Source organism: Oryctolagus cuniculus, chromosome 15, assembly GCF_051225735.1.
Source record: "Oryctolagus cuniculus isolate XC-2025 breed Fujian yellow rabbit chromosome 15, ASM5122573v1, whole genome shotgun sequence".
Taxonomy (NCBI): domain Eukaryota; kingdom Metazoa; phylum Chordata; class Mammalia; order Lagomorpha; family Leporidae; genus Oryctolagus; species Oryctolagus cuniculus.
Window position 1 is genome coordinate 96,024,902 of NC_142881.1, and position 72,089 is coordinate 96,096,990.

General features: G+C 39.0%; 3 pseudogenes; 2 read left to right on the forward strand and 1 right to left on the reverse strand.

Moving 5' to 3' along the window:
• Positions 1 to 398: 398 nt before the first annotated feature.
• LOC149122204 (inducible T-cell costimulator-like) lies at positions 399 to 40,504 on the forward strand (annotated as a pseudogene).
• Positions 23,282 to 23,405, forward strand: LOC149122205 (U4 spliceosomal RNA; annotated as a pseudogene).
• Positions 40,505 to 64,273: 23,769 nt separating the features above from the next.
• Positions 64,274 to 72,089, reverse strand: part of LOC149122206 (uncharacterized) — a 20,366-nt pseudogene continuing 12,550 nt past the window's right edge.

The following is a 72,089-nucleotide window of genomic DNA, read 5'->3' on the forward strand; positions in this document are numbered from 1 at the left end:
GTGCTTGGGCCCTGCACCCACATGGGAGACCAGGGGGAAGTACCTGGCTCCTGGCTTTGGATCGGTGCAGCACACTGGCCATAGCGGCCATTTGGGGGGGGGGTGAACCAATGGAAGGAAGACCTTTCTCTCTGTCTCTCTCTCTCACTAACTCTGCCTGTCAAAAATAAATAAATAAATAAATAAATAAATAAATAAATAATTTTTTAAATGACCTTACTATGCTAAAAAAGGCTTCTCAAGAGTCAGGCCCTGACACTCCCTACTTTGAACAGGTGCTCACACAATGGGCAGTGAATCTTCAAACTCATTTTGAGTGGATTACACTGCTCAAAGCATATCTGTCAAGACCACAGTTCTTACAGTCGAAAGCCTCCTATGAGGAAGAGGATGAAACCATGGTGAGGAATAATGCTGCCTATGGAATTGCAGTAACCTTTGATATGCTTAGAGGCCGCGGCACCTACATATATTCTCATGAACAGGCCCTCATTGAAGTAGTTGCCTATTTTGACCAGGTCAGAGATTTGGCACTTAGAGCCTTAAAAAATATAAATCCTCCTAAATATAGTCAGCTCTTTAGAAACCTAGTTCAAGGCCCAGGTGAATGGTTCCCCGATTTCCTTTCCAGAGTATTGGAAGCAGTAGAGAAAAGATTACTGCTTGGACCCAATCAAGAAAATCTGGTCAAACAATTAGCTTGGGAAGGCGCTACTAGAGGCAAAAGCTGCAATTGCCCCAATCTGTAAAGAAGACCTTTCTAAATGGATAGTAGCTACAAAGGAGGTAAACCCTGCTGATACACCATACAAGCCATACAACCCCTAACTGCAGCCATTAACAAACTGAACACAAGGAAGTCTAATGACCCTCCAGTTTATTGGGGATGTCAGGAAACAGGACACCTACAGCAAAACTGCCCAAACACTGACAGATGGGGCAAGCCCAAAATGCTGTGTCCCAGATGTAAAAAAGGCTTTCATTGGGCAAAAGGTTGCAAGACCAAGCCTTTAAACACTCCCAGCAGGGCGGCCCTCAAACCAGCAAGTAAGATATTGACCAGTTAATGGTCAATATCTTCAATATGAGGCCAAAATGGACCCTATACTTAGATGACATTGCCTTTGTGGGTTTAATTGATATGGAGGCAGATGCCACTATCTTAAAAGCTAGGGATGCAAGAAAAATGCAACATTGGAAGACAGCACCTGGGCCCGACCTCCAAGGTGTTGGAGGATTAAAATTGGCTGATCATGTCATCATGCCTATAATGTGGTGAAATGACAGCAGAGATACAGGAACCCATCCAGGGGCCATTCCTAATGGATAGCACATAGTTACCATTGATATCAAAGATTTCTTCTTTTCCATTCCCATCATGGAGGAGGATAAGGCCTACTTTGCCTTTACAGTATGGGAGCCCAGTTTCAAGCTCCCTGCAAAAAGATTTCTCCCACAAGGCATGAAAAATTGCCCTGCCATTTACCAAAGATACATTTCTCATGCGACCAGCACACTTAAAGGTCAGTGCTTGGCCATACATTATGTGGATAATATCTTACTTGCTTACAAGAATGCAGCAACTCTGAAGGCCTGTCTAATAGAGACAGTAAGAAATTTACAATTCCGGGGCCAGTGCAGTGGTGCACTAGGTTAATCCTCCACCTGTGGCACCAGCATCCCATATGGGCACTGAGTTCTAGTCCCAGTTGCTCCTCTTCCTGTCCAGCTCTCTGCTGTGGCCCAAGAAGGCAGTGGAGGATGGCCCAAGTGCTTGGGCCCCTGCACCCACATGGGAGACTGGGAAGAAGCTCTTGGCTCCTGGTTTTGGATCAGCATAGCTCCAGCCGTTGCAGCCATCTGGGGGGTGAACCAAGGGAAGGTAGACCTTTCTCTGTCTCTCTTTCTCCCTATCTGTAACTCTACCTGTCAAATAAATAAATAATCTTAAAAAAAGAAATTTACAATTCCTGGGTTTGTCTATTGCCACAGAAAAGGTACAACATTTTCCTCCCTTTCAATTCTTGGATTATCAAATGTCCTCCCATATATCTCCAATGGGCCCAAACCTAAAAATCAAGCATAAATACTCACTTAATGAACTTCAGCAACTATGCAGCCAAATCAATTCGCTGAAGCCCTTCCTTCCCCTAACACCTGCAGAGCTTAGACTGCTATTCGATTTACTAAGGGGAACAGCCCTTCTTCAAAAATTATATTGACACCAGCAGCCAAATCCACTATAGGAAAGATCAACACCCAGTTGTCAAATTTTAAAACATTTAGATATGACTCTCAGGTGCCTCTGTTTGCCATAACCATATGTACCCTCAAGACCCCCTTAAGGAGTTATTTGGCAACAACACCGACCACTTTTTTGGGTGCACATAACCTGGAGCAAGTGTCATAAAATAGTTAACAAAGAAGATGCCATCTTTATGATGGGACTTAAATTAAGATAGTATGCCAATAAGATATTTAACACAGAACCAGACATAGTGGTCCTATCCCTATCACAATTAGAACTGTCCACATTGATGCAGAATAGCATGCTCTTTCATACTTTAATGACAAATTTCCCAGGACAGGTTGACAATCACCTGCCAGTGGACAGGCTACTCCAGATGTTACAAACCTTAGAAATAGACTATCCAAAACATGCTTTCCCTGCTAATCAACCTATACCCATGGCACCGTGTGTGTTTATGGATGCCAACACATCACTGTTTGGAATAGTGATCAAATCCTCAACAGAAAAAGATAAGATCCATGTAGAACCCCACAGGGGATCAGTACTGTTGGGAAAAATAAGAGCAATAGTCAAGGTTCTACTCCTTAGCCAGGATGGGCCAGTAAATATATTTTTGGACAGCAAATACTCAGTACAGGTAGCAAAGGTGATCCATTTTGCAGTCTTTAACCTGACCAATAAGCCAATTGACAGATGTTCACAACACTTAAAGAGCTGAGAACAGAAAACACCCATGGTATATCTCACACATAAAATCACATACTGGGTTACATGGCTTTATTTTCCAAGGCAACAAAAAGGTTGATCATCTTATCTCCTGCAACACGGCTTATATTGGACACCTAGAACAAGCCCATATTCTACACCAAAAATTTCATATGTCAGCAAGCAACATAAAATTGCTTTTCCCAGAGCTAACAATGATCCAATGCAAACACCTAGTGTGCTCTTGCAAGAATTGTGCACCCCTCATCCTGTTAGGCCCACTGCAACAAGCAGGAGTGAACTTGTGAGGCCTTGCTCCTAATAAGCTCTGGCAAGTGGACACCACTCACATTAACTTCTTTGGTAAACTTAAGTTTGCCCATGTGGTGGTAGATACTTATTCAAAGGCTGTATTTGCAACAGCCCAATCTGGAGAAAAGGCTAGTAATGTGATAAAGGCGGTCAAGTCAGCCATGCTGGTCCTTGGTGTCCCCTGGATCATAAAGACTGATAACAGGCCAGCATATACATCACAGGAATTTAATTCCTTCCTGAAATCCTGGAACATACAGTCTGCCACAGGTATCCCATTCAACCCACAGGGATAGGCAATCATAGAAACAACTCATAGGACAATTAAAGATCTCTTTCAAAAACAGAAAAACAATCATATGCCTCCAGACCCACAGCTTGCTTTGACTGAGGTCCCTTTCACTATCAATTTTCTTACTTTTGATTCCCAAGGGATAAGCCCAGCTTATAAACACTGGGGATCCTTTCCATCCCAGACCCCAGCCCCTATGGTTAGGTGGAAAGACCCCCCTGATAGGAGAATGGAAGAGACCACACCCTCTGCTAACCAAGGGTGGAGGATATGCTTGTGTCTTTCCAGAGAATGCAGGATAGCCCATTTGGGTAGCAGCCAGAAACATCAAGCCTGCAACTGACAGTCAACCAGAACCAGTTGAACAAGACTGAGAGTCCACCTTGTTAGCAGATGCACCTGCCCTATCATCCTAGCCTGAGAAACTGCCCATGGCCACATCCACTACTGCTTTATACCCCACTTAGCTCTGGTCAGCCACTCAAATAGCCCACAGCCTGTGTGTGGTCATGCCATTCCTGATTACCACTGTCCCTCATTCCTACGTCTATCTGAGCAAGCACTCCTGTGGTCTCCCATTTTGAGCACTGGTTAGTCAATAAGGGCAAGATCCCCTGGGGGACTACCTAAGACAGGCACAGCCACATATGGAGTCCACATGGAAATGGGGTCAACAATTGTATGGCCAAGAATCATGCCTCCTATTGCTCAAAAATAAGCAAAAAGGGGGAAATGTGGTGGAATGAGAAGGCCATGCCCAGATGGCTGCTGGCAACGAAAACTGCCTGGCAACAGGCTGTGATTGGTTCGGGCATAGACAGCCCCTTGACCAGATTGGCTGCCTTGGCTATTTAAGCTGCTGTACCAACTGAAATAAATGAGTGTGTGGGTTGCTCGCTTTAGGCCTGCTTTTACCCAACTCCTGGGGTCCGTGTGGTGACTCGTGCCTCTTGCCCCACCACACTCCTCCTCTCAGAATGAATCCACCTCAACAGATTTTGATCTCTTTTAAAAATTATACTCCTAATTCAGAAACTCCTCAATATTTTTAAATACTTATTTATTTATTTGAAGGCAGAGTTACAGAGGCAGAGGCAGAGAGAGAGGGAGAGGGAGAGGGAGAGAGAGAGAGAGAGAGGTCTTCCATCTGCTGGTTCACTCCCAAGATGGCCACAACAGCCAGAGCTATGCCAATTGAAATCCAGGAGCCAGGGGCTTCTTTTGGGTATCCACACAGTTGCAGGGGCCCTAGGACTCGGGCCATCTTCTATTGCTTTCCCAGGCCATAGCAGGGAGCTAGTTTGGAAGTGGAGTAGCTGGGACTTGAACCAGCACCCATATGGGATGCTAATACTGCAGGTGGTGGCTTCATGCACTACGTCACAGCGCTGGCCCCTTTAATGTGTGTGTGTGTGTTTAATGTGAGTTAGGGAAAGAGAGATATCTTTTTTCCACTGGTTCACCCCACCAAATGGCTACAATGGTCAGGGTGGGACCAGACTGAAGACAGGGGCCTGGAATTCCATCCAGGTCTCCCACATCAGTGACAGGGGCCCAAATATTTTTTCCATCTTCTGCTGCTTTCACAGGTGCTGGGACTTGAGCAGTGCCCATGTAGGATGCAGGCATCACAGGTGGAGGATTAACCTGCTTTTCCACAAAGCCAACCTCTCCTCTTAATATCTTGTTAAGATCTGTGACATCTGTAAGGCTAATTCTATTTGATTTGTGGAATTTGTTATTTGTGTTGCTTTCCTGTTTTTCTCTTAAACACTTTTATCAGATACGAATTTTGTCAATATTGTCACATCTTGGTTGGGGAGCTGCTTCCCATGGTCTATGGACTTGTTATTCAGCATAGAAATAAAGAGAAGAGGGCAGCATTGTGACATATCGGGTTAAGCTACCACCTCCGATGCCAGCACCCTATATGGGTGCCAGTTCATGTCCTGGAAGCTCCACTTCTGATTCAGCTTTCTTCTTGCTAGTGTGCCTGGGAAAGCAGGATAAGACAGCTCAAGTACTTGGCACCCTGCACACACATGGGAGATCAAGAAGCTTCTGGCTCCTGGCTTGTGCTTCACCCAGCCCTTGCTGTTGTGGCCATTTGGGGAGTGAACCAGCACATGGAAGAACTCTCTGTCTCCCTCACTCTCTCCCCATACCCAACACTAACTTTCAAATAAATAAATATCTCTTTAAAAAAAGGAATAAGGAGAAAAGTCCAAGAGAGAGTACAAGAGTGAGAGCAAGCTTATTTGCAATAAATGATAGAAGCTCGCACATGTTGGGGAAGGGACTTGGAGCTGGCAATCCATTGCCTCCAGGAGGTTGGTCTGTTTTATGCTATTTCTTTTTTCCCTCTCTTATGTGTTATGTACTAGTCCCTCACCTAGTGCATGTAGTAGAGGTCATGTTTGGGTTGGCTTCCCCGTCTCTGTCCAGGAGTACAGAAGGGATAAGTAATTGGATCCCCTTCCTCTGTGCAGGAAGTGTTGGTAATTGACTAATATTTTCCATATCCTTGTCTTAGGTGCCATATCACCCCACTTCCTCTCTTCGGTCTATTCTAAATTGTGCTTTGTTACATTTTGTTTTTCCCTGGAGAGGTAGAATTTTTCTGGAATTTTCCCAAAGCCTACTCTTTTCTCTAACCCTGCTTCAGGGTCCCTCTTGCCTTACAATATGATTTAAAACTTTTTTCTTGCTTATTAGTTTCTGTTGTACATTTTTACTACAGGTATTTCATGGATGTTTACTATTCTTTTTTTCTTTGCATTTATTCTATACTATTTTAGGATGCTCATTTTAGTTCTTAAGAAGAAAACCAAAATGAAGAGCTTTCAGTCTTCTGTTCTAACGTATTCACTTGAGGCTAAAAATTTCCTCTAAGCACTGCCTTAAATAACACCTGATATATTCCTTCTTATGTTCCAGGTCCTGTACCTGCAGACCCTGTCTGCCTCCCAGTTTCTCTATCCCCTTGTGCCTGTAGCTATGCCAACAGATTTATACATCCAACATTGTGCCTGAAATCACAATATTTGCTATCCAGTATGACCATCTCCTATAACTCTGACCCATGCTCATCCTTGCATTTTTCTTACTTTAAAATCTTGTCTGTCTATAGCCCAGGCCAGTTTTCAAAAGTTTATCAAAAGGACTCAAACCAGCACCCATATGAGATGTCAACACTGCAGGCAGTGATGTTACCTCCATGCCACCGTGCTGGCCCTGACCAAAAACTTTTAAAAGCATGATAGTCATGAGAGCCAGGAAATTCCCTTAGTTTTTTTTTTTTTTTATTGAATGTTTTGGAAGTAATAGCTCCCTTCGAGCATTTTAGCAAACTGAGAGAACTTGCTGAGATGAAGCTGTTTTCAGGCTTTCCTGTAAAATTAGCTACACCTGGGCCTGGTGCTGTGGTGTAGCAGGTAAAGCTGCCATCTGTGGTGCCGACATCTCATATGGATGCTAGTTCAAGTCCCAGCTGCTCCACTTCCAATCAGCTCTGTGCTATGGCCTGGGAAAGCAGTGGAAGATGGCCCAAGACTTTGGGCCCCACATGGGAGACCCAGAAGAAGCTCCTGGCTTCTGGCTTTAGATCAGCCCAGTTCTGACCATTGCAGCCATTTGAGGAGTGAACCAACAGATGGAAGACCTTTTTCTCTTTCTCTGACTTTCTATAACTCTACCTTCCAAATAAACAAATAAATCTTTATAAAAAAAAAGTCCTTGGGGCCAACACTGTGGCACAGCCAGTAAAGCTGCCACCTGTAGTGCTGGCATACCATATGGGTAACTGTTTTAGTCCTGGCTGCTCCACTTCTGATCCAGCTCTCTGCTATAGCCTGGGAAGCAGTAGGAAATGGGCCAAGTCTTTGGGCCCTGCACCTGAGTGGGAGACCCAGAAGAATCTCCTGAATCCTGGATTTGGATCAGCCCAACTTCAGCCACTGTAGCCATCTGGGGAGTGAACCAGCAGATGAAAGACCTCTCTTTCTGTCTCTTTGCCTCTGCCTCTCTGTAACTCTGCCTTTCAAATAAATAAATAAATATTTGTTTAAAAAGTCCTTGCTATGTTCATGGTAAGATATTGTTAGCATGCTTAGAGAGTCCTCTTCCAAATCTCAGCAATTTAAACAAAATCCAAATGTTTAAAATTGCTTCCTAGTAAGTTCATACCAGTTTGATTATTGTATTTGTTTTTAGTGGAATAAGGATGTACTGATGTCAGTTTTAAAAAACAACCTACATATTTTGGAAAATCCTACATAATGTATTTACTATTTTCAAAATAAAGAATTATTTTATATGCTAACAGACTATATTTGCTGCAAGTTAAAGTCTAGAAGCATGTATTGGTGCTGTGTTGTACTAGGTTATGCCTTCACCTGGGGCATTATCATCCCATATGGGTGCTGGTTCATGTACCAGCTGCTCTTTTTCCAATCCAGTTCTCTGCTAATGGCCTGGGAAAGCTGTGGAAAATGGTGCAAGTGCTTGGGTCCTGCACCTTCATGGGAGACCCAGAAGAAGATCCTGGATCCTGGCTTTGAAATGGCCCAGCTCCAGCTATTGAAGTTATTTGGAGAAGTGAATATACAAATTTAAAACCTTTGTCTCTCCCTCTCTCTGCCTGCAACTCTACATATGTTATAATACATAACAGCCATAAAGTGTCATGTTGTATTAAAGAGCTTAGTTAAATGTTTTTTTCTTTTTAAATCTTAGAATGAATTTTACCTATTTCACATCCAATAAGTCCTTTATTCAGGAAGAAGGGTGGAGGGCAGGAAAAATTGTGGGAATAACTTGATCCCATTCCCTGATAAGCTCCTGTATGAATATAGACTATGTACTCAGCTCTTTCCTGAGATGTCCACATGATCTATCAGGAGTATTTCAGCCCCCCTAGTTCTTTGCTGAGATGCACATCTGAGCGGTCAAGTGTGTTCTCTCCATTAAACTGTAACTTTGCTTATACCTGTCTGAATGGCTGAGTACTCTCTCAGATTCTGTCTAGAGGGGTCCATCCATTCTTACAAATTCTCTACCCATTAATTCTTGCTACCTTCCTTATCACTACTCTCTTACATCTGTTCAAAGTCCACATTATGTTTATGGGTAATGCTTTCAGTATTGTATGTAAAACTAATTTTTGTACAGAAATATTATACATTTTATTCTTACATATCTGTGCTTTCTACTTTTTTAAAATACAAGTTTATTCAGCACGTTTGTGCTTGTTTTCTAAAAATTTATTTGCTTGAAAGGCAGAGTTATACACAAAGAAAGGGGAAGAGAGAGAGAGAGAGAGAGAGACCTCTCATCTGATGATCCACTATCCAAATGGCTGCAACAGCTGGTGCTGGGCCGATCCAAAGCCAGGAGCCAAGAACCTCTTCTAGATCTCCCATGTGAGTGGCAGAGGCTCAGGGACTTGGGCCAATTTCTGCTGCTTCCCCACGTGTATTAGCAGGAAGCTGGATTGGAAATGGAGTAGCCAGGACTCAAATCAGTGTTCGTATGGGATGCCAGCACTGCAGGCACCTACTTTGACCCGCTAAACCACAGATCTGACCCCTTATTCACTAGAGTGACTTCATGTGTTATTTTCACAGTATGCATCTTTTGATTTTTCCCTTATTATCATCCATTTGCATTTTCACTATTTTTGTAGACTACATTACCTGTACCAGGCTGCCTCTGTCCCTTTGACAAAGATTAGTAAAATAATAAGTATTTGAGACCATTTATACCTTGCCACTTACCTACATGAATATTCTTTGTCCAACATTATGAGCTTTCTTTAGATTTATTTATTTGAAAAGTAGAGTTTCAGAGAGAGAAAGAGAGAGATCTTCATCCACTGGTTCACTCCCCAAATGGTTGCAATGGCCATAGCTGGGCTTATCCAAAGCCAGGATCCAGGAGCTTCTTCTGTCTCCCACCTGGGTGCAGGGACACAAGGAGTTGGGCCATCTTCCACTGGTTTCCTAGGCACATCAGCAGGGTGCTGAGCAGGTGGCCATATGGGATGCCAGCACTACAGATGGAGGCTTTACTCACTAAGCCACAGTGCTGGCCCCATCTTCTTGATGATTGTATGTTTAGATTAAAGCATAAAATTAGGAATTGTAGATTCCTCAAATTTGCTTTTATTTTTTTATTTTCCAGACTTCTCAAGGATGAAAAATAGCTTTTAATTGTCTACAGAATAGCTTACTGAGATTATTGTTGAGATTGTACTGAATCTATTGCTGAAACTTGGAAGAATTTATGTCTTAATAATATATCATTTGATCAATAAAAAGACATATATACACAAATTGATTTAAATTTTCTGTCTTTCAATAAATTTTCAAAAAATTTCCACACACATCTATATAAATTTGATGAATTGATGCTTCAATAATTCTATTATTTTTATTCTCAATTATTCTATTTTATTCTCACTTCTTTTATTATGTCTTGTTATTTTTGGTTTATTGTAAATTTTTGTATTATTTGAAATTCAAATTGTCCATGTCTGGTATATATAGTATTATTTTACTTTCTATATTGCCAGTTAAGTTGGTTTCCTGTAATTTCCATCAAGTCTCATCATATATGAAATAATGGGATGTATTTCTGTCTGAATTTCTAAAATAATGTCAGTGGATTGTCAGAAAAATGAATTTTAATGATTTAGTGAAAGAACATGAAGTGCCCATGACTGCCACTTCACCAAATCCTCTTGCTTTCCTATTCTATGTGTCACAGCTGCTAGAGGGGATGCTAACCTGCCTTTTCTGCCTGCTGTGGATGGCATGCATGCACTTGGTATGAGACAGTCATGGTATCCCTTCTTTTTGTTGAATTCTCCCTGAAGTGGATTAAGGGTTTCATCTCATTGGACACAATTCAGACATATCTAGAATGGTTGGTCTGAAATTTTGTTGGTGTATACTGATTTGTGAAAGCCACATGGGAGTTCAGGTTAAATGCAGGTGCGGTCTCCTTTCAGATATTCAAAAACAAAAATATAATATTGTGTTCAAATATCACAACTATAGAGAAAACATGTCCAGAAATAAAGAATTTAAACCTCTTATTGAGTAGCATGATCATGCAGAACAGGCAGTTTTTCCTTTTAAAAGATTTATTAATTTATTTGAAAGTCAGCATTACACAGAAAGAGAAGGAGAGGCAGAGAGAAAGAGAGGTCATTTGTTCATTTGGTTCACTCCCCCAATTGGTTGCAATGGCCAGAGCTGTGTGATCTAAAGCCAGGAGCCAGGAGCTTCCTCCAGGTCTTCCCATGTGAGTGCAGTAGCCCAAGGGCTTGGGCCATCTTCTATGCTTTCCCAAGCCATAACAAAGTGCTGGATCAAAAGCGGAGTAGCTGGGACTCAAACCAGTGCCCATATGGAATGCTGGCACTGCAGACAGTGGCTTTACCTACTACACTACTGTGCCAGCCCCAGAACAAGCATGTATAACACAGCAAGTTAGAATATTGGATTTTGAATATGAATTCACATTAGGATATGCTTTATATTGTAGGAGTTTATGGATAGAGGTTATGGGCAAACACAAGACTTGTGTAAGTAAGTTTTACATAGATACTTAGGCATGAAGACAAATTTTTCATTACCTACACAATCATATTATTGAAAAATAAAAATAGAGATAAAGGATGGAAAAAGAAAGCAGAGGAGTCATATGTGATTTTTTTTCAGGGCCCATATAAATAGTGACACTTTGGTAAGGGATTTTTCATGAGATTGTTTTAAGGAAAGAAATTTTTCTGAAAAGGAAACTCAAATGTAGCACACACTTATTTTCTATGATATTTATGTTTAAGCAAAGTGCTTATGCATGTATTACTTTCTTGTAAATTAAAAATTATCGGACAGTTCATCTGGAAAAACAACAGGAGAAAGTAAAAAAATTGATTTAGAGTTCATTTTTCTTTTACAATGTAGACTGATTGACAAAATATTTTTAAAATAAATGTAACCCTTGATATTGTAGAAATATTGCCATATTGCAAATGTGTGAAATATGGGAAATACCTATAAATAGTAAAAACACAAAAAGACACACACACACACATATAAACTGTACACATACTAGGGTCCATTCTTATCTTTAGGGGGAAAGGACTCAAAGACAAATGTCTCCCCAGTTCTTTAACTCAGAACTACTCTCAATGGTTCACACATTTTACTGATGAGTAAACTTGCTTCAAGTTTTCCATGAATAGAAATTGAGAAATTTGTCAATTGTACTCTATGGAGCATGTAAGTGACCATACCATAAACTCTCAAATGCAATGGTGTGTTGGAGTTGTTTCCTGGATATTGTTCCTGACCATGTGGGCAGTGAGAGCCATGGGAGAATTAAAGATACTTCAGCTGACAGATCTGTTACTTGGAGGCTCCACAAAGGAATCAATGACATCTTTGTGCAACTTGAGGGCTTGGCTGCTCCTCTCCTGATCCAGCTCTCTGCTATGGCCTGGGAGAGCAGTAAAAGATGGCCCAAGTCCTTGGGCCCCTGCACCCATGTGGGAGACCAGGAAGAAGCTCCTGGCTCCTGGTTCCTGGCTTCGGATTGGTGCATTTACAGCTGTTGTGGCCAATTGGGGAGTGAACCATCGGATGGAAGATCTGTCTGTCTCTCTCTCTCTCTCTGTGCCTCTCCTCTCTCTGTAATTGAGACTTTCAAATAAATAAATAAATCTTCAAAAAAAAAAAAAAACAATTGAATAACCCAGCATACAGGTCTTAAGAGTACCTGAAGATGTAGAAAGAGAGAATGGAATAGAAGGCCTATTTTGTGAAATAATCACAGAAAACTCCCCCAACTTGGAGAAAGAAAGGGATGCCAAGTACAGGAAGCACATAGAACACATATGAAACATTACCTGAAAAGATCTTCACCATGACACATTGTAGTCAAACTTTCCACAGTAAGGCATAAAGAAAACATTCTAAAATGTGCATGAGAGAAATGCCAGATTGTTTTCAGAGGATCTGCAACTACACTCACAGCTGATTTCTCATCAGAAACCCTACAGGCTAGGAGAGAATGGCAAGATATATTTCAAGTCTTAAGAGAAATAAACTGTCAAGCCAGAATATCATGCCCTGCAATGCTCTTATCTAATAATGAAGGTGAAATCAAGACCTTTAATAACAAACAGAAATTGACATAATTTGTCATTTCTCAGAGCCTTACAAAATATGCTAAAGGATTTGCTACACACAGAAATACAAGAAGAAAGCCATCATCATGAATAAATGTGATGGCAGAAAATTCCCCAATAAAAGTATGAAAGAAATCCAAAGCAAATGATAGGAATATTCATGGAAAATGGCAGGGACAACAAGTTACTTATAAATAGTTACTTTGGATGTAAAGGACTCCACTCTCCAGTTAAACGATACAGGCTGGCTAAATGGATTTTTTTTTTTAAAAAAAAAGACCAATCTATTTTCTGCCTACAAGAAAGACATCTCACTAACAAAGATACATGAAGACCAAAAGGATGGAAAAAGATATCCCATGCTAATGAAAAGCAAAATAGGCAGATGTAACCATCTAATATCAGAGAAAATAACCTTTAACAGAAAAACAGTTAAAAGAGACAAAGAAGGGCACTATGTAATGATTAAGAGGGAAGTTCATAGCAATTGGTGCCTACATCAAGAAACTGGGAAGTCGCCAAATAAATGAGCTGTGGATGCATCTCAAGGACCTAGAAAAACAACAAATTAAAGTCCAATTTAGTAGGAAGAAATAAATAGCTAAAGAAGAAATAAACAAAATTAAAACCAAAAAAAAACACAAAAGATTAAGGAAATTAAGAACTGTTTTTTTGAACAAATAAATAAAATTGACCTACCATTGGCCCATATAACCAAAGAAAAGAGGGAGAGGACTCAGATAAATAAAATCAGCCATGAAAAAGAAAATGTAGATATGGTCACCCTATAAATAAAAAGAGTGATCAGGAGTTATTACAATGAGTTATATACAAACAAATGAGGAAACCAAAAAGAATAGGCCCAAGTCTAGGAGAAGACAGTTTAAAAATGAAGTGGAAAGAGTGCAGTCTCAGGGAAGAGTTAGGGAGAGAACAGCAGAGGAAACTACACAAATTGGAGGAACATAATGAAACTACTTAGAGGGCAAGGACATGCACAACTTAGGAGTCCAGCAGCAGAAAGCCTCTGCACCAGTGTTGGAGAGTGAAGTAAGACCAGACTTCAGCAGCACAAACCACTGGCAAAAAAGCTGTAGGAAAAGCCTAGAAGGAATTCAGCTTGGAGCCTTGTGGGGGATAGTGTACCTGTCATACCAGAGAAAAAAAGACAAGGGGGGGGCATGTTTTCTCTCTCCCTGATCATGCTGCAAAGGCGTATAAAAAGCTGACACCAAGAAAGTGCCATTTTGGACATATGTAACACCTGTGCCAGCTTGTGTCCACTCCCAGGAACCAGCCAAGCAGACTCCTGAGTGTGGTGGGGAGAACAGACAGGGAGCTGGGTGCTCATGACCATGGGAGGCTTGTGCATGTGGACTGTGAAAACACTGAGGCTTCATGGGAGGACTCAGGGTGTGGCTGAGGCAAGAGCAGTCACTTGTGGGAGGCTCCACATGATCAGGGCTCCCTGGTTACCTGGCAAAGAACATTGCTGGGGAATCTGAGCTTACACTGAAGACTGTCCAGATCCTTTGGGTGGTTCTTGTGGCAGAATGGACAAATAATATACTCATTGGGGCTAGCACCCAGGCACTGGCCTCTTTCTAGGTGAGGAGCTCGGCTAAGTCTATGCAAACAGACAAGAAGAAACCTCCCCTCTGATTAAAAATGAAAAGGAGATTTACCACACCAAACCTGGATGTGTCACCTCAGACACACCCTTCACCCTGGAGTACATACCCACCAGACACCTCTAGATATTCCCTGAAAGCAGACACTAGTCACTCAGACACAGCTCAAAGACAAAAGCCACCACACCAAAAAAAAGAAAAAAAAAAAAGAAAGAAAGAAAAGAAAAGAAAACAACAAGTATCTCCACAAATGCCAAAAATAAATGCACCAATTCAAGAAACAAGAATAAGGAAGGCAATATGACACCCCCCAAAGAATACAACACCTCAAACCTAGATTGTAAAGATGATGAGATTGAAGAAATGCCAGAAATGCAATTCAAACAATTAATCATAGGATTACTTAGGAGTAATCAAAAGCAAATTCATGAACTAATGAAATCCATACATGATATGAAATAACATTTCTGTCACAAAATTGGGATTCTAAAGAGAAATCAAAATGAAATTTTAAAAGTGAAGATTTCAATAGAACAGATAATACTTACAGTGGAAATCATTAACAGAATTGGGGAAACAGAAGAAAGAATATCCAACTTAGAAAACAAAGAACAGGAAATTATATAATCAGACCAAACACAAGAAGAAGAAATTAGAAAACTAAAAAATACAATTGGAAATCTACAGGATACAATCAAATGACCCAACATATGGATTCTAAGAGTTCCTGAAGGTGTGGAAAAAGAGAAAGTATTAGAAGGCCTTTTTGGGGCCAGTGCTGTGGCACTGTGGGTTAAATCCCCAGCCTGCTGTGCCAGCATCCCATATGGGCACTGGCTTGAGTCCCAGCTGGTCCTCTTCTGATCCAGCTCTCTTCAATGGCCTGGGAAATCAATAGAAGATGGCCCAAGTGCTTGGGCCCCTGCATCCATGTGGGAGACCCAGAAGAAGCTCCTGGCTCCTGTTTCCTGGCTCCTGGCTTTGGATCAGCTCAGCTCTGCCCATTGCAGTCATCTGGTGAGTGAACCAGTGGAATGGAAGACTTCTTTTTCTCTGGCTCTACCTCTCTCTCTGTAACTCTGTCTTTCAAACAAATAAAGTAAATCTTTAAAAAAAAAAAAAACCCAAGTCCCAAAGGGACAAATGCCATATGTTCTCTCTGATTTGTGAGAACTAATAGAGCACCTAACAGGAAATCTGTAGAAGTGAAATTGACACTTTGAGAAGTGATGACTTGAACAGTTCTTGTCTTCACTGTTGAGGAACGAGTTTTTTTCCTTAATAGAGAATGGGACTGGGAAGGAAAAGGGAGGAGAAGGTGGGGTGGGAGTGTGAGTGGTAGGGGCTATGGTGGGAAGAATCACTATATTCCTAAAGTTGTACTTATGAAATTTGTATTCATGAAATAAAAGGTTCCTTTGGGAAAAAAAAAAGATTCAAGATTCCTGGACACAATCTACCAAAATTGAGTCATGAAGACATAGAACACATAAACACACCAATAACCAGGATGGAGATTGAATCAGTAGTAAAGACCCTTCCAACAAAGAAAAGCCAGACATTTAAAGAAGAACTAATTCCAACTCTTCTCAATCTATTCAAAACAATTGAAAGGGAGAGTATTCTTCCAAACACTTTCCATGAAGCTGGCATTACCTTAATTCCTAATTCAGAAAAAAAGAATAATAGACCAATTTCCCTGATGAGCATAGATACTAAAATCCTTAGCAAAATACCAGCCAATTGAATACATCAGAAAGATCATTGACCCAGACCAAGTGGGATTTATCCCCGGTATGCAGGGATGGTTCAACATCTGAAAATCAATAAATATGATACATCATATTAACAAACTGAAGAACAAAACCATATAATTATTTCAATAGATGTAGATAAAGCATTTGATAAAATTCAACATCCTTTTATAATGAAAATGTTAAGCAATTTGGGTACAGAAGGAATATTCCTCAACATAAGGCAAAATTATGACAAACACACAGCCAGCAACCTATTGAATGGGGAAAAATGGAGGTATTTCAGTTAAGATCCAGAACCAGACAAGCATGCCTACTCTCACTGTTGCTATTTAATATTGTCCTGGAAGTTCTAACCAGTGCCATTAAGCAAGAAAAAGAAAGAAAAATGATAAAAATTGGGAAGGAAGAAGTCAAACTATCACCATTTGATGATGGCATGATTCTATATATAGGGAACCCAAAAGACTCCATGAATAGACTATTGGAACTCATAAAAAGGGTTTAGTAAAATAATAGGATCTAAAATCAATAGCCTTTATATACACAAACAATGCCATAGCTGAGAAAGAACTTCTAAGATTAATTCCATTCACAAAGTTACAAAAAAATTTAAATAATTTGGAATAAATTTAACCAAGGATGTCAAAATCTCTACAAAGAAAATCAAAAAAATTAAAAAACAAAATAGAAGAAGACATAAAATGTGGAAAAATCTTCCATGTTCATGGATTGGGAAAATCAGCATCATCAAAATGTCTAAACTACCAAAAGCAATTATAGATTCAATGCCATCCTAATAAATATAACATTCTTCTCAGATCTAAAAAGCATGATGCTAAAATTTATATGGAAACACAGAGATCCTGAATAGCTAAAGCAATCTTAAACAACAAAAATAAAGTTGGAGGCTTCACAATACCAGATCTGAAAGCATACTACCAGGCAGTTATACTCAAAACAGCCTGGTAGTGGCAAAAAAAAAAAAAAAAAAAAAAAAAAAAAAAAAAAAAAAAAAAAAAAAAAAAAAAAGACATGTAGACCACTGGAACAGAAAAGAAACTCCAGAAATCAATCTATGTATCTACAACCAATTGAAATTTTACAAAGGAGCAAAAATCAATCCCTGGAGCCATGACAGTCTCCTCAACAGTTTGATGCTGGGAAAACTGGACCTCTGCAGAAGTATGCAATAAAATCCCTACTTTACACCTTACAAAAAACTCCACTCAAAGGCCAGCGCCATGGCTCAATAGGCTAATCCTCCACCTTGCGGCACTGGGACACCAGGTTCTAGTCCCAGGCAGGGTGCCGGATTCTGTCCCGGTTGCTCCTCTTCCAGGCCCGCTCTCTGCTATGGCCCGGGAGTGCAGTGGAGGATGGCCCACGTGCTTGGGCCCTGCAACTGCATGGGAGACCAGGAGAAGCACCTGGCTCCTGCCTTCGGATCAGCATGGTGCGCTGGCTGCTGCGGCCATTGGAGGCTGAACCAATGGCAACGGAAGACCTTTCTCTCTGTCTCTCTCACTGTCCACTCTGCCTGTAAAAAAAAATAGCCAAAGGAGCTGAACAAACATTTTTTAGAAGATTTATTATTTATTTATTTGAAAGAAGAGTTACAGAGAAGCGGAGGCAGAGAAAGAGAGAGAGAGAGAGAGAGAGAAGCCTTCCAGCCACTGGTTCATTCCCCCAAATGACCACAATGGCCAGAGCTGAGCTGATCAGAAGCCAGGAGCCAGGAGCTTCTTCTGGGTCTCCCACATGGGTGCAGGGGCCCAAGGACTTGGGCCACCTTCTACTGCTTTCCCAGGCCATAGCAGAGAGCTGGATTGGAAGTGGAGCAGCCAAGACTTAAACCAGCATCCATATGGGATGCTGGCACTGCAGACAACAGCTTTACTCATTACACCACAATACCAGCCTCTGAACACTCATTTATTTATTTGAAAGTCAGAGTTAACACACACAGAGAAGGAAAGGCAGAGAAAGAGAGGGATCTTCCATCCTCTGGTTTAGTCCCCAATTGGCTGCAACAGCTGGAGCTGTGCCAATCCAAAGTGAGAAGCCAGGAGCTTCTTTCCAGGTCTTCTATGCTTTCCCAGGCATGGCAGGAGCTAGATATGAAGTGGAGCAGCTGGGACTCAAATCAGCATCTATATAGGAAGCTGGCACTGCAGGCAGTGGCTTTATCTGGTATGCCACAGCACCGACCCAAACACATTTTTCAAGAGAGGAAATTGAAATGGCCAACAGACATATGAAGAAAAGATTTCTATATTAAAATTGAATTTAAGGATCATTTAGAATAACTCCATTTATTTATATTTGATTTTGTTTTTTTTCTGTCCAATTTCATAACTATCTATATGCATTTTGGTAGATTAATGCTTTTTTTTGAATGGTTAATATTGAATTAATTGATTTATTCATCATATTTAGAGCTTAAAATGCAGAAGGTGAGGATTATTTTCCCTCCCATTTTCTTTTTTTTTTTTTTTTTGCTTTCAAACTTTTATTTAATGAATATAAATTTCCAAAATACTACTTATGGATTACAATGGCTTCCCCCCCATAACGTCCCTCCCACCCGCAACCCTCCCCTTTCCCACTCCCTCTCCCCTTCCATTCACATCAAGATTCATTTTCAATTCTCTTTATATACACAAGATGAGTTTAGCATACATTAAGTAAAGATTTCAACAGTTTGCTCCCACACAGAAACATAAAGTGAAAAATACTGTTTGAGTACTAGTTATAGCAGATTAATGCTTTTTTTAAAAGATTCATTTATTTATTTCAAATTCAGAGCCTCATAGAGAGAGAAGGAGAGGCAGAGACAAGTCTTCCATCTGCTGATTCACTCCTCAGTTGGCTGCATTGGATGGAGCTGTGCTGATCTGAAGCCAGGAGCCAGGAGCTTCTTCCAGGTCTTCCCATGCAGGTGCAGTGGCCCAAGGACTTGGGCCATCTTCCGCTGCTTTCCCAGGCCATACTAGAGAGCTATATCAGAAGTAGAGCAGCCGGCCGGTGCTGTGGCTCAATAGGCTAATCCTCTGCCTTGCAGCGCCAGCACACCGGGTTCTAGTCCCAGTTGGGGCACTGGATTCTGTCCCGGTTGCCCCTCTTCCAGGCCAGCTCTCTGCTGTGGCCCAGGAGTGCAGAGGAGGATGGCCCAAGTCCTTGGGCCCTGCACCCCATGGGTGACCAGGAGAAGCACCTGGCTCCTGCCTTTGGATCAGCGCGGTGCACCAGCTGCAGCGCGCTGGCCGTGGCAGCCATTGGAGGCTGAACCAATGGCAAAAGGAAGACCTTTCTCTCTCTCTCTCTCTCTTTCACTGTGCACTCTGTCTGTCAAAAAACAAAGTAGAGCAACCAGGACTCAAACTGGACCTGTATGAGATGCCAGCACCACAGGTGACAGCTTTACCAGCTACACCACAATTCTGGCCCCAGATTAATACTTATTTTTAGGGGTATTGCAAATGGCATATTTTTAACATTTGAATCCCAACTGTTCATTTTGATATAAAGAAATTTCTTACAATAGTTCATATACTAATTTTGTATGTTTCTCCCTGTATCCATCTACAATCACCAACAGTTAAGATATTGCACTTTTTAATATTTATTTATGTATTTATTTGAAAGGCAGAGTTAGAGAGAATGAGAGACAGAGGGAGAAATCTTCCATCTGCTGGTTCAGTTCCCAAATGGCTGCAATAACTGGGGGCTGAGTAAAGCTGAAACAAAGAGCCAGGAGCTTCTTCTGGGTCCCCATCGGTGCAGTGGCCAAAACATTTGGGCCATCCTCCATTGCCTTTCTCGGTGCATTAGCAGGGTGCTGTATTGGAAGTGGGGCAGCCAGGACTTGAACTATCACCCATATGAGATGCCAATACTGCAGGCCATGGCTTTAACCCACTGTGCCACAGTGCTGGACCCAATACTGCACTTTCAAATGCTAACATTAAAATTTTGAACACATTTGAGTGATTCAGTCTGAGATCCAATAGAAGCAGTGGGGAACCACCAAATTGCTCTGAGCATTTTGTGCTCAAATGCCTGTTCCTGTAATTGATATTATACAACTCTCCTTATAGAGAGCTAGTCTGAAGTTCATGGCCTTAGAGCACATTGGTAACTTAAACTTATTTAAAGATAATGATCGATGCTCTTGCAGAAAATTCTCTGAAATGCTGACCAGAAGAGGCCCACAACCACACAGTGGGGGAGTCTGTGCACAGTCATGGTGGTTTTTGATAGAAGTTTAGAACTTTGACAGGACAGGAGCTGGCATGTAGTATAGTGGGATAAGCCACAACCTGTGATGCTGAGATAAGCTACAACCTGTGATGCTGGTTCAAGTCCTGGCTGCTCCACTTCCAATCCAGCTCCCTAGAAATGTACCTGGGAAAGCAGTGGCAGATAACAAAGTACCTGGGACCTTGTGATCCATGGGGAAGACCTGGATAAATCTCTTGGTTCCTGGATTGAGTATAACCTAGCCCTGGCCATTGCAGACATTTGGGGAGTGACCTGGAAAATGAAAGTGCTCTCTTTTTCTCCCTGTCTCCCCCATCTCTTTTTTAAAAAGATGTATGTATGTATGTATGTATGTATGTAATTATTTGAAAGGCAGAGTTAGAGAGAGAGATGGACAGAGAGAAGTCCTCCATCAGCTGGTTCACTGCCTGAATGAACACAGCAGTCAGAGATGAGCCTGTCCAAAGCCAGGAGCCAGGAACTCCCTCTAGGTGCAGGGGTCCAAGCACCTGGGCCATCCTCTGCTGCCTTCTCAGACACACATTCAGGGAGCTGGATCAGAAGTGGAGCAGTTGGGATTCAAACCATTGCCCATATGGGATGCTGGCACTGTAGTCAGAAGCTTAACATGCTATGCCACAATAAGTTTTATTGTAGTTGAGTCCCTTCAGGTCTTTATAGATATTGGATATTAACCCTTTATCAATTATATAGAGTACAACTATATTCTTCAGTTCTGTACGTTCACTTTGCTGCTGAGTGTTTTCTTTGCAACACAGAAGCTTCTTTGCTTTTGGCTCTTTCTTCTTTCATTGCCTGTGCTTCTGGGGTCTTTTCCAAGACATCTTTGCCTATGCCAATGTCTTGCAGAGTTTCCCCAATGGTTTCCTCTAGTAATTTGATAATATCAGGTCATAGATGTAGATCCTTGATCAATTGTGAGTTGATTTTGTATAGGGTGCTAATACGGGTCTTATTTCATACTTCTGAATATAGAGGTCCAATTTCTCCAGCACCATTTGTTAAAGAGATAATCCTTTCTTCAGAGATTGATTTTCAGTTCATTGGTTGATTGTGGGTGCATGGATTAACTTCTGTGGTTTATATTTTGTTTCTTTGGTGTACATGTCTATTTTTGTGCCACTTCTAGGCTGTTTTGTTTATAACTGCCCTGGCCCTGTAGTAATTCTTGAAATCTAGTATTGTGATGATTCTGACTTTATTTTCCTTGTTTAAAGTTGCTTCAGCTAGTTGGGGTCTCTAGTGTTTCCATACAAATCTGAGAACAATGTCCTTGGTATTTTTACTGGGATTTCATTGAATCTATAAATTGCTTTGGATAGTTTGAACATTTTTATGATATTAATTCTTCCAATCCACAAACATGGAAGATTTTTCCATTTTCTTGTGTGTTCTTCTGTTTTTTTTTTCTTTAATGTTTTATAATTTCCATTGTGGAGATCTTTCACATCTTTAGTTAAATTTTTTCCAAGATATTTAATTTTTGGGTAAACATGTTTATAGCATCAACTTCCCAAGTGTTTTGAGGATTATTTTTTGATACAATATTAAAATTATAAAAGGCATTGTTAAATACCCATCCCAGATAATAATTCCTGTCAAATCATGTGGAAGTAGATATAATTATAGATGTGAATTTTAATTACAAATATAGATATTGATGAATCCCTCAAAATTCACTATGGTGTTTTTGTTTAAATTTTAAGTCATTCCTGAATATAAACTCATGAGTATCATAAAATTTGTGGCAGTGAAGAGTGTTCATAACTTACATTCCTACTTTCTCTGAATTCTGAATGATTTAAAGCTAGACATGGAAGGAAATGTGAGCTTTATAGCCCACAGAGTTGTTAGTCTTGGTGCTTAGCAAAAAAGACTCCCTTCTGTTGCCCCAGTACCTTGTATCCTTACCTAGTCACTTGCAGTGCACAGATTATGTTCTAAATTTACAGTATAAATGAGGGCAGACAAGAACTCATGTTCATTTGTAGGCATCCTAAAACATCCTAAGTACAACACAAGGAAGTATGGTAGCTCATTTACTGCTTCCCATATCTCCAATCATGTAAGTCATTAAGAAATCCCATATAGAAGAACAACTGAGGAGGGGTCAGGAGCAATGTTCTAATATTTAGGCATTTTTCTTTGTGCAGTGGGCTGAATCCTTGTCAGTCTAAATTCAAACACTCTGCCCCCCCCCAATAAAAAAGAAGGCTAGAAAAGTGATCATACCCAAATTTCTTCTTTTAATTGTAGAGAATCACTTGTGTGGGGCCAGCATTGTGGCACAGCAGGTAAAGCTGTTGCCTGCAGTACTGGCATCCCACATGGGTGGTGGTTTGAGACCTGGCTGCTCCCCTTCCAATCCATGTCTCTGCTATGGCCTGGGAAAGCAGTAGAAGATGGTCCAAGTCCTTGGGCCTGTGCACCCACATGGGAGACCTGGAAGAAGCTCCTGGATCTTGGCTTCAGATCAGTGCAGCTCCCACTGTTGCAGCCATTTGGGGAGTGAACCAGCATATAGAAGACCTCTCTCTGACCACTTCTGCCTCTGCCTCTCTGTAACTCTGACTTTCAAATAAATAAATATTAAAAAAGAGAATTTCTTGTGCCAACTACAGTCACCATATTAAATACTGATAAGAATGTAAAATTTTGAATTTGAGCAAGGAATTCCTCTCATGTGACATGGGTATGAATCTATTGTAAGAACAATATGTATGGGTACATGTTTATAGAATATTCCTGCAGTTGTTTTAGAGTTCTGTGGACTTCAATTTTGTAAAACGATACCAAATTATTTTTACTTGTTTTCTCAAGAGATATATCAATTATTTTTCTTTGAAGTGAAGAGAGAGGTTTGCACAGTGGCAGTATCATAGCCAATGAGGTTTATCCAAGGTGCGATTATTGTTAATTGAAGTCAAGAAACAAATTGTAAATGGTTGGAAGCAATTAATTCTGGTAGGTGGTAGTTTGCAATAACCAGTAAGGATGAATGAAAATACTTATATATAGATAATGTTACAACTTTAAAATGCAAATGAAGTAAAAATGCATTTCAAAATGAACATTTTATAAATAGTTCAAAAATGAACATTATAAATTCTCTCCTTAAAATGTATTTCACTTTATAAACTCTCACTTCTTATTCTCAAGACATTAAACTGTGACATGCTTTTATTGGGAAGCAAAGAAAAATGTTCCATTTCACAATATTGAAAACATACAATTTTAAGTTTTGTTAAATAGTTTGTAATAGTTGTACTTAAATTTTTAGGCATAAATATATTTTCTTCATGATGCACTATGATAGATATATTATTTTAAAGGTAGTGGAATATCTGGGGTAAGTGATCTAACAGATTTGTTTTCATTAGAGCAAGCAACTTGCCCCTGTGTATCTAAACTTAGACTGAGTTTCATATCACAACATAATTTACCTTCTGTGCAGGAAAAGTAAAAGATGTTAGATTTCAAATCACAAAATAAGACAGTCCAATTTACTTCTGGTTCTCAGTGATATATTTAGTGTGGTTTATAACACCATGCATTCATGAAAGCTAGATGTTTATTCAAAAGTTCACATTTGTACCTTTTTTTTTCTTTAGCTCTATAGGTCTAAAATTTCCCTAAAGGACAAGTTTTTTTAAATATATGTGTTTTCTGCTGTAATCAATTTCTAAAATGTATACACTGACAAGAAGAACTGCACAAAGTGCGGTCATTGAACAAGGTATATCTCCTGAGAGGGGCTCCAGGAGGCTCAGCCAGTGCTACTGTTTGTGTTTCCCACACCGCAGGAGCCCTCAGGAGGACGCTAGGACTCCGGTATGCAGTGGGCTGGCTGTCAGGACCATGGGGTGGTGTGCAGTCCCCGCCTGCAGCTTCTTTGAACCCTGGGTCATCAGCTTTCCAATTTCTGTGTGGTGAGGGAGAACTTGAACTTCCTGTATGACCCGATTTCCTTGAGTGAGGCAGCAGATCTCAAGCAGTCCTCTCGGCATAGGGGTCTGGGTCAGTTTTCTTGTTGCTAATCGTGCAGCAGCACAGGCTCGGTGCGTGAGAAGGAAGCGGTATTATTGACCTCACGGTTTTGGTGCAGGGTCTAGGGGCAGCGTCTGGTGATGGTCTTCTTGTTGGTAGAGGCCTGGGGTGGCACAGAGACCAGTGGACAGAAAGAAGGGGTGCAGAGGGGGCCAATCCAAAGTGGTCTATGTTGCAGTCCCCTAGGGATAAGGCATTAATCCATGAACACATGAATGGATTTATCCTGATCACTTCCTACAGGGCCTCACCTGTTCTCACTGCTGAATTTCTCATCACTGGATTAACCGTGCCCATGAGTTTCAGAGGGGATAAACCATGTTTAATACAGAGCATGCAGGCTGGCAGGAGGTCCCTAAATTTCCAGGTCTCCTCCCACCTAGTTTTGAGATTTAGCCCTTCTGCCCCTCATGTGGAAGAAGGCACCCTTTCTTAGGGCTTTCAAGGAAAGAAGGAAGGGACTTCAAGCTTTTTTTTCCTACTAGGATCACCTATTATTTTCATTGCTTGCAACCTCATCAGATTTTCTGAATCACAAACATGCATATTGCCTGAGTATTACCAAGAAAATCTTACAAGTTGTCATATGACATGCTAGAAAGGACCCGTGTGTGTTAAATGTCCTTATGTACTTCTGGTGTCATGTCAGGGATTTTGTGCTTCAAAATGTTCCCAAGGTCATATGTTTATATTTGTTTTTGACAGGCAGAGTTAGACAGTGAGAGACAGAGAGAAAGGTCTTCCTTCCATTGGTTCACCCCCCAAATGGCTGCTATGGCTGGCGTGCTGCACTGATCCAAAGCCAGGAGCCAGGTGCTTCCTCCTGGTCTCCCATGCAGGTGCAGGGCCCAAGCACTTGAGCCATCCTCCTGCCTTCCTGGGCAGCAGCAGAGAGCTGGACTGGAAGAGGAGCAACTGGGAATAGAACTCGGGGCCCCAACCGGGACTAGAACCCAGGGTACTGGTGTTGCAGGCAGAGGATCAGCCAAGTGAGTCATGGTGCCAGCCTATGTACTTTTTTTAAGCAGTTCATAGTGAACAACATTTTCATTATTTTCAGTTCAGGAGAGCCAAAGTGTTATCTTGTAGTTTTTTTTTTTTTTAAGAATAAGCTAAGAAAAATACTGTAGTACTTATAATATACAAATGAACTAAACTATTAGATATAAATTAAATGTTATATTTTTATGAAGATAAATGCCTAGTAATAAAATCAAATTTTAAGTTTATTAATTTATAGAATTTCTCTTTTGGAAGGGAATCTTCGATATGAGCCAGTTTCATTCAAATTATAGTACTTTTTCACTTTTAAGCAATCTCTGGTGTTATTAAGATTTCTTCACTAAACTTACACATTAATAGAATTATCTTAAAATACATTATTAATTACTTAAATACATTAATATAACACATCGGAAAACAAGTCTTACTACCTGCTATTGATTATAGTTATCAGAAGTATTAAGATGTTGTCACAAATTTGAAACAAAAAATTGTTTTGTCTCTGAAGTGATTTTTCAGGAATAATGAATAATGGAAATCTATAAGAGATGTTTGGATAACATTTACCTCATGGACAATTCATAAAAATATAATTATTTATCTCTATTTGTAGGCTTAATTTTGAAGTTATCATTTTTATGGCGATTGTGATAATACAAATGACCACAAACCAAATAATAAAATAATTGAAATTCCTATACTTTGAGAAAATGGATAGCTTCTCTGTTAATGTACCAAGCATAATTTTTCTATACTAATTTATTAGAAACATTTCAAAAATATTTCTTTCAATTTGGGGAGAGGTAACGTAATGAAAAAATCAAAATTTCTGAAAATTAAAGTATTTGCATTTAATTTGTTCATTTTCTGCCTCATCACCAATGTAGTTCTTTAATTGGATAGAAAAAAAGTAGATTCAGAATCTACATTTGTTGACCACTAATAACAGAGTAGGGCAGTGAAGCATCATTAGCCCAATGAAACTTACAGGATTTCAGTGGTGGGGAAATCAGGACTCTTTCTGAATTTTGTTAGGTAAATGTGTTCTCATTTTATGTGGAGCTGTCCACTTTTGGTATTTTTATTTTAATATATATTTTAAAGTTTCAGCAGAACTCAGCACTAGGAGTGTCTACCTTATTTTTTTTGGGAAAAATCTGACTAATTTTTAAGAATGGGGCATCAATATTGTTTCATTTTCTCAGTTTTGAATATAGTGTGTCATTCTGTGAAAACCACCTTGCCAGTGTGCTTTTTGTTTAGTTTGGTTTTTAAGTGCAAACTTGAAAGTTTTACTTTTAAAAAGTGACCTTTATGTTTTTCCATATGATTGACAGAGCTTTTACCTAGTTATCTTCATTGTATGACAATAAATCTATCCAATAAAGATTAACAAATGCATTAAAAGTGCAAATAATCACTATGGTATGCTTGCTGGTTTTATTTATGATGATGTATTGATCATCTCTGTCAGGTACTGTGATAGATATGTCTATTGGAAAATATAATTTCATTTCCCAAAAAGGCAAGCAAGTTAAAACCCTTCTGCAATTATGAAGTCATCCTCTGATAACTTACTGATTCATTTCTTGGTGTCAAAATCAAGAAACCAATTATCTGTTTGACTTGGAGATATTAGGTCCCTGTGGTACTATGAAGAAAATTATTTAGTGCCTTTCAGCTAGTGAAATGATGATTGGTGGGTCTGCTTGTTGAACAAACGGGGGGGGGGAGGGGAAGAGCACACATTAGCTATAAGGTTGTAGCTATCTCAGTGGAGGTAATCATTTCAGTCTTTGGAATTAATTCTAGAATTTAATGATAACTTTAAGTTTGTGTAAAAAGTGGTTAGTAAAAAAATTATTTACCTTGTTATATAAACATAAGACTATGTTTTAAAACCTTCTTTCCCAGCCAAGATACTCATTTTAATGCAAAATGGGAAAATATTCAATACAGTGTCTCCTTTTGGAGGCTTTCTACAAGTGAAAGCAGATTTGTGGGGGATGATTGGGTTTTGAGCAACTTCCTTGCTTCCAAGACAAAACCCACATTGCCTTCGTCTGTCCCTAAAGTGCCAGACCCAAGCTACTTTTAAGAAGCTACTGTACTCCACCTGCCTTGGATGAATCAAGCAGCCCCTTTGCTACCAGAATTCCCCAGAAACAGCATGGGCATTTTCCATGGTAGAGAGCAGCCCTTGTGAATTCTGCAACTGCAGGAGCTCTGGAGCTCTACTTGCTTGCTCTGTATGATATAGAGAAATTCTCATGGCCTCATATGGCTAGTAACCAGTAGCATCTCATACAGAATTCCAGAGTACCAGAACTAAAGAGGCCTCTTCTGAAACTCTTGGCACGTGGTGCTGGAAGGCAGGACAGTGCATCATTTTTGCATGCCTTGTAGGCACAAAGGAAAGTTCTCTCCAATATCTGAAGCTCTAGGATTGCTGCTGCTGGTGTTATAAACCCTGGAATAACACTCATCTGTGGGAGTTATACAGTCCTATCTTTGCATGCTTCAGGCTGGAATTCAATCCCTGGAATAATTGGCAGTCAACCTGAGAGACCTGGATAAGGACCCCACTGTATCCTGTATCTCCAGGGCTGTCACTCTGTGTACTGTATTTCAGAGAGTCATGTAAATACACCTAGACCCTAGGGAATGGAACCTATAAGCATTACAGTGCTCCAGACCCAGACCTGCTGATACACAACCCTCAGCATAAACTGTATTCACCCTGTAGGACTCAGGGAATGTCTCCTTAACATTTCCAAGACTTGGGACTTGAACTCATTATGCTAAATTTCTGGATATTAGTCAGGCTAACATATCAGGACCTGGGGAATGTCTTATCCACATAGTATAGTAAAAAGGCCATAAATTTTGCTGCCACAAGCACCAGAAATATTCATATTTGCCTGGTAGAAAAGGGTAGCATGACCAGAAATGTGGATACAGACATCACAAACCCCAGTATGACTGACAACTCTAGGGACTAAGAACCTGTATGGAAGCTCATGCCACTTCAAAGTCATACTGTAACATCCACAAAAGGCTGAAGAACAGAAACCTGTGGCACATGTAGACAATGCTGACACTGATTACTAATGAAGAAATCAAGTCTCAAAAACTTCAAAAGATTGAAATCATACCATGTACCTACCTTCTCAGACTGAAATCGATCAAACTAGACATCAATAATAATAAAAAAAAAGGGCACTGGAAAGTTCACAGGTACATGAAAATTAAACAACATGATGACCAATGTATCATTTTAAAAAATTAAAAAAAGGTCAGAAAATTTCTTAAATGAATATGAAAACACAACATATCAAAGCATAGAACACAGCAAAAGCAGTATTAAGAGGAAATTTTATAATGACAAGTGTTTACACTTAAATTTGAAAGATCTTAAATAAATGGTCTAATGCTGCATCTCAAAAACCCAGAAAAAGTGGCCAGCACTGTGGTGCAGTGGTTTAACACCCTGGCCTGAAGTGCTGGCATCCCATATGGGCACTGGTTGGAGACCCAGCTGCTCCACTTTCTATCCAGCTCTTCTTCTTCTTCTTCTTCTTCTTCTTCTTCTTCTTCTTCTTCTTCTTCTTCTTCTTGACAGGCAGAGTTAGACAGTGAGAGAGAGAGAGACAGAGACAGTTATAGACAGTGAGAGAGAGACAGAAAGGTCTTCCTTCTGTTGGTTCACTCCCCTATTGGCTGCCACAACTGGCACTGTGCCAATCTGAAGCCAGGAACCAGGTGCTTCCTCCTGGTCTCCCATGCAGGTGCAGGGACCCAAGCACTTGGGTCATCCTCCATTACCTTCCCAGGCCACAGCAGAGAGCTGGACTGGAAGAGGAGCAACTTGGACTAGTACCCGGTGCCCCAACCGGGACTAGAACCTGAGGTGCCAGCACTGCAGGTGGAGGATTAGCCAAGTGAGCCATGGTGCTGGCCTCGATCCAGCTCTTTGCTATGGCCTGAGAAAGCAGTAGAAGATGGCCCAAGTCCTTGGTAACCTGCACCTATGTGGGAGACCTGGAAGAAGCTCCTGGCTTCAGATCGGCACAGCGCTGGTCGTTATGGCCAACTGGGGAGTGAACCAGTGAATGGAAGACCTCTCTCTCTGCCTCTTCTCTCTGACTTTCAAAAAAAAAAATCTCTGACTTTCAAAAAAAATATAAATCTTTAAAAAAAAACACAGATAAAGAAAAACAAGCCATAGGCAAAAATTAGCAGGGCACAAGAAAAAATAAATATAAGAACAGTCATAAATGAAATTGAAACTAAAAGAATATTAGAGATATAAAACAAATAGCTGGTTCTTTAAGAAGATAAAGAAAATAGAAAAGCCTTTATCCAGAGTAACAAAAGAAAGAAGAAAAAACCTCAATAAATAAAATTTGAGAAGAAAAGTAGACATTACAATTGATACTACAGAATATGATGGGTCATAAAAAGCTGCTATGAACTGTGTGTTAACAAATTAAAAGCCTCAAATAAATTCCTGAATATGTGTAACATATTAAGATTAAACAAGGAAGATATAGAAAATATAAGTAGGCCATAGGAAGAAATACTACTGAAGTAGTAATTAATAAAAGTTTCCCAACAAAGAAAACCCTAAATTCTATAAAACATTTAAAAAGGAATAACTCAAATACTCTTCAAATTATTGCAAAATATTTTAGAGTATACAAAACTGTAAGGGGCCAGCACTGTGGCAGAAGCAGGTAAAGCCCCGGCCTGAATGCCAGCATCCCACGTGGGTGCCAATTTGAAAATTTGGAGCCTGGCAGCTCCACTTCAGATCCAGCTCTCTTCTAATGGCCTTGGAAAGCAGTAGAAGATGGTCCAAGTCCTTGGACCCCTGCACCCATGAGGAAAACCCAGAAGAAGCTCCTGGCTCCTGTCTTAGGATTGGCTCATCCCTGGCCTTTGCAGCCATTTGGGAAGTAAACCAATGGATGAAAGACTCTTTCTCTCTTGCTCACTCTTGCTTTTGCTGTTTCTCTTACCCCTCCTCCACGTCTGTGTAACTGCCTTTCAAGTAAATAAATATTTTTTAAAAAGAAAACTATAAAATACTTTTCAGAAAGCTGGCATTACCAATACCAAAACCAAAGACACAACACAAAAAATAAAACTACAGACCAGTATGCTTCATGAACATAAATGCAGAAGTTTTCAACAAAACATTAGTAAACCAAATCCAAAGCTACACCAGTGATTATACATAACAGTAAGTTTGGTTTCATCTAAAGATGCAAGGGTGATTCAACATTTGAAAATCAAAAACCTCATAAATCACATCAACAGAATGAGGGAAAAATCATGTAAGCATTTTAACAGACACAGAAAGCAATTGATAAAATCGAATATCTCTATAATAAAAAAATCCTCTACAAATTAGATTAAAAAGAACACATCTCAAAATTATAAAGCCTTTATAAGACAGACCAACAGCTACTTTTATACTGAAAAGTATAAAGCAGAAATCACTCTTTTCAAATATGGAATAGTAGAAAAATGTCCATTTTTCACCATTCTTATTCAGTATATTGTTGGAAGTACTCGCAAGAACATTTTGGGAGGGAAAATAAATAAGGTAATTAAAATTGCAAAGTAGTAATTCAAAATAGCCATATTTGGGACCAGCTCTGTGGCATCATGGGTAAAGCCACCGCCTGCAGCATGAGTATCCCATATGGTCACCAGTTGGATTCTTGGATACTCCACTCATGATCCACCTCTCTACTGATGCACCTGGGAAAGCAGCAGAGGACGGACCAAGTGCTTGGGCCCCTGAACCTATGTGGGAGACTTGGATAAATCTCTAGCTCCTGGCTTCAGACTGACCCAGGCCTGGTTGTTGCAGCCATTTGGGGAGTGAACAAATAGATGGAATATTTCTCTTTCTATGCCTTGCCCTCTCTGTAATTGCCTTTCAAATAAACTTTTAAAATTAACATTTGCAAATTTCATGATGTTGTACCTGGATGAAAACCAAGCACTACAGCAAAAAGCTGTTACAATTCATAAATCAGTTCAGTGAAATCAGTTACAAAGGGAGCAAACCAAAACAGTAGGATTTTTATGTACCAACAATGATAATGAAAGAGACGGGACATGCTCAAGCTGACTTACCTCAAACGGTAGAGTTAGAAACATACCAGGGGATTCCAATTCAATCCCATCAAGGTGGCATGTACCAATGCCATCTCACTAGTCCCAGTGATCAATTTATGTGCACAATTGATCATAATGATAGGACTAAGAACCAAAGGGATCACATAAACAAGAATAGTGTCTGCAAATACTAGCTGATAGAATCAAAAAGGGAGAGAATGATCCAACATGGGAAGTGAGATACACAGCAGACCCATAGAATGGCAGATGTCCTAAACAGCACTCTAGCCTCAGAATCAGCCCTTAAGGCATGCGGATCCAGCTGAAAAGCCCATGAGAGTATTTCAGGCATGGAAAGCCAAGACACTCTGGGGAAAAAAAAATGAAAGATCTCCACGAGTGAGATCCCAGTGGAAAGAACGGGTCATCAAAGAAGGAGGTACCTTTCTCTGAAGGGAGGAGAGAACTTCCACTTTGACCATGGCCTTGTCTAAATATTATCAGAGTCAGTGAACTCAGGGGGCTTCCATAGCCTTGGAAACTCATGACAAGAGCCTAGGGTGATTACTGATGCCATAAACAAGAGTGTCAATTTGTTAAGTCAACAACAGGAGTCACTGTGTACTTACTCCTCATGTAGGATCTTTGTCCTTAGTGGGCTGTACATTGAGATTTAATGCTATAACTAGTACTCAAATAGTATTTTTCACTTTATGTTTCTGTGTGGGAGCAAACTGTTGAAATCTTTACTTAATGTATGCTAAACTGATCTTCTGTATATAAAGAGAATCGAAAATGAATCTTGATGTGAATGGAAGGGGAAAGGGAGTGGGAAAGGGGAGGGTTGCGGGTGGGAGGGACGTTATGGGGGGCAAGCCATTGTAATCCATAAGCTGTACTTTGGAAATTTATATTCATTAAATAAAAGTTAAAAAAAAAAATTTGTTAAGTCAAAAAAAAAAAAAAAAAGAAATCCCATTCACAATATCACAAACACAATCCAATATTTAGGAATAAATTTAACCAAAGAAATGAAAGATCTCTACAATAAAATTTATAAAATATCGATGAAAGAAATCATCAAGGACATAAAAATGTGAAGATATTTCTTGCTCATGGATTGTAAGATTATCATTAAGAATCTATAGTATCTTAAGTATGCATTCAGTGTAATCCCAGTCAATATACCAATGACATTCTTTATAGAAGTAGAAAAACAATCCAAAAATATGTATGAAAAAATACCCAGAATAGCAAAGTAAACTTGAGCAAAAAAGCAAAAACAAAAACATGCTAGACAGACACAGAAAGACTAATACCACGGGTTCTCCTTTTTATGTGGGAGCTAAAATCACCAAAAAGAAATGCCTGTATCAATTTTGATGAAAATACAATGTTTTCTCAAACTTTGTTTAAAATCTTTGTCAAACAAACTGATAGGAATTATGTACTACTGTATATTTTTTTAAATAACACTTGAAGATATTACATAGATTAGTCCTTCCTTGTTTCATTTCTCATATGGGTATTCATTTTCTAGTCTGTCTGTGTCCTTTAAAATTGTTTCCTATTTGTGTCTTCTTTGTACATAGCAATTCTGTTGATTAGATGGATAGATATGTCTCATTTAAAATAATTTTTAATTTTTTCTATTAATTTGAAAAGCAGAGTTACAGAGAGAGAGAGAAAGAGGAGAGAGAGAGAGAGAGAGAGAGAGAGAGAGAATCTTCCATCTACTGCTTCACTCTCCAAATGGCTACAACAACTAAACTAGGCCAGGCCAGAGCCAGCCAGAAACCAGGAACTTCTTCTGGTCTCCCACATGGGTTCAGGGGTCCAAGAACATGGGGCATCTTCCACAGCTTTCCCAGGCTATTAGCAGGGAGCTGGATCAGAAATGGAGATACCAGGACTCAAACTGGTACCCATTTGGAATGCTGGCTTTGTAGGCAGTAGCTTTACATGCTATGCCATAATGCCAAGCCCTATATTGATCTTGTACCTAGCAATCTGTGTCATTTCATTTTTCAATAAAGGTCGAGGCATCATAGTACCTGATTCAAAGCATATTACAAAGTTTCAGTAATAACATAAAATTGTCAAATAGACCAATGGAAGAAAATAAAATGTCCAGAAATCACTTCATGTGCATTCAGGCAACTGATTTTTGACCAAAGTTCCATAGAATGTACATTTAAAAAGGGGTAGTCTTTTCAATAAACAGTTCTTCAAAACTAAAGTGTGTGTGTGTGTGGTATTAACCTCTCATTATATATAAAATCTACTCAAGGTGGATCAAAAACCTAAATTTAAGATTTTAATCTCTGGCTCTGAACTTTCTGAAAGAAAATATAGGGGGAAACTCTCCAAGATATTTGTGTAACATGATGACTTCTTGGATAAGACCCCAAAAACACTGACACATGAAGAACTAGACAAATGAATTTATATCAAACTCAGAAGCTTCTGCACAGCAAAAGAAGCAATCAGGGAGTTAAGAGAAGTCTGAAAAATTGGGAGAAAATATTTGCAAGCTCCAACAAAGGGTTAATATGAGAGTACATATGTAACTCAAAAATCAATCCAGTTTAAAAATGAGCAAAGAGGGTCTGGCACTGTGGCAAGCAGGTTAACTCCCTGGCCTGAAGTGCCGGCATCCTATATGGATGCCAGTTCAAGACCCAGCTGCTCCATTTCCAATCCAGCTCTCTGCTATTAGCTGGGAAAGCAGTGGAAGATGACCCAAGTCCTTGGGCCCCTGCACACGTGTGAGAGACCTAGAGGAAGCTCCTGGCTCCTGGCTTTGGATTGGCACAGCTCCAGCCATTGTGGCCAATTGGGGAGTGAACCATTGGATGGAGGACCTCTCTCTCTCTGACTCCCTGCCTCTCCTCTCTCTGTGTAACTCAGACTTTCAAATAAATAAATACATATTTAAAAAATGAGCAAAGGACCTGAATAGACAGTTCTTAAAAGTGTAAATGCAAATGATCAACACACACACTCACACATACATACATATATATGCTCAATAATGTTAGCTATCAGGGAAGTGCAAATTAATATCACTTCACCCTTATCACAATGATTATTATCAAAAAGGAGAGAGCATTAATATGCTGGTGAGGATATAGAAAAAGTAGAATTTTATACACTGTTATCAGGAGTGTACTTTATACAGTCACTATTGAAAACAATATTGAGATGTCCTAGAAATCTAGAAATAGAATTTCCATATGATCCAATGATACCAACACTGAGTATTATCCAAAATATTTAAACTCATTGTATCAAAGAGATTCTGCTCCACCATGTTTATAGCAGAACTGTTCACAATAACGAAAATATGGAATCAACCAAATATGCTTAATAAGATGAATGGATAAAGAAAATGGGATATATATTCACAATGAACTATTATTCAACTATAAAAAGAATGAAGTCCTGTCATTTGTAGTAAAATGGATGCTACAAATAGAGAACATAACATTGAGTGAAATAAAACAGACTCAGAGACACAAAAACTGCTTGTTCTCCTTTGCATGTGGAAGTTAATATTAAAAGAAAAACTTATTCTGAACACAGAATGTTAATTGACAGACTCTGGGCTGGGTGGAAGAGATAAAAGAAATTTGGATTAAAAAGTTTAGAACTATAGCTGTGGTTCATTAATTGTGATAAGTATATAAGTATAATGATATGAGATATTATTAGGGGATAAGGGGCCAGAGGTATGGGGAAATTTGTAATGTACCACAAAAATCTTAAGGGAAAGATGTCTATATCTGGAAATATTCTATTAGAACCTTTAAAAATAAAAGATAAAGTTAAAATTCCATAAAGTCCAGAAAAAGTAAAAAAAAAAACTTGAAAATGATGAATTATCAAATGAGTCTAAGATATTTCTAAAAATATGTGTAAAATATGGTAGCCAGGAACATTTATAGTATTGTGATGGAGTTGGGGACCTCATAATAACAACCAAGATGGCCATGGGATTCTACTGCTAAGATTGACTTGCACTAGGATGTTAATATACAGGTATTAGTATTAACTACAATTTATAAAACAGATGAAAAAGCATGCAGATGATATGAAATAAATAAATGATGATCACTTTGAAAGATGTGAGCAATTTTGTAAGAGCAATATAGAGTGACCAACAGATATAAATGAAATTGCTGAAAACTAAATAATTACAATATATTAAGAAGGAATATAAATTAAAAATTTTCACAAAATTTAGAAATCCACATCAAAAACCATTATAACCATGAAGGAAAAGTGTCAGTAACTTGAATTAAACTATTGACACTTTCAGAAATCAAAGATAAATGTCATAGTTCTGGAAAAATTCATAATTGCCATCAAATATGATACTTGGAAAGGGAGAATGACCAAATTTGCCAAAGAAGTCTCTGAAAAATTGTATACATGAAAATTGTCAGAAAAACTTATGCAATTTTGTGGCCAATGAAAGTTTCTTTAAAAACAAAACACAACCCTGTTGGAATAAGATTGAAGTTGGCAAACTCAAAAGGCTTCCATAGCCTTGGCAACTCATGACTAGAGCCTAGGGAGATTACTGATGCCATAAACAAGAGTGTCAAATTGTTAAGTCAACAACAAGAGTCACTGTGTACTTACTTCTCATGTGGGATCTGTCCTTAATGTGTTGTTCAACGTGAAGTAATGCTATAACTGGTACTGAAACAATATTTTACACTGTGTGTTTCTGTGTGGGTGCAAACAGATGAAATCTTTACTTAATATATACTAAATCGATCTTCTGTATATAAAGATAATTGAAAATGAATCTTGGCTGGTGCCATGGCTCAATAGGCTAATCCTCTGCCTTGTGGCGCCAGCACACCAGGTTCTTGTCTCGGGCAGGGCACCAGATTCTGTCCCGGTTGCCCCTCTTCCAGGCCAGCTCTCTGCTATGGCCCAGGAGTGCAGTGGAGGATGGCCCAAATGCTTGGGCCCTGCACCACGTGGGAGACCAGGAGAAGCACCTGGCTCCTGCCTTCGGATCAGCCCAGTGTGCCAGCCACAGTGCGCCAGCTGCAGCAGCCATTGGAGGCTGAACCAATGGCAAAAGGAAGACCTTTCTCTCTGTCTCTCTCTCTCACTGTCCACTCTGCCTGTCAAAAAAATCAATTTCTGTTCACAATTGATCGTAATGATAGGACTAAGAACCAAAGGGATCACATAAACAAGAATAGTGTCTGCAAATACTAGCTGATAGAATCAAAAAGGGAGAGAATGATCCAACATGGGAAGTGAGATACACAGCAGACCCATAGAATGGCAGATGTCCTAAACAGCACTCTGGCCTCAGAATCAGCCCTTAAGGCATGCGGATCTGGCTGAAATGCCCAGGAGAGTATTTCAGGCATGGAAAGCCAAGACACTCTGGGGGAAAAAAAAAAAAAACCTAAATGAAAGATCTCCACGAGTGAGATCCCAGCAGAAAGAATGGGTCATCAAAGAAGGAGGTAGCTTTCTCTGAAGGGAGGAGAGAACTTCCACTTTGACTCCGACCTTGTCTAAATATGATCAGAGTTGGTGAACTCAAAAGGCTCTTCCATAGCCTTGGCAGCTCATGACAAGAGCCTAGGGTGATTACTGATGCCATAAACAAGAGTGTCAAATTGTTAAGTCAACAGCAGGAGTCACTGTGCACTTACTCCTCATGTAGGATCTCTGTCCTTAGTGTGCTGTACATTGTGATTTAATGCTATAACTAGTACTCAAACAGTATTTTTCACTTTATGTTTCTGTGTGGGAGCAAACTGTTGAAATCTTTACTTAATGTATGCTAAACTGATCTTCTGTATATAAAGAGAATTGAAAATGAATCTTGATGTGAATGGAAGGGGAGAGGGAGTAGATAAGGGGAGGGTTGCGGGTTGGAGGGACGTTATGGGGGGGAAGCCATTGTAATCCATATTCTGTACTTTGAAAATTTATATTCATTAAATAAAAGTTAAAAAACATTTAAAAAAAAAGAAAGGAAATGAATCTTGATGTGAACGGAATGGGAGAGGGAGCAGGAGATGGGAGGGGTGCAAGTGGGAGGGAAATTATGGGGGGGGGAAGCCATTGTAATCCATAAACTGTACTTTGTAAATTTATATTTACTAAATAAAAGTTTTAAAAAAAATACAACCAAGATGACCTCAAGTTCACAGTGGTTAGATTAGCTTTAAATGGGATACCAAGGATACATGTAGGTGATATAAGCTCAAACACACACACACAAAAATAAATACATAAAAAGAGGATCCTGGTGTTATGAAATAAAATAAACTGGCCGATGCCAGGGCTCACTAGGCTAATCCTCCGCCTTGCGGCACCAGCACACCGGGTTCTAGTACCGGTCTGGGTGCCGGATTCTGTCCCAGTTGCCCCTCTTCCAGGCAAGCTCTCTGCTGTGGCCCGGGAGTGCAAGTGGAGGATGGCCCAAGTGCTTGGGCCCTGCACCCCATGGGAGACCAGGATAAGTACCTGGCTCCTGCCATCGGATCAGTGCGGTGTGCCAGCTGCAGCGCGCCAGCCGCGGTGACCATTGGAGGGTGAACCAATGGCAAAGGAAGACCTTTCTGTCTCTCTCTCTCCCACTGTCCACTCTGCCTGTCAAAAAAAAAAAAAAAAAGAAAGAAAGAAAGAAAATACACTGTGACCAGGGTAAGTAACAATTATTTTCTAGAAGTATTAGCAGAATGACAAGCAAATATGAGGGAAATTACTGGAAACTGGAAATGATAACAATTACCTTAAAAAAGGAAAATGAAATTATTTTCACAAAATGTAAATCAAATGAAGATTATACACTTATCAGAGAAATCTTTAAAATAGATGGATCTTTAACTCATTCTATTGAAACTTTCATATATTAATGGGAAGTTTAGAATTTCATGAAATATAGAAAAGAACCTGAAAGGAGCCTAAAAAAGTACCTGAAAAGAGTGACTATCATGTGGGTCTAAAATGTCTTTGAAAACATGTGTGCATGACGGTTGCTAGCACAACTTATAGAATTTTGATGGAGTTAATGACCTCATAATGAACACTTAACCAACATGGCCATGAATTCACAGCGGCAGGTCTGGAATACACTGGGATATTAAAGAAAAATACAGGTGATGGTAATCTTAAAGACAGTAATAAAAACATGTTGGATTTTTATGAAATAAAGTGATTACTGTGAGTAGAAATGAGCAATTCAGTAGGAGCCATAATAGACAGGCAATGAGATAATGGGAAAGCTAGTGAAAAGTAGACTATTATAATACATTAAAAAAGAAATATTTTTTAAAAAACAATAAAATTATAAGTCAAAGATTGTGCTGCTTATTAGAATTAGTTCAAAATATGTTAACTTTTAAATCTAGTGAAATTTAAAGTTCTGTAACAATCAAGAAATGTACTAAGTATATTACCTGGTACTTGTGAATGACTACATTGGACAAAGATAGCCCTGAAAAATTTTGTATATGAACTTCATCAGAACAACTTATAGAACTCTGAGGAAGCTGATGACTCAGCTTCACAGTGTAAGTACTGCCTTCAGTTAAGATACTAAAGATGCTCATAAGTGATATGCCTAAATTCAAAGAAAAGAAAGTTTAAAAGTGATACACACCTTACAATATAAAATATATTGTCATTACTGTGAAAAGAAATCAGTAGTTTGGTCAGAACAATAATAAAATGACAGAGATAAAAGGGAAATTGCTGAGAAGTAGATCATTATAATTAGATTTAAAAAACAACCTTTTCTGTAAATGTAAATTAAAGATGGTATCAATTAAGGAAATCTGAAAATTTGCCAGTATTTGTAACTAGTCTTTCACAGCTTTTTTTTTTTTAAAGATTCATTTATTTACTTGAAAGAGTTACACAGAGAAAGAAGGAGAGTCCAAGAGAGAGAGAGAGAGAGAGGTCTTCCATCCACTGGTTAACTCCCCATTTGGCCACAATGGCCAGAGTTGCGCCAATCCGAAATGAGGAGCCAGGAACTTCTTTTGGGTTTCCCATGTGGGCCATCTTCTACTGCTTTCGCAGGCCATAGCAGAGAGCTGGATCAGAGGAGGAGTAGCCTGGACTGGAACCTGCAGCCATATGGGATGCTGGCACTGCAGGTGGTGGCTTTACCCACTATACCACAGCGCCGGCCCCTGCCACAGCTTTTAAAGCCCAAAGATGGGGCTTGGCAGTGAGGTCTTCAGCAGAGAACTCCAGACACATGAACCTTTCCTTGGCTGTGTTGGAATAGCTTTAAGGAGACATCAATGACTCTGCCAAGTATGAGATGTTTACATTTCAGAATGGAGGTGTTCAAACTTTATGCAAATACCCCGAGATTGTCCTGCAATTCAAAATGCAGCTGCTGACAGGGAGGCAAGTCCTCTGTGACTTCAGGCAGACAAAGGAGAGTGAAAACACGGTGTCCATTAAGGCTCTGAAATTCTGTCAATATCAATTATTCAACAACAGTTTCTTTTTTCCTATATAATTTGGACAGTTCTCATGCCAGCTATTACTTTTGCAAACTATCAATTTTTGACCCTCCTCCTTTTCAAGTAGAGATTCTCAGAGGAGAATATTTGCATATTTAGGAATCACAAGCTCTGTTGCCAGGTGAAGTTCTGGTTACCCATAGGATGTGCAGCTTTTGCAGTAGTCTACATTTTTGAATGCATATTTATTTTTCAGCTTACAAAAGAGAAATATCAATCAAGTGTGCATGACCCAAATAGTGAGTACGTGTTCATAGCAGCAGTGAACACAGCTAAAAAATATGCACTGACAGAACTCTCAGGCACCTGGGCATGGCACACATTGGTCGGGTCCCCTCAACTTGAAGTGAGAGTCCCTTGTTTCCTCGACTAGAGTCCGACTTGACTTGATTGGACCACATCCATCTCCTGCTCATGTTTTGTTCATTCTGTGACTCTAAAAGCCAGCAGGATTTGCACAGATTTCCTTGGTGCTGCTTCTTTCTCAGAACAAACACCTTCTTGCAACTAGCTTTATAGAAAGTCCATCTCATATGCACTCAACAAACAGACCTCACTGGGAAGAAATCCCTTTGTCTAGGCCTACTTTTAGCAATGCAGTAAAACAACTATTTTATTTTTTTCTTTAAAGCAGCCATTTTTTTTTCTTTAAAGCACATCCAGCACTGTGCTGTAGCAGATAAAGCCGCCACCTGCAATGCCAGCATCCCATATGGGTTCCGGTTCAAGTCCTGGCTGCTCCATTTCCAGTCCAGCTCTCTGCTATGGCCTGGAAAAGCAGTAGAAACTGGTTCAAGTCCTGAGCCTCTAAACCCATGTAGGAGACCTGGAAGAAGCTCCTGGATCCTGGCTTTGGATCAGCTCAGCTCTGGCTATTGCAGCCATCTGGAGAGAGAACCAGCGGATGGAAGACCTCTCTCTCTTTCTCTCTCTCTCTCTCTCTCTCTCTCTCTTTCCCTCTCTCTCTCTCTGCCTCTGCCTCTCTGTAACTCTGCCTTTCAAATAAGTAAATAAATCTTTCTTAAAAATACTATCAGGAACGTTCAGATACTTAGTAAAAATCTGATCGAGTTTTTAGGTTAATCAATTCTCCTTGATTTTGATTCCGTTACTTGAGCTCTGGGCAAAAACAGAGAGTAGGGAGATATTAAATCAAGTAAAGCTGTAGAAGGGCTTCTAAAGAAGAGAAAAGATTACATGGATAAAATAATCTAATGAAAATCTTCCTGATAACTATGATTTTTGTCTGACTTTAGTACCTTCTCACTGAAGTATGGACAGCGCCAAGAATAAAGCATTGATTTACTGGCCCTAGAGCCAGAGATAATAATCTGAGGATCAAAAGAAATTGGCAATGTTTTTTCCCAACACCAAACTTTTCTATTCTTTCAAGATCACCATTTTCCAACACACACACACATACACACACACACACACACACACACACTCATTAGGCTGAAAAAGAAAAACTTCTTTATTATAAAGAAACTTTACTGTTGACATTCAGAATGTCTTTTAATTTATTCTATGGGGCTTCCCATGTCTGTTCATGAAATTTAGGGTAGAGTTGATGTTTTTCTTCACTAACAGGTAATCAAAATACACCATTGGCACATCTAATCTTAGTAAAATAATAAAAACTTTCAATAATCAAAATTATAGCTACCTTTTTTTCCCAATTCAATCCTAATGTAGGCTGACCATTTACAGGAGAAATAGGATGTGACAGGTACCTGCAGATAATCTGATTTAGTTAAGCTCTCTCTTCACTTATTATGCTAGAAAAGATGGTAATTCACTTGACTTTTGGCATCACTGACACTTTCTAGTCAGGTATATGGGTCTAAGACAATCTGTATCATCTCTCCTGTGCACATGGACCACCTCTGTTCCATGACATAAACTTAAGCAACAATTGTTCTTACAAACTCTAAGAATACAGGTCACTTAAAAAAGCCATCTCTTTGTCATTCCACTTTCAAAACATGTGGCCAATCAGTCTTGGGCATGAGTCAGATTCAAGTCCAACATGGCAGGAGTCACTATTTATGCTCCCCAGATAATCTTCTGAAAGCCCCTCTCTCCTGATCATATGAAGGGAGTTGCATCCTGACTCCTTCCCCTTGGAAGTGTGATAGGACACTTAGCACAGTAGCTAGTCTCTGTTTCTGTTTTTGTTTTTATTGACAGGAAGACCAGTCTGTTCCCTGACTCATACACTCCCAATCCTTTATAAACTAGACATGGTTAAATATCTTGAAAATCATGTAACTCATTTCCCCCTCCTCCTCATGTAAGAACTAGATCATGTTTTATTCTCTCACCTTCAAATCCTTTGTCTAGGGCCTCAGCTAACATAAATAAGGAGTCTCATTTTAAGATTCTGTCTCATGTGGTTCCAAAACTGCCTCGAGCTTATCCTATCAGCAGATGATTTCAAGATATTTACAGCTGAAGTGAGATCACCATTTGACCTGTATTCACCTATCTCCATGCTTTTATTGGCAGCCATATGCTCATCTTTATAACAATTAAAAATGTGGTGGAGTTGATGATTTTCATGTAGCAGGGATAAAGGCTCAAATCCCAAGAAAACAGATATGCTACTCTTTTCACAAAACCAATAATCTTTCTTCCACAGAGGACTCTCCTTAGAGAATCTACAGGTCAAGAAGAACTCAAGAAGAGGGATATCTGCCTTTCTGGTAATACTATCTTAGGGAACTCATAGGCTATTAAGAAATAATTAACATCAGATAGGTCAAATAATAGATTTTCCATCAAAGAAGATAGTGGCTCCCAGAAAGCCCCAAATAAAGTGACTCTATGTAGAATGAAAATCAGGAGCTGATTTTAAATCAATGGTTTTGTAATACGGAGAAACAATCTAAAATAGAGTCTGCTGGGTTTGAAAATCTCTAGAACTCTGAATTGTGCTTAATAAGAATCAGGCTTTGACTTCCACAGCATTTGGGTTTGAAATTCCTCTTGAATATCAGAAATCTTAGTATTTCAACACGACCCATTTCCACGAGCATCAGAAACACACTAGCTACAACACTGTGGAATGTTTTCCCTGTAATTTGCTGTTTTAACATGTTTTTGCTTTACTATTTCTTTTGCCATTAACTATTTCTAGGGTAGCTTTATGAATTTAAGTTTTGGTATTTGTGCAAGATTTACCTGGTAAGAAAGAATAATTTCTAAAAATTACATTTTAATAAATCTTATCAAAGTTCAGAATATGTTAGGATGAAACCATGCACAGTTTACTTTGTGGGTGATACTTTTCCTTCATACCCACAGAAAGAACTATATAAACTACACAGATTTGCATTCAGAGGGCATGTTAAAACTAAGAGGTAGAATTGACTTAAAATTCTTGGTGGAAGTCAAACCTTTATCATGTAAACATATTTTCCTGTGTAATTTCATGAAAGCTCATTTATTTATCTTGCTAATACTACAGTCCAATATAACTTTATTTCTAAATTCATTTTTACAAGCTATAGCTTTTTGCAAAGATAATAGTAGGAAAGCATTTATAAACCATTGATTTTCATAAATTGGCCCCAATCAGATGTTTAGTAGGCATAGTATTATCTCCAGTTTTTACACTCTTTAAAAAAAAAGCACTGGAAACTTTCATTTTGTTAATATTAAAAAAGGCCAATTTATTAGATTCTGTGTCCTAAGATATTTTGGTTCTAACTTCCCTCCTTGTGTGTGTATATTTGAGTGTGTGTTCATGAGTATAAAGAAATCATTATTTTTTCAGTAAATGAATTTCTGGCCTGAATGCATTTTAGTCCACTTGCTATAATTCAATTTACTTCCTTCTAAAAATAATGCCTCAGTTGCAACCATCTCCTCCTTAAAATCTTCATGCAAGCAAGCTTAGTTAATAAATACAGATTAATATAGCTGAATACCAATTCCCACCTTAAGCCCTCTTTCTTGGAATATTATCATCAGATTGGTTTATGGAGAGAAGAAAACAACAATAAGGTTGGAAGGGTTGGAGACAGTGGTAAAATAGCAATAAAAATAATTATATAAAAATGCTAAAAATATAACATCTGTTTTTTGCTTAGCCCACTGAGCTTGACAGTTCCTGATTTATGCTATAGTCCATGTTTGAACAGATATGAAAAAGGGAAAGGTAAAAGAATGTCTATGTGAGATTATTAAATAGTGCAGGAAAAATAAGAGCCGTTATTACCCTGGCAAGAAAAAGAGAAACTCAGTGAAATTTCTTTCCACAAATTTGCCTTTGTGATCTGCAAGGTGCTGTTCCTCTGCTTACATTCTGTTACTCTGGCAATGCGCTCCTGTGAAATAAAGATTATTAAAGTGCATATGATTATTTTGCTGCTGAGTAAATAAGACAAAATGTTTCTGAAATGCCTTATCAGAGAAATTCAATTTTAGACCCAATTGTGCTTTTGCCTCCTTCTAGCTTTCTCCTCCCTCCCCTCACTTCAAATAAAGCCATCATCTCCATGGTTACTACATGATATTTTGTTACTCATTGACACCCTGAGTATTTTAAGCTTTCTTTTAATTTCATGAACCCATTTTCCCATTTTATTATAGCTTTAGTCTATTTTTCAGCTATATACTATCTGTTTGGAAATCAGTATGCAATGTGTCTTTGACTTGATTTTTATTATATAGTAGTAATAAAAGTAATGGGTTCTGAATTAAATATAAATACATATATTACCCATTGGATATGCAATATTTGAGCAAAGGATGAGACAAATAGCTTAGATATGGCATAAGGTATATAATGTGTACATTTTTTCCTGTGTAATTTTATGAAAGTTCATTTATCTTGCTAATACTACAACCCAATATTACTTTATTTCTAAGTTCCTTATCTTTTTTGCAAAGATAATGGTAGGAAAACACTTATAAAACATAGATTTTCATAAATTGGCTCCAATCATATGTTCAGTAGGCATTTTCTTATTGCCAGTTTTCACTCACTTTTAACCAATCTTTAGTCTCTTGGGTGTTCCCCATCCTGTACCACTCTAAGGTGACATTATAGAGATGGGAAGTTCTATAGTTACATTGATAGTCACACTTTTGTTGCCTGATACCTCTACATTTCTATTCAGTTATGTCAGATAGTAGAGGAAAGATTCTCGCAAGTCTTAAAATTATTTAATACCAAACTTCATGAGGTTCTCTATTATTAGCCAATTTCCTGAAGAGAGAGTGATAATAGTTTTGCTAGCATTATCTATTGATTTTACAGGAACCTATAGTTTTAGCATGTACACAGTCCAAGCAAAGGCTAAGCAAACACAAATTGGCAATGGTTAGTGTGCTTTGTTTTCATGCTATCTGCATGCTGATCTAAGTTTCTCACCTAAACTAGTTTACATCATTATTACATCTAGTTGCCTAAGCTGTATTGCACTACATGAAAGGGAAGATAAAAGAGCAGCTGAAAGAGATAGAAGGAAGAATCAAAGAACATAAAACACAAAGTCTTGTATTGAGAAGCTGCACCAATTAACTCCAAATTACTGCGGAAGTCAGAAAAGAGGAGCCTTCAAGGAAAAATATTTGTTGCTGCACTGCATCTTGTTTTAGTGGGGTGTTGTCACTCATGTAACTTGCATTTAAAGCCATCCCTTTTTAAGAACTATGTCTTTTAATCTCTGCTCTTCCCCCTATAGTTTAATTAAAAGACAATGAACCTTTTAAAGTAGTCAAATGGGAAATATAAAATAGCACCATTTTATCAAGTCTTAAGATATTCCTATTCTCAAAGCATGAGAAGAATCCAAAAAATCATACTTGGCACTTTATTATATTCCAGTTACTCTGTGCCATCTCTTCATCAGGGTTCTTGGCTGGAATAGCTAATTGAAATCATAAAGGCAATTCAATCTCAGACTGAGTCCAAAATTTTAAACACAATGGTTAAACTATACCAATCTGATGTATTATCTTGACCATAACACATGATTCTTAATTTTTAAAATGATATTTTTGTAAATCTGTATTCTTCCTATGTTGAAGTGACACAGTTCTAAAAATTAATGGACTTTCTTTTCAAGGTATTATTTACTCAAATATGTGATAGTTTTAGGGCAAGTCAGCTAAAATAAACTTAGTAAAATGTTAATGGTTGATAAGCAGGCCTAAATGCTTAGCTTTCGTCCAATTCCGTAGCCCAAATCTATTAATTTTGGCAAAGGCACCAAGAAATATCCATGCCATTTGAAATGTTACATGGGAGTCTTTAAAAATGAAGGTCTTGTCTACTCTTTATAGACATTAAAATGCTTCATCCCAAGGACCCCTTTATAGAAAATTGCAACCTGTTCTGTTTTACCTGCTTTGACAGGATGAAGGGCTGAGCTGGCCCTAGAGAAATGGGATACAGAGTCTAAGTAGCTCAAACTTGAGATTTCCAATAAACCCTCTCCACAATTAGAGGAAAGGCATAGAGGAAATTCATTTCATCAAAGAGTTGCAACCCATGAAGAATTATTCTATACTTCCTTACTTATTTCATAACTAAAAATCTAACTAAAATTGTATTCCTTCAATGTTTCACTCCAAGCCAACACAAAAGCTCATTTATAATCAGCCTAGTAAAGCACTGGCATGCACACATGTCCTTTTTATCACCTGACTGTAATACTCACTATCTTAATTCTTGATTTCTTGCAAACTTAAATAAGCACTACTCTTATACAGTCATTATTATTCTTTAAAATTTATTATTTTATTTGAAAGGCAGAGTTATAAAGAGAGATGAGGAGAGACAAAGAGTGGGAGAGGGAGAGAGATCTTCCATCCTCTGGTTCACTCCCCAGATGGTTGCAAGAGCCAGGACTGAGCCAGGCTGAAGCCAGGAACCAGAAACTTCTGGGTCTCCCATGAGGGTATAGGAACTCATGTACTTGGACCATCTTCCGCTGCTTTCCCAGGCCCATTAGCAGGGAGATGGATTGGAAGTACCACAGCTGGGACTACAACTGGCACCCATATCAGATGCTGGTGCTGCAGGCCAGATATTTAACACATTGAGGTACAGCACCTGCCCCAGTCATTATTATTCTTCAGCTATAAGTCCAATCGCCTAGTATAGGTTGAAAGCTTGCATAGCTTCCTTTTTTTCTTACTGGCCTAACAATTGCTACTAAGTAAATAATGGGCATATTTTAGTTAGTTAATAATGCAAGTAAGGCATGAGATTTAAGTTTAATAATTCACCCACAAATTCCTATATTTGGAATGTTGCTAAAACTTCTCAATATACTACTCAGTTCAGTAATGACAAATCTCACCATCTTTTACCCTTCTGTAAAGTATGTCTGTCTCATTTCTTAGAGTGATTGCATGCACAACAGATACCAAGAGTCTGAAATATTAACTTGGAAAAATTGATGCTTTCCCTTAGATTGTAAAAAGTTATTGTGATTAATCTAACATTAAAAAAAATATACCAAAGCCACAAAATCACAAGTATGCCTCTTTGTAAGTCATCTACAAATATCATATTAATAAAAATGGAAGAATGGGGAAAAACAAAGTCTCTCATCACCACCTCCTAAACATTAACAATAGCATAAATGATAATTTATTAGGAAAAATCCCAGCAATTCAGGGAATGTTCCTCAAACACATTCTGAAATCCTATATTACAGTAAACACAAGCTGAATTTCTGACAAATGGGGAAATCATGCAGTCTGTTCCCTTCTCTAATTTCTTATTTTTTGTATGAAAATATCATTAAATTGTACTAATCTGTCAGAAAGGAGATGAGAATATAATGCAAACTTCTCTCAATTAGCATAGAAAAGCATAAAAAAGTGATTTAAAGCTCAGACTCAAATAAGATATACCCACATTTGAATACTGATTCTACTGACTACTGACAAGTTCTTCAACAGTCTAAGATTCAAATTATTCTTTTATACAATGACAATCATATAAATTTTGTAGGGTTGCTGTAATTGAATAAAATAGGTAAAATGTTCAACATAGCAAATGTAATATAGCAAGTAAATATTCAACTGTTAGTTGAAACTGAAAGGATTTTCCTGTGAGTTGGGGGAAAATCCACTGGAGAAATATTCATTTTTTAAAAAAGTTTTATTTCAAGGGAAGAATAACATACAGAAAGAGAGAGAGGGAGGGAGAGAGGGAGAGAGGGAGAGAGGGAGAGAGAGAGAGAATGTCTTCCATCCTCTGGTCGCAAGAGACAGGACTGAGCTAGACTGAAGCCAGGAGCCAGGAGGTTCTTCCAGGTCTCCCATGTGCACACAGGGATCCAAGCACTTGGGCCATCCTTTGATGCTTTACCAGGCACATTAGCAGCGAGCTGGATCAGAAGTAGAGCAGCTACTCAAAACAGAAAACATTGTATATGAAATATAAAATGGAAAACAAAAAGCATAACCAGGCTCAGAGATAAGATATAAACCTCCATGACCCAACATAGAAAAAGAAATTCAAAGCAGGGTGTAGGGCTGAGGCTACTGGCATGCTGGACCCAAAGAGAAATGATGGTAGCCAGAGGTGGGGCTCCAGTGAGATAAGAACATATGTTTCATAGAAATGGGAAGGAAAGAGTACATGGGATGGCCGGCGCCGTGGCTCAACAGGCTAATCCTCCGCCTAGCGGCGCTGGCACACCAGGTTCTAGTCCCAGTCGGGGTGCCGGATTCTGTCCCGGTTGCCCCTCTTCCAGGCAAGCTCTCTGCTGTGGCCCAGGAGTGCAGTGGAGGATGGCCCAAGTCCTTGGGCCCTGCACCCCATGGGAGACCAGGAGAAGCACCTGGCTCCTGCCTTCGGATCAGCGCGGTGCGCCGGCCACAGTGTGCTGGTCGTGAAAAGAGTACATGGGACATTGAGGCTGGTTCAGGGCTCCTGCTCACCTGAAATACAATACAGTGGGGGCTGTGGTTGTGGAGCAGTGGATTAAGGCACCCCTTGCAATACTAGCATCTCATATAGGAGTGCTTGGTCAAGTCCCAAACGCTCTGCTCCAAAGTTAGCTTCCTGCCAACAGGCTAGGGTAGCAGTGGAAGATGTTTCAAGCACTTGGGTCCCAGCCACCCATGATGGAAGTCTGGATGGAGTTCCTGGATCCTGGCTTTGGTATAGCCCAAACCTGGCTACTGTGGCCATTTGGGGAATGAATCAAGAAGTGGAAGATCTTTCCCTTCCTGTCTCTGTTACCCTGTATTTCAAACAAACAAACAAAATCTTTAAAAAAGAAAGAAAATGCAGTAGCTGAATGTGTAAACCAATACCCAGTAATACTCTGGGTTGAACATCAAACTGTCATTATAAAACCTATGGACGGGAGTGTTAGGGAACCAGATGCAGGTAATTGAAAAATCATCATAGGGAGTAATGAGCAAAGTCAATAAAAAGAACACTAAGCTCATAAAACCTCCCACTCAAAATAGGCCTGCAAACCAAAATTCACAAAAATCTAATACAAACAAGGTATCAGGGCAGGTGCTGTGGCATAGTGGGTAAAGTCGCTGCTTGTAGTGCTAGCATCCCATATGGGCACCAGTTCAAGTTCCAGCTGCTCTGCTTCTGATCCAGGTCTTTGCTGTGGCCTGCAAAAGCAATGGAAGATGGCCCAAGTCCTTGGGCCCCTAAAGCCACATAGGAGACCTGGAAGAAGATCCTGGCTCTTGGCTTCAGATCGGTGCAACTCTGGTCATTGCAGCCAAATAGGGAGTGAACCAGCAAATGGAAGACCTCCCACTCTCTCTGCCTCTCCTTCTCTCTCTGTGTAACCCTGACTTTCAAATAAATAAATAAATAAATCTTTAAACAAAAAAAAGCTATCGAACAGAAAGAACAATTGACAGTCAGGAAATTCTATCATTCCATGTAAAATTAGTTTAATTGAAACAGTTTGACAGGGGTCAGTGCTGTGGTGCAGTGGGTTAAAGCCCTGGCCTGAAGTGCAGGTATCCCATATGGGTGCTGGTCTAGTTCCCCTGCTCCACTTCTGATCCAGTTCTCTGCTATGACCTAGGAAGGCAGTTGAAGATGGCCCAAGTGCTTGGGCCCCTGCACCCATGTGGGAGACCTGGAAGAAGCTCCTGGCTTGTGACTAAGGATCGGCACAGCTCTGGCTGTTGTGGCCATCTGGGGAGTGAACCATTGGATGGAAGAACTCTCTCTCTCTGTCTCTACCTCTCTCTGAAACTCTGTCTTTCAAATAAATAAAATAAATCTTAAAAAAATAAAAAATAAACCATCTGACAAAGATTTAACAGAAGTACAATTACAATGTTTGAAAATATAAATGAAGGAAGAATCTCTGGCCAAAGGCAGAAATTGTAACATCAAAAAAGAAGAATAAAATAAGAACAGGAAGATATGGGTCAAAAGACATGAAGTAGTCAATGAAATTAACTCAATAACATGGATAAACTCTGAACTTGAATTTGAATATACAAAATCCTGAGGAATCAGCCAAAATTGCTATTAGATCTATTAAATGGGGTCAACATATTGTAGAATATGAGACCAATATACTGTACAAAGATCAAATGCATATCAATATGCTACCAATATATGGGCTACAATATTTGAAAATTAAGTAAATAATTCTTTTAAAGTGGCATCAACAAAAATCAATACATAGAAATAAATGTTAAAAGAAAAAGTTATATTTCTATACCTTAAAGTAAAAATGTTAAAAAATCTTAAGAGATCAAAATAAGTGTAAAGATATCTAATGGTTTTCCAGTAAACAGAAAGACCTGTTGACAGCATTGCTCCTCAAATTAATGTATAGATTCAAAAGGATCCCTATTAAAATTCCAGATACTTTCTTTAAAAAACTGACAAACCAATCCTAAAATTTAAGTGGAAATGCAAGGGACCCAGAATACCCCAGGAAATCTTCAGAAAGATGAATAAAGTTGTAGGATTTATAGTTCCTTATTCTAAAACTTACTAAAAAGTTACAGTAATCAAGAATCTGAGGTATTTGCCTAAGGATAAACACATAGTTCAGTAAAGAGAATTTGCCCCAAATGGTGGAGTTAGAATCATGCCAGGGGATCCCAATACAATCCCATCAAGGTGGCATGTACCAATGCCATCTCACTAGTCCAAGTGATCAATTTCAGTTCACAATTGATCACACAGATAGGTCTAAGAGTCAAAGGGATCACACAAACAAGACTAGTGTCTGCTAATACTAGCTGATAGAATCAAAAAGGGAGAGAATGATCCATCGTGGGAAGCGGGATACACAGCAGACTCATAGAATGGCAGATGTCCTAAATAGCACTCTGGCCTCAGAATCAGCCCTTAAGGCATTTGGATCTGGCTGAAGAGCCCATGAGAGTATTTTAGTCATGGAAAGCCAAGACACCCTGGAAAAAAAAAAGACCTAAATGGAAGATCTCTGTGAATGAGATCCCAGTGGAAAGAATGGGGCCATCAAAGAAGGAGGTACCTTTCTCTGAAGGGAGGAGAGAACTTCCTCTTTGACTATGACCCTGTTGGAATAAGATCGAAGTCGGCGAACTCAAAAGGCTTCCATAGCCTTGGCAACTCATGGCTAGAGCCTAGGGAGATTACTGACGCCATATACAAGAGTGTCAAATTGTTAAGTCAACAACAAGAGTCACTGTGTACTTACTTCTCATGTGGGATCTGTCCTTAGTGTGTTGTCCAAAGTGAATTAATTCTATAACTAGTACTCAAATAGTATTTTTCACTTTGTGTTTCTGTGTGAGTGCAAACTGATGAAATCTTTACTTAATACATACTAAATCAATCTTCTGTATATAGAGATAATTGAAAATGAATCTTGATGTGAATGGAATGGGAGAGGGAGCGGGAGATGGGAGGGGTGTGAGTGGGAGGGAAAATAAAAGAAATACACAATTACTCTTAGGTGTTTAATTAATGCTATAACTAGTACTCAAATAGTATTTTACACTTTGTGTTTCTGTGTGTGTGCAAACTGGAAATCTTTACTTACTATATGCTAAAATGATCTTCTGTATATAAAGATAATTGAAAATTAATCTTGATGTGAATGGAAGGGGAGAGGAAGTGGGAGAGGGGAGTGTTGTGGGTGGGAGGGAAGTTATGGGGGAGGAAGCTATTGTAATCCATAAGCTGTACTTTGGAAATTTATGTTCATTAAATAAAATAAAAAAAGAAAAAAAGAGAATTAAGATCCTAAAAGCACACCCATATATTTCTGGTCAATTGAGTGTCAACAAGGGTGCCAAGATAATTTGATGGAGGAAAGAAAAATCTTTTCAACAAATATGCTGTGTTATCCACATACAAATAAATGTTGTAATCCCTTACCTCACAGCATATACAAAATTAAGTCAAAACAGATTAAAGACCTATAAAAGTGCTAAAAGAAAACAGAAGGGGGCTGGCGCTGTGGTGTAGTGGGTAAAGCTGCAGCCTGCAATGCCAGCATCCTATATGGGCGCCAGTTCGAGATTCAGATGTTCCACTTCTGATCCAGCTCTCTGCTGGGAAAAGCAGTAGAAGATGGCCCAAGTCCTTGGGCCCTCGCACCCATGTGGGAGACCCAGAAGAAGATCCTGGCTCCTGGCTTCAGATGGGTTCAGTTCCAGCTGTTGCGGGCATCTGGGGACTGAGTCAGCAAATGGAAGATCTTTCTCTCTCTCTCTCTCTCTCTCTCTCTCTCTCTCTCTCTTTCTCTCTATCTCTATCTGCCTCTGCCTCTCTGTAACTCTGCCTTCCAAATAAACAAATCTTAAAAAAAAAAGAAAGAAAACATAGGGATAGTATTCTTCACACTGGCTTAGGGTATGATACCAAAAGCACAAGCAATAAAAGGAAGACTTAATGAACAGGACTTTATCAAAGTTAAAAACTTTTGTTTTTCAAAGGACACCATCAAGCAAGTGAAAAGATAACTGATAGAAACTATTTGAAAATGATATAGCTGAAAAAGAACACATATTCAAAATATGTAAAACACACATAAAAATTAACAATGAAAAGACTAAAAATCCAGTTTTAAAAATGAGTAAAAGATCTGAACAGAATTTTCTCTAAAAAAGATACAGAAATGCCACAAATATATGGAGAGATGTTCATTAATCATTAGTTATTAAGGAGATGGAAACCAAAACTCCAAGATACCACTTCATGTATACAAGGATGTATAATAAAGATACAATAACAGATATTAGAAGGTACACAGAAACTGAAAATTTCAGATATTGCTGGGGTGATTATAAGATAGTGTAGGTATTTTTGCCATTTCCTCAAAATGTTAAATATAGTTGTCTTGATCATCCAGATCAATTCTACTCCCAGACATATACCCAAGAGAAATAAAAATATATCCATAAAAATCCTATCCATCTATATTCATAGTATGATTATTCACTCTCACCGGGAAGCAGAAATAACCCAAATAGTCATCAAATGATAACGAATAAATGAAATGTGGTAGTACTATTCCACAAAAGAAAATAATGAAACACAGGCACATGCGACAATATGAACGGACATCAGAAATATTGTGGTAAATGAAAGCAGCCAGTTTCAAGAGACAAAGTACAGCATGTTGTCTATAATACATACAAATGTTAGGAGAAGGAAATCTATGGAGATAAAAAGTACACCAGTGTACTTCAGATAAATAACCATATAATAATTTCTTAGGAATAAAAAGCACTAACTTAAGGGGCTGGGGCTATGGTATAGTAGGTTAAGCCTCTGCCTACTGTGCCATCATACCACATGGGTGCCAGTTTGAGTTTGGCTGATCCATTTTTTTTTCAAAGATTTTTTTGACAGCAGACTTAGACAGTGAGAGAGAGAGAGACAGAGAGAAAGGTCTTCCTTTTCCGTTGGTTCACCCCCCAAATGGCTGCTATGGCCAGCACGCTGCACTGATCCGAAGCCAGGAGCCAAGTGCTTCCTCCTGGTCTCCCATGTGGGAGCAGGGCCCAAGCACTTGGGCCATCCTCCACTGCCTTCCCAGGCCTCAGCAGAGAGCTGGACTGGAAGAGGAGCAACCAGGACAGAATCCGCTGCCCCAACCGGGACTAGAACCTGGGGTGCCGGTGCCACAGGAGGATTAGCCTAGTGAGCCACGGTGCTGGCAATTTTTCAAAGATTTTATTTGTTTATTTGAAAGTCAGAGATACAGAGAGGCAGAGGCAAAGGCAGAGAGAGAGATCTTCCATCTGCTGGTTCACTCCCCACATGGCCACAAAGGCTGGAGCTGCATGGATCTGAAGCCAGGAGCCAGGAGCTAGGAGCTTCTTCTGGGTCTCCCATGTGGGTGCAGGGGCACAAGGACTTGGGCCATCTTCTACTGCTTTCCCAGGCCATAGAAGAGAGCCAGATTGGAAGTGGAGCAGCCGGGACTCAAACCAGAGCCCATCTGGGATGCTGGCACTGCAAGTGGTGACTTTACCTGCTATGCCACAGTGCTGGCCCCCAGCTGCTCCACTTCTGATCCAGCTCTCTGCTAATGCCTGGGAAGGCAGTGGAGGATGGTCCAAATGTTTGGGCCCCTGCGCACATGTGAGAGACAGGGATGAAGTTCCTAGCTCCTGGCTCCAGTATGCCTCAGCTCTGGCTGTTGCATTTGGGGAGTGTACCAGTGGAAGGAAGTCTCTGTCTCTGTCTATCCCTCTGTAACTGCCTTTCGAATAAAACAAAAGATCTTTAAAAAATACTAAGTTCATGGTGTAACTGCTAAGAAAGGTGATGGGTCTGGTAATGAATTTTATCTACAGTGTAACATTATTATTATCAAAAATTCTGTAGCAATCAGAACAAAATATTAATTTATTAACTTATATAAAAGTCAAATAGGCACTGCTTTGATTAGTCTCCATCTTTCTTTTTAGAGATTAAAATATATTTTAACACACAAAAATGCCATGAACCAATAAATTTAAAGTTTCCCCAAACATCAAAGCTCAAAATGATTTTGTTGTTTTTCAATCAATATATCAAGGGCAAATACTCACTTGAGCCAATATTAGAGTACCAATAAAACTTAAAGGATTCACTTAGTCAAAATGCTACTTTTTTAAAAAAAAAGGTGAAATTACTATGCATGAATTCAAGCCCTTCAAAAATCACATGCTCTCTGGCCTTCCCAGTAAAGTGTCACCTGACAAGGAAATTATCAAAGAATGTAGTAATTATTCAGGAATGAGGGAGAACATTCAGTGAGGTATTCTCCCTACTGCTTTCTCTGTTGAAATCACAGAAATGACAACTGTAATTCAATCTTTTTTAAAAGTTACCTATGAGTTTTAAGTTGGGATGGAAATTATTTCTAACTGTATGAACTTTCACATTACACTGTACTAAAAGAAATCCTTCCAGTTTTCTTTTCAATATGACAGTTAAGTAAATAGGAAGTCTTCACTTCTGACCTTTCATAGCTATTCAAAAGAAGCAATTCTGTTTGCCACTATTCCATTTACCAAAGATAAAAATGAAGCAAGTTTAAACACTAATTCATCTCTTTTCCAAGATTTGAATGATTTAAGAAAATTATTATTACAAAAACAAGAGAGAGAGAGGGAGACAGAGGGTAATATTTAGCTCCTAAGCCACAGAAATTAACAGTTTCTTTCCTTCTGGTAACGATGATTTCAATTTCAAAAACAAAATAAAAAGGAGGATTTTTCAGGTTCAAGGGAAACATTATATAAATCTAACCATCCACAACTATTATCATTATATTAAAGTTTAACTTCTTGGCTGGTGCCGCGGCTCACTAGGCTAATCCTCCGCCTGTGGCGTCAGCACTCCGGGTTCTAGTTCCGGTTGGGGTGCTGGTTCTGTCCTGGTTACCCCTCTTCCAGTCCAGCTCTCTCCTGTGACCTGGGAAACCAGTGTAGGATGGCCCAAATGCTTGGACCCTGCACCTGCATGGGAGACCAGGAGGAAGCACCTGGCTCCTGGCTTTGGATCAGTGCAGTGTGCCGGCTGTAGCGGCCATTTGGGGGGTGAACCAATGGAAAAGGAAGACTTTTCTCTCTGTCTCTCTCTTTCACTGTCTATCTCTGCCTATCAAAAAAAAAATACTTTAACTTCTTCGGAAGTTTAAGATTTAACTTTTAATAATATAACAAAATAAACATTTATGTGCAGACTGCATTTTTGTTTGCCAATTTCATTTCCTTTGGGTAAATTCCAAGGAGTGGGATGGCTGGGTTGAATGGTAGGGTTATCTTCAGATTTCTGAGGAATCTCCAGACTGACTTCCATAGTGGCTTAACCAGTTTGCATTCCCACCAACAGTGGGTTAGTGTCCCTTTTGCCCCACATCCTCGCCAGCATCTGTTGTTGGTAGATTTCTGAATGTGAGCCATTCTAACTGGGGTGAGGTGGAACCTCATTGTGCTTTTGATTTGCATTTCCCTGATAGCTAGTGATCTTGAACATTTTTTCATGTGTCTGTTGGCCATTTGGATTTCCTCTTTTGAAAAATGTCTATTGAGGTCCTTGGCCCATCTCTTAAGTGGGTTGTTTGTTTTGATCTTGTGGAGTTTCTTGATTTCTTTGTAGATTCTGGTCATTAACCCCTAATCTGTTGCATAGTTTGCAAATATATTTTCCCATTCTGTCGGTTGCCTCTTCACTTTCCTGACTGTTTCTTTTGCAGTACAGAAGCTTCTCAATTTGATGCTATCCCAAATGTTAATTTTGGCTTTGACTGCCTGTGCTTCTGGGGTGTTTTCCAAGAAGTCATTGCCGGTACCTATATCTTGCAGGGTTTTTCCAATGCTCTCTAATAATTTGATGGTGTCAGGTCATGGATTTAAGTCTTTAATCCATGTTGAGTGGATTAAACCCAGCCATCCCACTCCTTGGAATTTACCCAAAGGAAATGAAATTGGCAAACAAAAAAGTGGTCTGCACATTAATGTTTATTGCAGCTCAATTCACAATAGCCAAGACCTGGAACCAACCCAAATGCCCATCAACAGTAGACTGGATAAAGAAATTATGGGACATGTACTCTATTGAATACTATACAGCAGTCAAAAACAATGAAACCCAGTCATTTGCAACAAGATGGAGGAATTTGGAAAACATCATGCTGAGTGAATTAAGCCAGTCCCAAAGGGACAAATATCATATGTTCTCCCTGATTGGTGACAACTAACTGAGCACCAAAGGGGAAACTTGTTGAAGTGAAATGGACACTGTGAGAAACAGTGACTTGATCAGCTCTTGTCCTGACGGTTGATGTGCAATGTAATACTTTATCCATTTTAGTATTTTTTTTTGTTCTAGTACCATTGGTTGAACTCTGTAATTAACACACAATTATTCTTAGGTGTTTAAATTTTAACTGAAAAGTGATCCCTGTTAGGAATTTGGAAAACATTATGTTGAGTGAAATAAGCCAATCCCAAAGGGACAAATACCACTTGTTGTCCTTGATAGGTGACAACTAACTGAGCACCAAAAAGGAAACCTGTTAAAGTGAAATGAACACTATGAGAAATGGTGACTTGATCAGCCCTCACCCTGACTGTTGATGAACAACATAATATGTTATCCCTCTTAGTATTGTTTTTGTTTGTTCTACTTAATACTTTTGGTTGAATACTGTAATCAATACACAATTCTTCTTAAGTGCTGAATCTTAACTGAAAAGTGATTGCTGGTAAATATAAGAGTGGGAATAAGAGAGGGAAGAGATGTGCAACTCGGGACATGCTCAAGCTGACTTGCCCCAAATGGTGGAGTTAGAAACATACCAGGGGATTCGAATTCAATCCCATCGAGGTGGCATGTACCAATGCCATCTCACTAGTCCCAGTGATCAATTTCTGTTCACAATTGATGGTAATGAAAGGACTAAGATTTGAAGGGATCACATAAACAAGAATAGTGTCTGCAAATACTAGCTGATAGAATCAAAAAGGGAGAGAATGATCCAACATGGGAAGTGAGATACACAGCAGACCCATAGAATGGCAAATGTCCTAACAGCACTCTGGCCTCAGAATCAGCCCTTAAGGCATGCGGATCAGGCTGAAATGCCCAGGAGAGTATTTCAGGCATGGAAAGCCAAGACACTCTGGAAAAAAAAATGACCTAAATGAAAGATCTCTGTGAGTGAGATCCCAGCGTAAAGAACAGGTCATCAAAGAAGGAGGTACCTTTCTCTGAAGGGAGGAGAGAACTTCCACTTTGACCATGGCCTTGTCTAAATATGATCAGTGAACTCAGGGGGCTTCCATAGCCTTGGAAACTCATGACAAGAGCCTAGGGTGATTACTGATGCCATAAACAAGAGTGTCAATTTGTTAAGTCAACAGGAGTCACTGTGCACTTACTCCTCATGTAGGATCTCTGTCCTTAGTGTGCTGTACATTGAGATTTAATGCTATAACTAGTACTCAAACAGTATTTTTCACTTTATGTTTCTGTGTGGGAGCAAACTGTTGAAATCTTTACTTAATGTATGCTAAACTGATCTTCTGTATATAAAGAGAATTGAAAATGAATCTTGATGTGAATGGAAGGGGAGAGGGAGTGGATAAGGGGAGGGTTGCGGGTTGGAGGGATGTTATGGGGGGGAAGCCATTGTAATCCATATTCTGTACTTTGGCAGTTTATATTCATTAAATAAAAGTTAAAAAAATAATATAACAAAATAAATTGCCTTTTATTGACATGCTCTCCAAGAGATATAATGAAACAAAATGTCATATTCTAAAATTTTCTAGACTTCAGTTACATTCATCTCAGGAATGACAAACAGGTCTCATGCTGGAAGGCAACTCTGAATGACTTAAAAGGACCCTGCTGGGGATACTACATCAGGAAATGTCCCTAGGGCATACAAGTTGATCAGTAAAGTGATAGACTTATTAGGGGAAAAAAAGTAGTGATATGTAGCCAAATGTTTCCCAAATTGGCTTTGTATCTATAGCTAGGGACAAGAAAAACTATCATGTTTATTCACCCATAAATATATTTAAGGATATGTACTAAAATTGGTTCCTGTCAAAATAATTTAAATAAAATTCAAATAATTGCTGATGCATAACATAAGAAACAAATAACATACTGAGGGAAAAGGTAGACTTTTTCAACCAGGAGGAATATATAGGAATTGGTAGCAGGGCTGGAGGGAACATGAGCCACAAAAGGAAGAAACTCAATGATTCAAAATATTATTGCTTAGCTGATTCTAAACATTTTATATAAGTAGAATCATACAACATGTTTTTTTGTGTGTGTGAACAGCTTCTTTCATTTAGCATAATGCTTTCAAAACACATCCATGGGGGTCAGTGCTGTGGTGCAGGGGGCTAAGCCTCTGCCTACGGTGCTGATATTCCATTAGGGGTACAGGCTTTTGTCCCAGCTGCTTCTCTTCTGATCTAGCTCTTTGCTAATGGCCTGGGAAAGCAGTAGAATACACCCTAATCCAATTGCTTGGGCCCTTGCACCTGCATGGAAGACCCAGAAGAAGCTCCTGGCTCCTGGCTTTGTACTGGCCCAGCTCCTGCAATAGTGGCCATTTAAACTAGTGGATGGAAGACCTTTCTCTCTGTTTCTCCCTCTCTCTGTAACTCTGCCTCTCAAATAAATAAATAAAATCATTAAAAAATTCATGTTGTAGCATGTATAACTTCTTCATTCCTTTTTATGGCCACATAATGTTTCATTGAACAGATATATTTGTGATTTTCCATTCATCAGTTGATGGATTTTTATGTTATTTTTAATTTTTAACATGTTTCATTGGATATGTTAAGTAATATGATTCTCATTTTGTGTTAGAATTTCAAAGCACATGACAATTGATACCCCTATAACATCTATGAAATTGCATAACAACCATATTTTATTTATTTATTTAAAAGATTTATTTTATTTTTTGAAAGAGTTTCAGAGAGTGATAGAGCCAGAGGTAGGTCTTCCATTTTCTGGTTCACTCCCCAGATGACTGCAATGGCCAGAGCAGAGCTGATCTGAGGCCAGGAGCCAGGAGCTTCTTCCAGGTCTCCCATGCAGATGCAGGGGCCCATGGACTTGGCCACCTCTTCTGCTTTCCCAGGCTATAGCAGAGTGCTGGATTGGAAGTGGAGCAGCCGAGCCTCAAACCAGCACCCATATGGGATGCCAGCACTGCAGGCCACGGCTTTAACCTGCTGTTCCACAGTACCAGCCCCACTACCATATTTTTAAAGCTGTTGAAGATGGAGAAAAACCTATTTTGATACTCAGCAATAAATCCTTACAAATCAGCAGTTACTGAAACTAAATTTACTGGCTTAAGTTGCCTCTAAAAAACAGAAAAATTATGATTTCTTAAGTACTTAATCTGTTACTGAAGAGATTTCATGTTTAGAATCTGTTCCAGTATAGAAAAAGTATAAAATAACTTGTGAAAAAGAATCATTAAAAGTATCAAGAATAGATGTATTATCCATATTATAAAAGGAAGCCCCACCTATCTCAGATCCAGAAAAATGGGTATTACCACTAGAAGAAGTTATATTCCTCTGGGATCCCATTTCCTCTCAACATATTGCCCAGCTACCCAGAACCTACCCAGAAAACAATGGCTGATTCTATCAGTTCCTAGGAAAAGTCTTGACATACCCCTAACACTCTGGCTTGTTTCCCATTTCTACCTCTAAGTAGATTTTTGTTCACCAACTACAGTGAAAAACTATGGGAAGGAATATTTGTGTAAAAGTTTTTCTGTGGACATGTTTTCATTCATCTTGGTTAGCATTGCTTAAGAATGGAATTTATTGGGTCATATGTTAACTCATTTTGGAAAACTGCTTTCCAACTTGGCTGTGCCATTTTACATTCCCACTAGCAATATATGAGGGCTCCAACTACTGCACACCATTGTCAATGCTTGCTTTGTCTTTCTTTTATTAATTGTTCAAAGATTGTTGATCATTTGTATATAAGCTTTTGAAAACTTCAAAACATTTTAGATTTAAGTACAGTGATTTGGTGCTTTTATTGCTGTGATTTTTTAAAGAATATACTCCTTTTATAGGCCACTTATGAGGTGTATAATGTATAATTAATCTCTTCAGTTCTATGGGTTGTCATTTCATTTTCTTAATGGAGTTCTTTGAAGCATAGGTTTTAATTGCGATGAAGTCCATTTTGCTATTTTTTCTTTTGTCATTTGTGCTTTTGGTGTCAAAGCTAAACACACACACACAGAGATTTATTCTTATGTTTTCTGCTAAAAAAGTTCTTTAGTACTAACCTTTAAATTTAGGAATTGGATCCACTTTGAGATATTGTTTGAGGTAGGAGACAAATTTCATCTTATGTGGATACAATGTTATTTTCCCATTGAATTATCTTGCAGGACAGCCAGCATTCAATTAACCATAAATGTAACAGTTTGTTTCTGCAATCCCATTCATTCATCTGTCTGTCCTTATGCTAGACCAGAATCTGATTACCACAGCTTTGTGATAAGCTTTGAAATTGGGACCACATTGTTAAGAACTACTTAAATTTGAATGAAATACAGTTTATTTTTAAATATTTATTTTCAATCCTGCAACAATGATGAATTGTTGGATCTAATCTTATGTGTGTGTGTGTGTATTCTTTAGCTTCCTATACAAAAACTAGTTTTCCATCTTCTTTTTCTCCCAATCTGAATGCATTTTTCTTGTTAAAATTCCCTGGCTAGAAGTTCTAGTACAATGTAAAATACTAGTATTTGAGAGTAGATATCCTCATGTTTTTCCTGATCTTCCCGAAAAGCAGTCTTTCTCCACAAAAGATGATATTAGCTGTGTGGTTTTCATAAAGGCTTTTAATCAGGTTGAGCACTTTTCTGGGTACTTCTAGTTAGTTGAGTGATTTTATCATGAAAGGAGGCTGAATTTTATCATTTATTCTACATCTATAATAATCAGGTAACTTTGTCCTTGATTCAGCTAATTTGATATATTATATTAATGGATTTTCAGATGTCAAACCAAACATATTCCTGACATGAATCCTATTTTGTCATAATATGTTTAAATTATTATTTTAATATTGCTGATTTGGTTTGATGGTATTTTATTGAAGACTTTCTCATCTATATTTAATAAAGACTACCGGTTAGGAGTATATTTTGATGTTTTTGTCTAGCTTTGGTAAAAGGGCAACACTGCCTTATAGAGTAAGTGGGGAGTGTTCCCTCCTCAGGTATTCTTGGAAGTGTTTGTGATGTTTTGATGTTACTGTTCTTTAAACATTTGCTACAATTTCTCAGTGAATCTTTCTTGGCCTGGGCTGGTAGAAAGTTTGCTAATTCAATTTCTTTACTTGTTACACAATCTATTCCGATTTTTATTTCTTCTTCATTAAGTTTTGGAATTTGCATGATTTTAATTATTTAAATTGACTGAGACTTACTTAATAACCAATTTTATAACAGGACTATTTTAGAGAATATTCCATGAACCTTTCAGAAGTCTGTATTCTGCTGGTGTTTGAAGGATTTTTTTTTTATTTTTTTAACTTTTATTTAATGAATATAAATTTCCAAAGTACAGCTTATGGATTACAATGGCTCCCCCCCATAATTTCCCTCCCACCCGCAACCCTCCCATCTCCCACTCCCTCTCCCCTTCCATTCACATCAAGATTCATTTTCAATTCTCTTATTCCTATATTTCTTTTTTTTGGTTCTCATTTTGGATTTATTGAACTTGAGGTACCATTTAGAAATCTACAAAGAAGAATTCAACAGAAAGTTGAAAGTATCCAGAGCTTGGAAAGATGCCCAAGCTAGAAAGAAACAGGAATGTAAAACAACATATGGCCAAATAAGTCATGGTGAATTAGGGGGTGGAATGAATGAGAAACTACATATAGCATTAGGATGGGTCATACAATGAAGGTCATTGAGGAGTCCATGAAAGAATCATAACACCAGTTAGTTCTTGGTAGAAACTAATGAAGAAGAATTGCCAAGAGAAAATCATGGACAGTAGTTGCAAAAATGGCAAAAAGATTTTAAAATGGGACAAACATGTAGCATAGTAGATAAGATGCTAGTTAAGCTGCCCTAGTTCCACATCAGAGAGGTTTTGTTTGATTCCCTATTCCGGCTCCTCATTACACCTTCCTGATCATGTAGACCATTGTAGTCTAGCAGAGTGTACCCCTAATTTGGGTGACTTGGGCCAGTATCCATCAAATTCTAGCTGCTCTGGGCATTTGGGGAGTGAAAGAGTAGATGAGAACTCTGTATATGCCTGTCTCTCTCACTTGGTCAATCTGTCTCTCTAGCTCTCAAATATGTAAAAAATTAAAAATACATTCAAGTACAAAGGGTAGAAAGTAGTCTTTAAATCTGACTAGAAATTAGTTATTGGTAAATTTCTTAAATGCTAAAGTGAGTCTATATTGAGTTGGTTAAAGAAAAAAAAGAAATGCAAATATTCTCTTGAAAATATAGCTTGGACAGTTGGCAGTATAACTTGCACATATGGAAATATATGGAGATTTATTTAAGGATCTGCAGTACAGCCTCCATGCATTCTCAGTTCTATCCATCAAACAAGCATTTCTCTAAATAATTATCGGCAATAATCTGGTGTGAGTTTTCAAACCACAGTATAATTATCAAAACTAAATAGAAGTAAAGTTAGTGAAAATACAAAATGTTCTTTCTATATTTGAATGTATTCATTCATAGCACATTTATTTCAAATATGAACTTACTAAACCACACATTAATAAAAAAGTTAGAATTGTCCATGAGTTCTGCTGTATCCTATCTGCTTTCCAGGAAGATGGGCTGTCTGCAAAGAAAATATAGGGATCATCCTCCTTGTTTAGTTATGGATGGCTGCAGTGCAGGAAATGTAATCTTATGCTCCCTTGATTCACCAGGTCAGGTTCATGAGAAGGACTTTCTAGGCTGCCAAAAGATATTGCAAACTTTTAACAATAAAACAAAAAGAAAATACCAAAATGTGCAATACAGAAATGTCAGATAAATTTCAAAGGATTTCCAACTAGATTCACAGGTGACTTCTCATTAGAATCTCTATGGCCTATGAGAGAATGGAGAGACATAGTGTGAGTCTTAAGAGAAAAAAAATCCGTCCACTGAGAATACTATACCCTGCAAAGTACTCATTTATGTTGAATGTGAAGTAAAGACCTATCAAACAAAAAGAAACTGAATTTGTCAACACTCACCCAGCCTTACAAAAGCTGTCAGGTGTTATGAGTTGTGATTTACAGCAAAAAGCTTTTCTGTAGTCATAACATTCATGAGGTTATTCTCCTGTGTGAATTCTCTGATGGATTTTGAGTTGTGATTTATAGCTGAAGGCTTTTCCACAGTCATTACATTCATAAGGCTTCTCCCCTGTGTGAATTCTCTGGTGCATTATGAGATGTGACTTCTTGCCAAATGTTTTCCCACAATCATTACATTCATAAGGTTTCTCCTCTGTGTGAATTCTCTGATGGATTATAAGTTGTGACTTATAGCTGAAGGGATTTCCACAGTCATTACATTTATAAGGCCTGTCCCCTGTATGAATTCTTTGATGGGTTATGAGTTGTGACTTAGAGCCAAATGCTTTTCCACAGTCATTACATTCATAAGGTTTCTCACCTGTATGAATTCTCTGATGCATTATGAGATGTGACTTCTGGCCAAAGGCTTTCCCACAATTTTGGCATTCATAAGGTCTCTCCCCTGTGTGAATTCTCTGATGGATTAAAAGTTGTGACCTATAGGAAAGGCTTTTCCACAGTCATTACATTCATAAGGTCTCTCCTCTGTGTGAATTCTCTGGTGAATTTTGAGTTGTGACTTATAGCTGAAGGCTTTTCCACAGTCATTACATTGATAAGCTTTCTCCCCTGTGTGAATTCTCTGATGTCTTCTGAGGTCTGACATTTGGACAAAGGCTTTTCTACAGTCTTTACATTCATAAGGTCTCTCCCCTGTCTGAATTTTCTGATGGATTATGAGTTGTGACTTATAGCTGAAGGCTTTGCCACAGTTATTACATTCATAAGGTTTCTTTCCTGTGTGAATTCTCTGTTGCATCATGAAATGTGACTTCTTGCCAGAGGCTTTTCCATAGTCTTTACATTCATTAGGTTTGTCCTCTGTGTGAATTTCCTGATGTCTAATGACATCTAACTTCTGGTAGGTGGCTTTTCCACATTCATTACACACATGGGAGTTTTCCTATGTGGAAGTACTGTGAATGATGGTATGGCAGGACTTAAACCTGAAGGATTTTCCACGAGGCTTACATCCATAGGGTTTTTTCTGTATATGTTGTCTCTGATTTATTGCAAGATTTGATTTGTAAATAAGAGGTTCCACATATCCCATATCTTCATAGAGTTCCTCTCCTGTGTTGATTTGTTGATGCTTACTGAGGTTAGTATTTTTATGAAGAGTCTTTTCTATTTGAGTTGTCTTTCCAACAGTGACAGTTGACTTATTACAGGAATCTCCCATATGGACCGTGCCAAATCTAAAGAATATCTTCTTCTTTTTGAAGTCTTTCCCTTGTGCACTATGTTCAAATGAAGGCTTCATAGTCTGAATCTTGTGATACTCACTAAGAGGCTCACAGCACTGGGCAGAGTTCTCAGGTACCTTAGCGGCATCAAATTTCTCTCTAGCTTACAGCTCATCATGCCCACAGTGGGGAAACACATTGTGACACACATTGCATTCCTCAGGTTTCATTGATGAATAATTTCTTTTTTTGTTAATCAGCTTTGAAACATGACTTGAACTTAAATTAAGTCTTTTTATTGACATAACTCTTTTGGGAGTTGATGTCTTGTTATTTGTAATAACATTCTGCTTAAAAATGTTTTCTTGAATTTCCTGGTTGGTTCTAATAATGTCATCACTTTTCATGGCAACTGGAAGGTTCTGATTTAGGAATTCGCTCACCATCCATGGCTCTGCTCCTTGCTCCAACTTAAAGATCAAGTCGGGTTTGGTAATGCAGTGTCCCAAGAAGAGCAGGCTGCTGTAGGTCTCCAGCATCTCATCCCTGTACAGGATTTTCTGAGCTTTGTTCATGTTCTGCCATTCCTCCCAGGTAAAGTAAACAGCCAGGTCTTCAAATGCTATCATCACCGTGGAATGTCCAGGGAGCACGTCCTCTTTCTTCCGGGCACATGAGGCGCAAAGCAGAGTGTGGGGCAGAGAAAGTCCCCAGCACATGGGACCCACAGGCAGCAAATGAAGAGGCACAGCAGCAGTGGGTGGGAGGCTCTGGGTGTGTCTCTTATTCCTATATTTCAAAAGTGCTTCACATTATTCATATTTAATGTATTATTTCATGTTTATTTACATTGTATTGGTCCTCTTTGCAATAATAGGCTAAAAGATTCACATCAGATACTGTGCATTCATAATTTCATACTACATTCAAATATTTCCATTAATGGGTTAAAAGGGTTTTTTTTAGATTTACCCATTTGAAAGGCAGAAAGAAAGAATGAGAGAAAAAGAAAGAGCATGCTCCCCTCCCCTTGTTCACTCCTCAAATGTCTGCAGTGGCTGGGAGGCCAAAACCTGGAGCCAAGAACTCAATCCAGATCTCTCAGTGGGTGGCAGGAATTCATCCTCCAGAATCTGCATTAGCAGGAGGCTGGAATGAAGAGCTAGAGCTGGGAATTAAAGTGAGTTACTCCTATATGGGATACAGGTAAGTTTTTTTAAGATTTGTTTATTTATTTGAAAGGCAGAGTTATAGAAGGAGAGAGAATGGCCAGAGCTGGGCTGATCTGAATCCAGAAGCCAGGAACTTTTTCTGGGTCTCCCATGTGGGTGGGTGACCCATGGACTTGGGCTATCCTCCACTGCTTTCCTGGGCACATTATCATGTAGCTGGATGGAAGTGGAGCAGCTAGAACTCAAAATAATGCCCATATAGGAGGCTGGTGCTGCAGGTGGTGGCTTTACCTACTACACTGCAGCAGTGACCCTGGATACAGGCATTTTAACCAGCATCTTAACTGCCAAGGCAAATGCTCACTCTAGGAAGTTAGTTTTTGAAAGCTTTATGTATTGCAAATACCCTTAGCAAATTATTATATAGGTTGCATTTTCTTCCATCTAAGATAAAGCAATACAGGCTATTGTTATCAAAAAATTATTATTCAGTTTACTTGAATGGATTAGATTCAGGAAATAAGAAAGTTCAAGGTGCTATGATAAGTGCAAAAATTTGGAGAATTTCCATAGTCACAGTAGGTATGGGAGAAAGCGTGTGGATGGTGGCAGGCTGTTAGCAAAATCTTTCTAGTAGAGGTGATATGAATGTTACTTTGCAGTAGGACTAAAAGTCAATTAAGTAAGACCTGGGGTGTAAAAGCGGGAATCAGGAGAATTAGGTTTTCCTGGAAGAGCAAATGGCATGAAAAAATAAAACAGCATGGTCTGCTTTGAGCACTAAGTGTTGTGTTGTATTGATGCAATAGAAAATAGTGCAACTGCAATGTGCTTTAAGCTGCCTCTTACATATCACTTTTTTTTTTGACAGGCAGATTTAGACAGTGAGAGAGACAGAGACAGAGAGAAAGGTCTTCCTTTTTCCATTGGTTCACCCCCCAAGTGGCCACTACGGCTGGTGCGTTGTGGCAAGCACACTGTGCTGATCTGAAGTCAGGAGCTAAGTGTTTCCTCCTGGTCTCCCATGCGGGTGCAGGGCCCAAGGACCTGGGCCATCCCCCACTGCACTTCCAGGCCACAGCAGAGAGCTGGACTGGAAGAGAAGCAACTGGGATAGAATCTGGCACCCCAACCAGAACTAGAACCTGGGGTGCCAGCACTGCAGGTGGAGGATTAGCCTAGTGAGCCATGGCACTGCACATATCACTATTAAAACTACTAGCAGGGTTGGTATTATGGCACAGCAGTGTAAGCCTTTGCCTGCAGTGCCAGCATCCCATGTGAGTGCCGGTCCCTGTCCTGGCTGTCCCTTTTCACATGCAGTTCTCTGCCTTGGCCTGGGAAAGCAGGAGAAGATGGCCCAAGTGCATGGGCCCCTTCACCCACGTTGGAGAACTGGAAGAACATCCTGGCTCCTGGCTTTGAACTGCCTCAGCTCTAGACATTGCAGCCATTTAGGGGGTGAACCAGGGTTGGAAGACCATTCTCTCTCTCTGTCTCTCTCTCTGTAACTCTACTTCTCAAATAAATAATTTTTTGAAAATAAATAAATAAAATCATTAAAAAATACCAGCATGGCTGATATCATATATAAGGTAATGAGTAGCAAAATATAAAAGTCAACATATTGTTTTACATTTCATGGAATAATTTCAGTTACCCTTAGATTCTGAAAAGCAATGTAAATTGAAAACTTGAACATTCTATTAACAGCCATAGCCCTAACAAGCATTTTACTACTGAGAATTAATGCAATTTACTTTGTAGTTTTATATGCTTAAGTTGAAATGTTCATTTGCAATCACTGAAAAGTTTAGAACACTGACAAACCTATACCATTCTGCACTGTTTTCTTAGAATGACTGCACATGCTTCTACAAGTTTGTGTCATACAATAATGCTTTTTTTAATGCCACTTAATGAAAAGTGAATATAAGAAAACTCTTAGCTTACTTCTAATTTCACTTTTTAAAAAACCACCAAAATATATGTAAAATTCCTATTACATGTTTATAAAGAGTATTCATAGATTGTTACCTCAGTTCCTTATTTTTTCTTCTATAGTTTTACCTACTTCTCTGTGGAAGACAGACTTTCAATTATCTATCACAATGTTTTTATTTATGTGTCCTGTATTCCACAATATTTCAAAAATTCTCTTTCTCACCCACCTTAAGAATAAGATAGTTCATATGAAGAGAAGTAGCTCATGTTGGTAATCCCTTTATGCAGACTTAATTCTTTTTGCTCATTCAAATAATCTTGGGCAAAGGTTTATGAACTAGAGTCACACTGAGAAAAGGTCCTCTCAGGCCTGTGAATATCCACTGCCATGGCTGTACTGGTTCTCCCCATCTGTTGGTTTCAATCCAATACATTCAATATGGCACTGATTCAGAGAGTAGGAGTGAATACTGTGTATTAGGATAGTAGCTCCATCATTGGCCACTTTTATAATTTGAATACAGTATATCATGACTACTGTGGACTAAGAAAATACAATCAAATAAGAATACATAAATATAATTAGTTTTATTGAGATGTTAAATCCATTATTTTACTACTCTCCCTGCTTTTCACTTCAATGTTCCATTTCTAAAGTGCCAAAGTATAAACACTATATTTCTTAATTTTTAGAATTATCTAGAACAAATGGTTGCTTTTTTAACTTTTATTTAATAAATATAAATTTCCAAAGTGCAGCTTATGGATTACAGTGGCTTCCCCCCATAACTTCTCTCCCATCCGCAACGCTTTCATCTCCTGCTCCCTCTCTCATTCCATTTACAGCAAGATTCATTTTCAATTCTCTTTATATACAGAAGACCAATTTAGCATATATTAAGTCAAGCTTTCAAAAGTTTGCACCCACACGGAAACACAAAGTGTAAAACACTGTTTGAGTATTAGTTATAGCATTCACCCAAACTGTACAACACATTAAGGACAGAGATCCTACATGAGGAGTAAGTGCACAGTGACTCCTTTTGTTGACTTAACAATTTGATAGTCTTGTTTATGGTGTCAGTAATCACCCTAGGCTCTTGTCATGAGATTCCAAGGCTATGGAAGCCTTTTGAGTTTGCTGACTCTGATCTTATTTAGACAAGGCCATAGTCAAAGTGGAAGTTCTCTCCTCCCTTCAGAGAAACGTTCCTCCTCCTTTGCTAACCTGTCCTTTCCACTGGGATCTCACTTGCACAGATCTTTCATTTAGGTTTGGGTTGTTTTTGTTTGTTTGTTTGTTTGTTTGTTTTTTTGCCAGAGTGACTTGGCTCTCCATACCTAAAATACTCTCATGGGCTCTTCAGCCAGATCCAAATGCCTTAAGGGCTGATTCTGAGGCCAGAGTGCTGTTTAGGACATCAGTCACTCTATGAGTCTGCTGTGTATCTCACTTCCCATGTTGGATCATTCTCTCCCTTTTTGATTCTATCAGCTAGTATTAGCAGACACTAGTCTTGTTTGTGTGATCCCTTTGACTCTTAGTCCTATCCTTATGATCAATTGTGAACAGAAATTGATCACTTGGACTAGTGAGATGGCATTGGTACATGCCACCTTGATGGGATTGAATTGGAATCCCCTGGCACATTTCTAACTCTACCGTTTGGGGCAAGTCAGCTTAAGCATGTCCCAAATTGTACATCTCCTCCCTCTCTTATTCCCACTCTTATATTTAACAGGATCACTTTTCAGTTAAATTTCAACAGCTAAGAATAATTGTGTGTTAATTACAGAGATCAACCAATAGATTTAAGTAGAACATAGGGGCGGAGCCAAGATGGCGGAACAGTGAGGGCGCGCACCGATAGTCCGGGGAAATTTAGTTTAATAAAAGGGGAGTTACGGTAGCCACAGAAAATAGAACCAAAAAAATTGCAGGGGAAACCCTTCTGGATGGAGCAGGCGTGAATCGGAGGACCTACTGGGAGAACAAGGTCGCCCACCTCGAGGAAGCCAAGTTGCGGGACCCAGCCGCAGTAGCCCCAGGGTCTGCACGACAGTGCTCCAAGGGGAGTGCATGCCACACAGACAACAGCGGGGAGACTTGGGACGCTCAGGGCTCCAAGTCCACACATCGGCGCTGGAAGGGGAGGTGAGCTCAATAACGCGAGACATTGGTGGGGAAACGGGGGTCAGAATCTAGAGGGGGGCCGGAAAGTGCAGCAAACTCACTACCGGAAAGAAGGAAAAAAAAGCTTCGGGGTTTCTCTTCCCCCTAACCTTGCAAAGGTTACAAGGCTGCAAGGCTTGAAGAATTCCCAAGAGACAAAGAGCAGGCCTCCTCTTTGGATTTACATATCAATGGGGGAGAGTTAAGGAACTGAGTCACTACAATTCAGTAGCCTAGGCAACCCAGTGGGAGTCCAGAGGAGCCAAAGACTGGAAGCTAAATACTATCAATTCTGCATAGCCCTGCCCAGTGGTGTTACTTACCCCCTGACTAAATAAAATAAATAAATAAATAAAAAGAGAGAGATTTACCACGCATAACCTGAGGGTGTCACCTTTGCACACCCTTAACCAGGAAGAACCAGGCAGAGCTCTCAGGCCGCACCCATCTCAAGCCTCCAAGGCTCCTCCAACAGCAGGCAGTCCACTTAACACGGACACAGTATAAAAAAAAAGAAAAAAGAAAAAAAAAACGCACAGTGACGCAAGAAGAATTAACTATGCCGAGTAACAAACACAGAAATAGAGGGAGCAAGATCAACGATGACACTATGATGCCTCCAAATAAGCAAAACACCCCAAGCCAAGAGTATGAAGATGATGAGATAGAAGAAATGCAAGATACGGATTTCAAAAAATTTATGATAAGAACATTTAGAAGTTTTCAAAAGCAAATCCTTGAACTACAGAAATCCTTAATGGACAAGATTGAAAATCTCTCTCGTGAAAATGAAACTTTAAGGAAGAGTCAAAATGAAACTCAGAAACTAGTAGAACAGGAAAGTGTAATAGTCAAGAGAAATCAAAATGAAATGAAGAGCTCAATAGATCAAATGACAAACACATTAGAAAGCCTTAAAAACAGAATGGGTGAAGCAGAAGAGAGAATATCGGACTTAGAAGATAGAGCACAGGAAAACATACAGTCAAACCAAAGAAAAGAAGAGGAAATTAGAAACCTAAAAAATATTGTTGGGAATCTACAGGATACTATTAAAAAAACCAACATTCGAGTTCTAGGAGTTCCTGAAGGCATGGAGAGAGAGAAAGGATTGGAAGGCCTTTTTAGTGAGATACTAGCAGAGAACTTTCCAGGTTTGGAGAAGG